At 45.1% G+C, this 71,681-nt stretch overlaps 2 protein-coding genes and 1 pseudogene across 3 annotated transcripts; 1 reads left to right on the forward strand and 2 right to left on the reverse strand.

Annotated features, from left to right (window-relative positions):
- Window positions 1–314: 314 nt before the first annotated feature.
- Krt77 (keratin 77) lies at window positions 315–11,472 on the reverse strand. Of its 2 annotated transcripts, none has more exons than XM_020160209.2 (9): window positions 10,801–11,472; window positions 7,051–7,265; window positions 5,930–5,990; window positions 5,399–5,494; window positions 3,951–4,115; window positions 2,396–2,521; window positions 2,062–2,282; window positions 1,569–1,603; window positions 315–648 (listed from the first exon to the last, which is right to left on the reverse strand). In XM_020160209.2, exons 1-9 carry the CDS (start codon window positions 11,371–11,373, stop codon window positions 377–379), a joined length of 1,764 nt encoding a protein of 587 aa, XP_020015798.2. In that variant the 5' UTR covers window positions 11,374–11,472; the 3' UTR covers window positions 315–376. The 2 variants fall into 2 exon arrangements, with proteins under 2 accessions (XP_020015798.2, XP_073939540.1); XM_074083439.1 differs by lacking the exon at window positions 10,801–11,472 and adding an exon at window positions 8,338–8,492.
- A 29,781-nt stretch (window positions 11,473–41,253) lies between these two features.
- On the forward strand, window positions 41,254–41,865 carry LOC109684088 (ADP-ribosylation factor-like protein 2-binding protein pseudogene; annotated as a pseudogene).
- Window positions 41,866–45,286: 3,421 nt separating this feature from the next.
- LOC109684040 (keratin, type II cytoskeletal 2 oral-like) lies at window positions 45,287–54,058 on the reverse strand. Its single transcript, XM_020160210.2, is given in 9 exon segments — window positions 45,287–45,621; window positions 46,077–46,111; window positions 47,547–47,767; window positions 49,070–49,195; window positions 49,284–49,448; window positions 49,970–50,065; window positions 50,725–50,785; window positions 52,250–52,470; window positions 53,507–54,058. Coding segments are annotated over 9 exon segments (1,812 nt in total).
- Between the last annotated feature and the right edge of the window lie 17,623 nt (window positions 54,059–71,681).

Raw genomic sequence — 71,681 nt, forward strand, 5'->3', positions numbered from 1 at the left:
CAGGTGCAGGAAAGCGCGGACATGGGGTTGGAACACCTAGCGTAGTTGACATTCATTCTCAAGATCCACATTGAAGATGTTCTATGCTGAACGAGACCTCTGGGTGTCCCCAGGGACAGGAGCAGGGGCCAGCCAGCACGGGGGGGGGGGGGGGTGGGGGGGGAGCCTGAGCGAGAATGTGACCGCAGGCAAACCAGGGGCCTTCCAAAGATAAAAGCTGCTGTTCGGGTTTGTCACCCTGCTTCCCCACCTAGAGTCGGATTTATTGTCAAAACCGCTGAAACCATCAGGAAAGGGTAAGTGAGCAAAGGTAAGTGGGGAGGGGGTGGGGGGAAGGCGACAGGAGACCGCTCTTGGGCGGCGTGCCGCGATGCCTCTACTCCACCATGCGCCTGCGGGAGGTGTTGGTGGAGGTCTGGATGATCTGCACGCGCGAGGAGCCGCCGCTCCTGCCGCTGCTCTTGTTGCTCGCTCCGTAGCTCCCGCCGCCGCTGCCATAGCCACCTCCGCTGCCCCCTCGGGAGCCTCCTCCTCCGTAACTTCCCCCGCCGCCGCCGCCTCCGCGGGAGCTGCCGCCGTAACCTCCAGAGCCGCCGCCGCCGCCGCCACCGCCTCCCCCACTGACGGTCACCTGGCTGCTGTGCACCGCTGAGGGGGAGAAGGACAGGGCAGACCGGTCAGAAGGACCAAGTTGCACCACCCCTCTCTGGTCCCCTCTTCCGACCCCTCTCCCTGCAACACAGTCTCCTACATCCTTGACTGGTGGCACCTGGCTGGCAAAAAGATACATTGGAAGTAGAAAGTGTTCCCACTTAAAAAGCATTCTTTAGACCTGTGATCCCAGGGAGGGCCTCAGGTAGGAAGATCAAGGTCCAGGCCAGCCCCTGGTAAAAAGGCGACACCCTACCTGAAAAATAACTGAAAGCACAAAGAGCGTGGGAGCATGTCTCAAGTGGTAGAGCACCTGCTTAATATAGTCGGCCCTGAGTTCAAACCCAAGTACCACCAAAAAAAAAAATTGTTCATGCTGCAAAAAGATGTCAGAACACTTTTAAGTAACACATGCTCCTTGTTTATATACTCTAAAGAGTTCTAGTCATTGTTGACTATTAAGTATCATAAAAGCTAAGATAAGCCAGGCACCAGTGACTCAAACCTGTAATCCTTGCGACTTGGGAGGCTGGATCAGGAGACTCTCAGTTCTAGGCCAGCCTAAAACCTCATGGGTGGCAAGACCTCACCCCCTCAAAAAAAGTAATAATAATAACCAAAGCAAAATAGACTGGAGGTACAACTCAAGTGGTAGAGTACCTGCTTTGCAAGAGCAAAACCCCGAGTCCAAACTTAATCTCCTCCTGCCCCCTCAAAAAAACTAAAATACTAGCAGACATGAAATTGTAACCATTTATTTCAGCAAAGTCTGCCAGGATTTGTGGTGATTTATTATTTGTACAGGACTGCAAACTAAAATGCCAGATACCAATTCCCTGCTGGTCTCCTGGCAAAGGGCCCCAGCGTGTCCTAGGTCCAACACCAACCACCCTCTGTTCCTAGACTCTGCTACTTACAGATGCTTACGTGGTCCTGCAGCTCTCCAGACATCCTGTAAAACCAAAGTATAAACATTAGCTAGTCTTGTGAAGCCTGAAGACATTAGCTGAAGGCAACAGCTGGGAGCAGAGATGTGGGAGTGAAAGGAAAGCTGTGGCCATGCCTCAGAAATGTGTGTGCATGTCAGAGGCAGGGAGCAGTGGGACCAGGGGGGGTTTTGGCACTTTCATGGAGCCTTTTAGCATTAGGCTCACACCTGGCTGCAATGACTGGATTGGGTATGGGGTCATGATGCTTGGGGAATAGGAACTAGTAACAAAGGTTTTGCAGCCCTATCCTACATCATCTACAAATCCCACATTATCTGACTAACTGTAATGCTTCTGCTCTCCTTAGACTACCAGTCTTCCTGAGAAACTGGAAAGATTCTCTTCTCTCCAAACAATCATCCCCACTGCTCCATGGCTGCATCCTCAGCTGTGGTGGGGGAAACACAGCTGTCACACCCACCTGCTCTCCTCACATTCCAGCAGCTTGCGATAGGTGGCAATCTCCACATCCAGGGACAGCTTGGCCCCCAGCATTGCCTGGTAGTCTCTCAAGAGCCGGGCCAGGTCCTCCTTGGACTGCTGCAGGGCCTCATCCATGTCCTGAAGCTTCTGCTTCGCATCCTGGAGGGCCTGCTCTCCTCTCTCCTCTGCATCCGAAATAGCTGAATGCATCTGTTCGATCTATGCCAGAGACAGTGGGAGAATCACATAGGTGTTGAGTTTCCAGATTCTGATCTGGCAGGGATTGAGGGAGGAAGTGGGTCTGGTCAGCACACCCTGAGCACCCCTCCTACCTGCTTCTTGACATTGCTGATCTCTGCCTGCAGCCTCTGGATGGTGCGGTTGAGCTCAGAAATCTCCATCTTGGTGTTCTTCAGGTCATCTCCATGTCTCCCTGCTGTGATCTGGAGCTCCTGGTACTAAGAGTCAAAGGCAGCATCACAGTCAGCACCCACTGCTCACTGCTAGTTCCTCAAGGAGGGGAAAGGTCTGTGTTGCTCACTCCTGGATAGTTCTAAAGTAACCTAGAGCTGTGGGCCCACTTAGGCACATTCACAGTCACACCCATATCAAACCTCTCTCACCTGAGCTGCAAACGCGTGCGCACACACACACACACCCCTCTAAACCAAGCCTCCTTCATTCCACCAGTATCTGGGCAGGCTCACATCCCAGCCAGACGAATCTGATTTTTGATGCCCTTTTACCTCCCTTATCACACAACCTAACCCTTCAAATTAGTCCTTACCCACACTGGAACCCCCTCACTTTTCCCACTCCACCAATAGTTCTTCCGATTTTTATCAGGGAGATTTTCTTAGCAGGCAGGATCTCCTGTCCTCGGAGACCCTCAGCATGCTCCACATTCATTCCCATTCTCCCTCTCTCTCTCTCTCTCTCTCTCTCTCTCTCTGTCTCTCTCTCTCTCTTCTCTCCTCTCATCTACATTGTACCATCAGTCAGAACTCTACCCACAGAATACGGCAAGGGGGAGGTGACTTGAAAGAATGTGCATTCTGATGTTTTCACTGTTGACTATCTACCTCCCCAGTCTGGTGCCAAAATCCATTCCAATCCCAGAACACCTGTCCTTGAGCCAATGAGACTGATCAGCAGGATTGGAGTTCTCCACAGATAATCCACAAAGCACATCACCAAATGCCAGGTAGTCAGACTTACTGACTGGGTTATCAACTCTTTGTCCCCTCAACTTCAGAGTCTTCACCATCCCAAAAGTCCAGGCCAATCTATGGTTAAGAAGTAACCAAAGACGTGCCCAAAAACATAGCTGCAAATACATTTATCCAGTAAGTGAGGGTGCAGTCTCGTGACAGAATACCATGGTGTTAAAAACGTTACAGAACATTTAGCATCACGGAAAGGCATTCATAAGTGATAAGTGAAAGAGAAAAGTACAAAACTATGTTTTAACAGATACAATTATGAGAAAATAAAAATGAAAAACTACATTCTAGTGGTTAAGACATAGGCTTCTAGTTAGCAGATTAATTATAGTTTAATTAGGCTCTTGCTAGTTACAAGACAGGGAAATTAGGTAATCTCACACTCTGTTATCTGTAAAATAGGGATAAGGAAATCCTTACCTCATGGGGTCGTTGGAAGAATATATATATGTCTGTGTGTTGTGCGTGGCACCTTTGAGTTCTCCATAAATGTTAACTACAAAGAACTCATAGAAAAATCTGGACATATGAATGGTGGTGATGAGATAGATAATCCTTATCCATAATTTCTAAAGTTTCTATCACAAACATGCTTTAATTTAGCAATAAGAGGAAGACAATAACAGTTGGGTTGGGGTGATGCAAGCTGAGAGGCAGAGCTCACCTTGGTCTGGTACAGAGCCTCAGCCTCATCCTTGCTCCTCTGCGCGATCAGCTCATACTCCACCCTCACTGCATCGATGATGCTGTCCAGGTCCAGGAAGCGGTTATTGTCCATGGACAGGATGACATTGGTGTCACTGATGTTGGTCTGCATCTGGGACAGCTCCTGCAAGACATGGAACACAATTGACTTCTCTCCTCCTAGAGTCTTAGTCTACCTCTACTGCTCCCTCAGGTTTCTCCAGGAGAGCCGAAGCCTGGACCAGAGGGGAGTCTAGGGGAGGTTGTCGGGGGGAGTTCTTTGAATTGCCATATGCTATGAGAGGTATAATGGGGAGAATCTTAACTTCCCCAGCTGAAGGTAATGGAGTGCACACTTAGCCTCCAGGGATGAGGAAAGAGCCTGAACTTGGAGCCCCCATGACACCATCTCTCCATCATGCCTTTCCTGCACTCTCTGTCCTGGTACCATCTTGAGCAGGGCCTTCTAACAGGTGCACTAACTCCTTAAGGCCACATGAGCTCTCAGAGGCAGTGGAAAGGACTCCAGATGTGAAGTCACTGACCAGCTGAGTGAACAGGTGAGTAATTTAATCTTTCAGTTCCTGTTTTCTGTAGAATGGAGATTCCCATAAGCAGCACTTCTTTTTTTTTATTATTAGTATATTCATATGTGCATACAATGTTTGGGTCATTTCTCCCCCATTTCCCTCACCCCCTCCCTTACCACCACCACCCCCACTCCCTCCCTTACACCCCCCAGCCCCTCGCTACAAGGCAGAAACTATTTTGCCCTTATCTCTAATTTTGTTGAAGAGAGAGAATAAGCAGTAATAGGAAGGACCAAGGGTTTTTGCTGGTTGAGATAAGGATAGCTATACAGGGAGTTGACTCGCATTGCTTTCCTGTACATGTGTGTTACCTTCTAAGTTAATTCTTCTCGAACTAACTTTTTCTCTAGTTCCTGGTCCCCTTCAGTTAAGCAGCACTTCTAAGACAGCACCCAGCCTGGAGTATGTATCTCCAAGTTATACCCCAGCAACAGGAGGGCAAGCGTGGAGGACCACATATCCCATACCCCTTCGGTCTGTCTTCACTCCCTCTACGATCCTTGTTGTCATCTCCTACGTAGTCTCTAACAGCCCTACTGACTCCCCAGAATACATGAAGATTTCTGGTTGGTTTTGCCACGATAGATCCTGGTGTTAAACCTCATGTCCAAGAGAAATTGGAAGCCACAAAGCAAGGATAACGTCACCTTGTCACTGCCCCCACTGAACCCTGAGGATTAGAGGTGAGGAGATGGCAGCCTCCATGCTCACAGAGTTGGGCTGACTGGAGAAGTGAACCCTTACTGGGTTATGCTGGGTTGCAGGTCTCCCCTCTTCCAGCCCATACCCTTGTGGGATGAGAGCAAAGAAAGAGGCTTCTCGTCAGGGCTGAACTCACCGTTTCAAACAGGTATTTCAGGAAATTGACCTCCGCAAACAGAATGTCCAAGTTGGACTGCAGGGCGGCTTTGCCCATGTAAGCGGCATCTGCGTCCTGAGCAGGAAGCAAAGATGGTGACTTCCCAGGCACTTTCTGCCCCAGTTCACCGAGTGGCACAGCAAAGTAGCAAAGCCTCTCAAACTTTGTTTCCTGGCCTCTCATTCAAATCAGGGACCTGCAAACAGGCTTTCTTGGCAGGCAGGAAATATGACACCAGCCTCCATACTGGGGACACTCATACCCAGCATCCCAGGTACCTCCCCATGTCCCAAGGTCACACATAACCAGTACCCAAAAGCTGTCACTATTTAATTTCTCTTCAAAAGCCTGAGGAGATAAGACTGGAGGACTCACACAGTGTCACACTTCCCCTTCAGTGTGTTTGGGCAGCACACACACCCAGAGGTCACCCTGTCCATGTCTCAGAGTATCATAGGGGTCACACACACACACGCACACACACAAAGTCCCTCTCAGGACTTCCCTTACCTTCTTCAGAACCACAAAGTCATTTTCAGAGCTGGTCCTCTTGTTAATTTCTTCCTCATACCTGTGGGGGATAAAAGCACCAACAAGCTGCAGGACTGCCCTCACCAGCCTGAGGTTTCTTCTCACAACACAAAGCTCAAACCTTTCTGTCTTTCCAGGTCAACAGAGGGATCAAGGACCCAACATGGAAACCCAGAGCCACAAAGATGTCCCCAAAATGCCCAGTTTTATTCTGATGGTCTACCTTTGTAAATGTGTCAAACTTGAACATTTTTTCAATTAAGAACATGAAGTAATAACCACTTTTTCTAAAATTTGTAAGAGAAAAATTTCATCTATAGTTCTGTACCTCCCCCCACACCTGCAATAGGAGTTTTATTTTTCCCTTGTTGACTCACACACCCTTGGCTCTCCAGTGGCCCAACACAGTAAGCAATCTTAAGAGAAGCACCTGCACTCTTATGGGGAGGAAGAGGGAGAGAGCAACCGCTCAATTGCCTTTGCCTACACAGCTAGTCTGCTGCTCTGATCTGGAATTCAACAGTTCCTGCCACCCCTACCATTACTTTTAGTCATCGCCAGCACTGAGTGCTTAGTACGTGCAGGCACAGTGCTAAGAACTTATTAAGCATGATTTCATCTAAATCAGAGATTCGCAAAGTGTGCTTGCTGATCTGCATTAGCATCACTTGGAAACATGTTAGAAATGCAAATACTTTCTCCATCCCAGACCTACTGGATCAGAAACACTGGGGTGGGGCGCAGCAAGCTAATGCATGCTAAAGTTTGAGCACCACAGATCCACTCATCACAACACTCAACAAGAATGGTTCTTACTACGCCCACTTCACTAAGAGAGATGAACTTGTAGGCAGGGCTTATTTGACTCCAACATCCATGAAGCTATCCTGCCCTTTTTCACTTAATGTAATTTACAACTGGCTGTCAGTACTTGCTACCAAGACTGCCACGTGCAAAATGACAACCCCTGCAGTTGTACAGAGCAGAACCTGCATGGCTACACCTAGTGGCTCTGGTCCCACCTCTCGCACATAAACACTAAAGCAGAATGTCTTCCCTCAGTGAATCCATTGTCCCCTTTTCCCCGTCTGGACCCTCACTTGTTCTTGTAGTCCTCCACGACATCCTGCATGCTCTTAACTTCCATGTTTTTGCGTGTCTGCTCAGCATTGAGAAAATCCACCTGCCTCCGCAGCTCACTGATGTAACTCTCCAAGATGGGCTCCAGGTTGTTGGTCCGAGTTGAGGTATTTACCTGCTGCAGTAGCTCCCATTTGGTTTGCAGCACCTGGTTCTGCTGCTCCAGGAATCGCACCTAAAAGCAAAGACCCCAAGTCCACTGCAGACCATGGGTCAGTTCAGCTGCCCCACAGGAAGGGAGACCAGCAGCCCTGAAGCACATCCAGGCCTCAGAAAGTAAGTCAAGATGGACCCTCCAGGAATCAGAGAGCTTCCCATTTCTAGGACCAGGACACACAGAAAGAATTGTGGTCAACTTGCCTAAATTTAAGGCCAACTTGCCCAAAATTGACACCAAGTGCCTTCTTTTGAAGGCACTTCACCTCCAGCTGAGTGCTACAACCCCTTACATCACAGAGTTTTCACCTCCACATTCAATTTATCCATGCCAACATAAGCAAAGTGGTGTTTCAGAGTGTCTGAAACCATAAAACTTCAAGGCTCCTTTCTCTTTACGGTGGCATGTGTTGTGTGATTGAGACAGAGGGAAATAAAAGAGAAGGAACAATTGTGTTGAGAATATTAAAGCTGAATCCAGAGCAAGATTTCTGGGTGCCCCCAGCAGCCAGCACCTCCTCTGCTGCCTGCCAGTATGGTTTTTCGGAAAGTAAACTCATTTAAAGGCTAATATAATTTGAATTTTAAAAATCAGTGTTGTAACTTCTTAAGAAGTTAATGTAATGCATTCTAGTACCCCAAAGTAAGAACTTTAGGTTTCCAGATATTTAGGAAACACTGAAGTTGCTATTTCCTTTGCAAGCCCCAGAAATAGAGACTGGATACCACCTTGCATTTTCACTACCTCTGCCCCCAAAACTGTAAATACGAAGGTTAGATATAGAGAGGGGGCTGGCTGTTCAGAACAAGTGCCTGGATTTTGTCATCACACAACACCCAGCTCTCACCTGCCTTCTTGCCGATTGCTCATGATGGAGCCTTCCCCTCCCACATTCTCATAAAGGCAGAGGTTCTGGCTCTGCACTTTGCTCAGGCACATGCCTGTGCACACACACACATTCACATACATACACATGCACATATGAAATTCACATGCACACAGTGACAAACACACAGATACACACACACACAACACACACCCCTCCAGAATCCAACTCATTCCTTCAGAGCTTTGAAGGGGGCAAACTTACTGTTTTGTGTGGTCAGAGAAGCACCCTGCAGACACTGCCTTAATGATGTGGCCCTGAGAAAGTACCCAGAATTCCCTTGCATCTAAGAGGCCAGGCTTTGTCAATTCCCTTTGGATTCTGACTAAGCTGGAAAATGTTTGCAGAGAGCTCTCTTTCTCATGGCTCATTTTTGCTAGCTTTATCAAAGCAAGAGATTGGAAAAGCATCTCCCATGGGCTTGTCAGCACATCTTGTAACACTTCTGTGTTATTCCTGCCACTTTCTATTTTTGCCCTGTGGTGGCACTCCTGAGGAGCATAGAAAAAAATATTTTGTTTTTTATTCACATGCCTATATTCCATGACCGTGGCATCATGGGGACCAAAAGAAAGAATCTGGTGGTAGCAGTTGTGGGTTGGAGAACCAGATCATATCAGGTCTTATGGGATTTTAGCTTTTATTCCAAGTGAGACGAGAACTCAGTGGAAGATTTAATATAGGAGTATGTGCCATCCTTTTAAAGGAGGGGTCTGCTGGGTGTTGAGAATATGCAGTACTGGACTGAAGGAAAACAGAAAGACCAGCTTGGAAACCAGGGTTATAAATCACTGTAATAGAAGCCTTCTCCCTTCCGGGCCAGAGCTCACATGGCTGAGGGACCTTTTCACATGGTCATCATAGGCCATACCCTTAGGGAAGGACAGAAAGACAAGGTTCCTTGCACCTTGGCCTCTGTCCACAACTCCTTGCTATAAAACTGGACAGATGCTCTTTAATATCAGGAACCATAATCCAATGAGAGTCCCAGATCAGTTTCCTGAAGTCTGTGAGCATTTCACTGATGCCAGCCCCTTTTCTCCCTGTTCCATCCTTGGCCCAATCTTGAACTCCTTGCGATTTCACCTCCCTGCTCCAGTCAAAACCCCCAGCCTCTGCCTGTGCCTGAGCTATGATGATATTCAGCCAGATTTCCCATCCAGAGTGATCAGAAGTGGCCAGAAGCACTTTGGTCTGTTGAACTCCCTTTGGGTGGTCTCTGGACCTCAATATTCTACTCCTTCTCCTGCTCACATGCTCTGTCCTGTCCCCAGCATTTGCCCCAACATCCAGCAGTGACCACTATCCCTCTCCCTCTGGACAAAAAGAAGTGCTAGAGGAAATTCTTCACCATAGCTGCCTGCCAGCTTCTGCATAGCAACTTGGACCTGAAGCAGAACTAGTCTGAGGTTTAATCAGGGCATTACAGACAAGGAGCTTCCATTGCTCTATCCTGCCTTTCCTCTTCCTGGATGAGCTAGAAGAAGAAACTCAGACAGAATGCCACATTGTGCATTACTGACTTTGGTTCCAAGGGAGACCCACCCTCCAGAGCATTCACCTAGCCCATGCCATTGGCCTTCCCAGCCTGCTGTTCATGCCCTGGCTTTGTAACTGCATGGCCACTTCTCTCCTTTTCCTTCTGTTCTGCTGTTTTCTCCAAGAATTTGAACCATTTGAAATTCCCTAAAAGTGTCATATTTTATGCCTCCTGATCCTTCTGCCTAGAAATCCCCTCAGCCCTGAGATCCTGTTTCACTCTTCTTCCACCTTTAAAGTTCAGGCCAAACCTGGGGTCCCCAGTGGAGCCCTCCCAGAATCCAGCATTCAGAGCTCATGGCACTTCCCTTTGAGCTACCATGGCCCAGAGAGTACTACACCTATTAATATACTTCCTATACTCTGCTATCGTTTTCTCCCCTTAGACATGGAGCTCCTGGAAGACAACTTATACACTAGTCACCCCTATAGCACCTGGCACAGTGGCATCTAATAGATGCTCAGTAAATATTTGTGGATGAAACAGATGGACAGATAGGTAGGTGGATTGATGGATAAATGGGTGAGTGGATTGATGGATGGGTAAATGGGAGTTGTGTATGTATAAATAGGTGAATATGGATGGATGGATGGATGGATGGATAGATGTGGCGAGGCAGATAGATGGATGGATGTGTGTGGATGAGTGGATGGATGAGTGGATGAATGTAAGTGGTTAAGAGGATGAATAGAGGATGAATGGATGGATAAATATGGTGGGGTAAGGGTAGATGGAGGAAGGAGGAAAGAAGAAAAAGATATATGGATGAGGATGGATGGATACATGCATGCATGCATGGATTGTGTGGCTGCGTAAATGGATGAATGGGTGTATGGGTAGATGGAAAGTGAATAATGATGCATGAGGCTGAGGTTACTATACTATATATCTGTTGGGTATCTTCACACCTCTTTTCTACTTTCCTGCCAAAAGGGCAATAGAAATAAATCCCCCACAAAGCCTGAACGAGCCTAAATACTTTCCTTATGTCCCAGGACATACATAACTGGAAGTGACTGTCATCATCAAACTGAAACAACACAATCTGGTGAGAGGTAGCAGGACACAAGATCCGCTTAGTCATTTGGTCAGTGACCAAAGACTCTACCTTCCCCAAAGGTGCTCACCTTATCAATGAAGGAGGCAAACTTGTTGTTGAGAATCTTTATCTGTTCCCGTTCCTGGGTCTTGATCCTCTGAATTTCAGGATCCACTTCCAGGTGAAGTGGCTCTAGGAGGCTCTGGTTAATAGTCACCTCATGGATGCCCCCTGGAGGAAAAGCAGGGCCAAAGCCCCCAATCCCCAAATTGCTAGCCCCAAATCCAGCACCCCTAAATACTCCATGGCCACCACCTCCAAATCTGCCACCACCTCCAAAGCCACCACCCCCAAAGCTGCCACCTCCAAATCTTCTGCCCCCTCCAAATCCTCCTCCTGCTCCCCTACCCTGGCAAAATCCACTGGTGCCTCTCCCCACTAGGTTCATGGAGATGCTTTTAGAGCCACCCAGATTATAGAGGCTTCTAGAACCAAACCCCAGCCCATAACCCCCATAGCCACCACCACCAAACCTCCCTGAGGACTGACACACAGACCCCACAGCCCGATTCCCACCACCAAAGCCTGAGGAAGACCTGATGCTATAGGCCCGCCTGCTCCTAGAGCTAAATGCAGACTGAGAACTAAATTGGCGGCTCATGGTTGCAGGAGCAACCAGAGGCACACACAAGAGTGAGGGCCCAGCTGGATAGAGGAAGAGATCAGGGAGGGAAGGAGCTGTGACTCCGTTGGAAGAGATCTGGCTCAATCCCTATATATACACATCTGCTGGGCTGGGCCCTTCTGGATCCTGGGAGGGGACTATTTGTTTAGCTTGCCTGACAGTAACATCTGTTTAAAACCTCACACCTATGTGTTGCAGAAATTACATTGTAGACAAACTTCCCTAACTCGATCATTTATCATTCATCTCTTACCACTGAGAGATGGGACTGCAATAATCTCTCTGGATCTAGTTGCTGGAAACCCCTGTAGAGTTTCTTCCCCAAATCAGTAGTTGATATCTTCCTAAGAAACTCCACCATTGATTTGTTTGTTTGGGGATGTGTCAGAGATCTGCGGCAAAGGTAGGGGGTATCTAGTGACCTTGAGAACATAGCTGAGACAGGGTGGAGATGCCTGCTGTCATGGCACTGTTCTTGTGGGCAAAAGGTTTTTTGTTTTGCATCAACAAAGTTATTTTATTGAGCATATAACAGTATCTAATGTTGCCTTGTAGACCAGGAGATAAACTATTCCAAAATATCTCTTTTCCAGTTTTATCCTTTCTGAACTGTTACAGACAATATTCTTGTAAAATAAAATAAAATGATTTACCCTTTATGTTTGTTTTATCTTATTTTTATTACCATAAATTAATTGTACAAAAGGATTTCACTGTGGCATTTACTCACATGTATATAATGTGCATCTATATTACTCTTTCTTAATCCCCATCCCTTCTCTCCTCTCCTTTTTAACAGTTTTTAGTGTGTTTCATTACTCTTTTCACACATACATATAATGTACTTCTACCATATTCACTCCCATCACCCTCTCCTTTCCTTTTCACCCCTTGTGCTGGTCCTTTGCCCCAATAGTCCCCATTTCATGAGCGTGTCATATTATTATCTTTTAAGTCTAGATTATTAATTACCCATTAAGGCTATTTAAAGACCAAAGATATACAAAGTACAAGCCCTAATTTTGTACAATGGCTCTGCTAAAATAAAATAATACTAATAAGTTCCTAAATGGTTACTCTTGAATTCTGTACTTATCAAGAACCAGTAATAATGTGTCCAGGGACCACCAGTGGCCTGTACCTACACTTTGAGAAGCACTGTCCCAAACAGCTGGCCTGGAGTGAAAAGCACATTCAAGTACATCATCATCAGCCAACAAAATGTGTGCTTGCCCTGTGGGACTAAATAACATGTGACTTTCATTCAAAATGTAATAATATTTTTTAACTTAAAGGGAAAAAAATGCTGAGTGTCCAGCTTCAGAAAAATGGCTAAGTGATGATTTGCCTACTTGCACACAAAATTTAAAATTGTCATCCTGGATACTATGTAGCTGAACTCATAACACTAATGATACAATGTTAAATGGAGGGAGAAGAATATGCAACAGTCTGTGCTGTGAACTCATAAAAAGTGAGAGTGCAGATAAGGCAGGTTTAGGAAGTAGCTAAGGAAGTGCATTGATCTATTATGGATTATGGGACATTTGGTTGTAGGATTTTAAATATCCTTTCCCTCTGTCTTCCTGATATATATATATATATATATATATATATATATATATATATTTTTTTTTTTTTTTTTTTGGCAAAAGTTGGGACTGAAATCACAAGTGCCCCAACATTGTGACAAAAATCTCAATGGAGGTGAGAAAGAGCAGGTGATAGAAAAGAATAAGAGAGGGAAAAGGGAGCAGCAGTGAGCAGTGGGAGAGGTTCTGAGGGCAGCTTCAAGGTTCTACCCCTTCTTGTCACCCTCTCTGCTTTCTGAGCTTGGTAACTGTTTAATTGGTCATCTCCAGAAGACAGCATGGGGCAGAAGCGTGAGCCTGAAATGTGCACACAGAAGAACTAGTTTCAGCTCTCAGCCCTGCTTCCTACTGCTGTGTAATCTCAGCCAAGCTGCCTACTCCAAAGCCCCAGATACCAACGCTGTTTCTCAAGGGTTCAAGGCCATAAGACATGTGAAACTAAGCAGAGCCCACTATAAACACTCAGCAAGCATAAATACAACTGCACCAGATCCTGGTAGGGTAATAGTTATCCAAGGAGCCCCTTTCTTTACCCAAAGGTGCCAAATTTTTGGGCAGAGGACCAATAGTGAGTCCTGCCCAACTGAGTTAAAGTGAAGACCAACCCATAGATGTCTTGGAAAATGAAGAGCTTACATTCCACATTAAGCAGTACTGGAATTGAAACCCAGCTCCACAATTTACTAGTTTTGTGACTGACCTAATTACTGAGTGTTTGAACCCTACTTGTCTGTTGCTTAAAGAATGTGCCACAGCACTTAACAATAAGTATTTTAAATGATTGCCAGCACCATTGGTGTTATTTTGTGGCAATAGTTACAGCATTGAAACTTGTGAGTGCTATGAGTTTCTAGAAAGAGAAGCAACTGGAGAAGGCTTGAAAGACACCCCAGAATGCCCAAGCTGGCCTGAAGGATCTATTGTATGCAAGCAGAGGGAGTACTCTGGAGTAGGGGATTGGGGCCAGGGATAGGCCAGGGGAACTGCACAGATCAAGGCCTGGAGAAAGAAATGGATATTACAAGGGGTGGAATGGAGCCATGGGGCCTTGAGGGAGGAAGTGGGAAATGGCAGGAGGCAGAGGAGAGTGTCACAGAGGGCACCAGAAAGGTCTTCAAGGGGAATTTTTTCAGTACTCACCCAGGTAGGTATTTATTCTCATGCTGAATATAGGAACATACTAAATAAGAGCAAAATAGAAGAGGAAGCCCAGGCAGCAGATTTCCAAAAATCCCTTTGCAGTCGGTCAGATTGTGACCAACTGCCAGCATCCAATGTCAATTCCAGGTCATCTCCTGTCCTTTGGATGGCCCCTGGTAGACTGCTGTTACTCCATAGAAGGGAGGCAAGGAGACACCTAGCAAATACTACTAACTAAACCTTTGGTGACTTTGCTATTCCCTACTCCCCTACAAGAAAAAATCAACTCAGAATGAGGCAGAAGAGATTTTTCTGTCCCCCAGGAGATATTCAAACTTGGGTTAATAGTACAGGGTGAATAAGTTTGCTAGGACAATTTTTTTTTTTTTTGGCAGTACTGGGGCTTGAACCTAGGCACTCGTGCTTGCTAGGCAGGCACTCTACCACTTGAGCCACTTTGCCAGCCCTGATGGAACAAATTGCTATCCTTAAAAACCCCTCAACTGGTTGCGCAGCACAAAGCCACAGCTTCTAAACTTGCTACATATTGCAGTCATCTGTATTCAGAACTATGGATGCCTGTCCCCCACCACCACCACCCACTGGCAGTTGGCTTTAACTAGCCTGGGTCTTGGAAGATTTCAAAGGTCCCAGGTGGGAACCACTGACCTGGAGGAAATAGAAAGACACACAAAATGGTCTCTTGGGATTCCATGCAAAGACTGAAATATCAATAATGCCCATCATAATACTAGTTGACCTCTTTTTTTTTTTTTTTCAGTGCTGAGATTTTGAACTAAGGGCCTACAATTTGAGCCACTCTACCAGCCCTTTTTTGTGAAGGGTTTTTTTCAAGATAGGGTCTTGCAAATTATTTGCCTGGGCTGGCTTCGAACTGTGATCTTCCTGATCTCTGCCTCCTGAGTAGCTAGGATTACAGGCACGAGCCATCAGCACCCAGCCTAGTTAACTTCTTATAAGAGCTTTCAGTGGGCTGTAAATAGTCTCATTAAATCTACAAACATCACATGGAAAGCTTTTTATTGTTCTCCTCATTTTATAGATGGGGAAGAGGATACTTAAAGAGATAAAGTATTTGTTCAAAAACACACAGAAGAGAGTGGTGGAATGGAAGTTTGAACCCAGGCATTCTTCCTCCAGAACACACATATTTTGCTGAGAGGATGGGAGCCTCATAGAGAAATGTGCCTCTTTCCACATCCCCATCATGCCTCACCTGTCGCCAGCAAGTGTTCCCCTTAAAAGGAAAGTAAGAGTCAGTTAAAGGCCCTAGCTTGCCCCACCTGACAGACACAGAAACCCAGAGCTGCCAAGAGGGTGAGGCCTGAGCAATTATCAACCACCTGGATCACAATCTCAGTTAGCAACTGGAGGCAGAGTTCAAAAGGAGCTACAGGTGTGACCAGCAGAGGCAGCCCCCACAGATCTGCTCACCACCTTAGCTGGCATCTCCCAGGGTCTGGAGGTGGATGGCACAGGGGAGTGGCACAGGTGTGGGGGCAGAGAAAGAGAGGAAGAACCTCTCTCACCAGCCCCCACCCAGGAAAGAGCACTGCAGCTCTGGTGTAGGATTGAGGACCTTTACTCGCGTTGAAATGGAAACTTTTTGATCCTATAGTTAGCAGAAAAGAGAGAGCGATGTGATACAGATAGGGAGAGCAGCCTTCCAGACTGAAGAGAAGGCTGTGGTCACTGTTCTCCCTGCAGAAGTACTAGAAGCAGACACAGGCTGGTGTTCATCAACCCAGTGCCTTCATGTCACAAGGAGAGGGACATGGTCAAAGTCACAGAAAAGGTCAATGTGCAGCTAGGAGTAGAGTTTGGGTATCCTCCCTCCTGACCCAAAACAATAGGGAGGTCAACAAGGAAATCCCATGCAGCCTCTCCTCCTGGACTTGGGAGAAAGACTGGTGGCTGGCTCCACCTCCAGTCTCTAGCTAGCAGGCCCTGTGTACCTGAGTGTGAAAGTGATATAGGGCACACAGGATTGTCCCTGAGGAGTCCTCCTGATTTCTGGGTTAGGGTGTGTGTTGGATACCAACCATGGCCTCAAGTTCCTCCTCCAGCTGCATCCAGCCAGGATGTCCCCTTTTGTTATCCATCTGATTAGAACCTCAGGACCAGTTTGGAAACAAAGGTCAGGCAGTCTCCTTCCTCCTCATCAAATCTGTCAGGTGCTCTTGGGCCTGGAGATTGTGTAGAAGCACTCACAGGTATGCAACCTCCCACAGGGAAGGTCCAGAGATAATATTGTTTCAGATAAATTAAGGCTCTTCATCCAATAGGCTGGAAGTCAGGACTATTTATTCACTTTATAAAGCTGACAACTGGCTCCTGCCCCCGAGGCAAAGGGAGCAGTTGGGCAGGTTTGGGCCCAGAGGAAAATAAGACTGCAAATTTGACCTGGATTGAACTCTAAGAAAATCCTTGAGTTCCCAACAAAGGAATGGTGTGTCTGGGCAGAGAGTACTTCTGTACATTGGATCAAGAAGGAGACAGGACAGACTGAAGGTCTGTTGGAAGGGGGGTGGGATGCAGGATCTCAAATTCCTGGGAGAAACATGAGACCTGTGGTAAATTCCCAGCTCATGTCTCACCTTTCCCATGGTGGAGAGAGTAGAGTGCTATATGGACATAAGGAATTAATAGTATATTATTCTTATTTCCATTTAAAGAATAAGCAGGTTTCCAAATGTTGGCCATAAATAGTAATGACCCTTTATTGAAGTCTTATAATATGCCAGGAGCTAAACAGAGGCGATCATTTGATCCGCACAACAGTGTTTCACTGATGATTTAGGGAGGTAGGGTTGGAATGGCAAAACTGCCTACCACAGTCGTACAACTTAAGAGGGCTGGGCTCAGATCACACCTGATTTCAAAGCCTGAGAATTTGTCACAGTACTGTATTGCTTTCTGATTTATTGGGCCACTTAGGAAGATTTTGGAATCCAGTTGCTGGAGTTTGAGTCTTGGTTCCATCCGTACTAGTTGTATGACCTTTAGCAAGTTCATTAATCTGTCTATGCCTCAGATTCCTCATTTGTATAGTGTGGATAACAGCACTGCCTACCTCGCAGGCCTGTGAAGACCAGGTGAGTTAATTCATGGGAAGCTCTTAACATAATGCCAGACAAACAAGAGCATCCATTTTAGCAATTATTCTATTACTACACAAAGCAAGCAAAGTGGGGAAGAAGGGATAAAGGAGAATGATGGGGGGGGGGAATTCAACTATGATATATTGTAAGAACTTTTGTAAATGTCTCAGGGTATCCCCAGTATGACAATAATATACTTTAAAAAAGCAACCAAACTGTGTCTTCCATCCAGCTTCTTGTGACAAATTAGAGCATTATTGAAATCAGCAAAACACAGCCCTGTCATATATTGTAAGCCACACAAAAGATGACAAAAAGCTTTTCTTCAATCATCTATTAGAGAGAATGAGCCAGGCATGATGGCTTATGCCTGTAATCCTCACACTTAGGAGGTGGAGATGGGAGGATCTTGAGTACAAGGCCAGCCTGGGTTACATAGTGAAACCTTGTCTCAAAAGGTGGTGGAGAAGGAATGTAGCAATGTCCTGATGAATTTGGAGCAAGTAAAAAAGTCGCTTCATCGTTACACTAAAGGTCCCTCTCTCTGAGCTGCGTTCACCACCAAGGATGAGCATGTGGTTGGGAGTAGCCTTGCTTTTCTTCTTCCTCCTCTTTCTTTAGAGAACTTGTTTATCTTATAATTTAAAGTTTGTGCCCTTGGGTCTTTCTCACTTCCTCCAGGCCCTGGGCAACCACCATTCTCTGATCTATAAGTTTGACTTTTTCCGTTTCGAATATAAGTGAGATCACACAGTACTTGTCTTTCTGTGTCTAACTTATCTCATTTAACATAATGTCCTCAGATCCATCCCAGTTGTCACAAACGGCAGGAATTCCCTCTTTTAAATGGCCAATTAATATGCTTTAATCCATTCATTTGTCGATGGGCTTTTGAGTTGATTTCATGTCTTAGCTATTGTGAATAATGCTACAATGAACTCAAGATACTGATTTTATTTCCTTTGGCTATATGCCCCAAAGTGAGGTAGTGGATGGTATGGTTGTTCTATTTTTAATTTTGTAAGAAATCTCCAAACTATTTTCCACAATGGCTATAGTGTGCCAATTTACAGTCCCACCAACAGTGTGTGAGGAGCCCAAGATCACTTATCATCAGAGAAATGCAAATGAAAACAGTGAGCCATTCCCATTTAGGATGGCTATTATAAAAAAGATAAGAGATAATAAATGTTGGTGAGGGTGTGGAAAATAGGAACCCTGACACTGTGGGTTGTTTTTGAGAAGTGAAGCAATGGCCCCTCTGAGTGCAGGCCACAATGGGACAATCCCTGCACTCTACTCTCTGTATTAGACTGTCCTAGGTAAGCTTTTCACTCTGGAGCTAGAACATGCTCTGTTGAACCTGAGTATAAACATATATTTATGTTTTTCTAGCCTGGTGAACATTTGGTTATCTCTCAGCTGTATCTTTACTCAGCTAAGAGTTTCTGTGATCATAAGGCGTGTCTTCTCTGTTTATCTGACATCCTTTATCAGTCCTGTATGCTAGTGAGTACAAGACTTTATAAGGAAGGTACTCTGTGTATGTGTGTGTGTGTGTGTGTGTGTGTGTGTGTGTGTGTTTGTGTGTGTGTTACTTTGCACATTTGTTCTCTGTTTCTCCTACCTGAGTGCTCCTAGTTTACCAGGGTCTCCCCGCACTGCACCCACGTTCTCTTCAAGTACAGTTATGTGCTACATGACAATGTTTCAGTCAATGATGGACCACAGTGGTCCCAGAAGAGTCTAATAGAATTGAAAAACTCCTACCACCTAGGGGTGTCAGCCATTGTACTGTAGCATAACACATTACCCATGTGTTTGTAAACATACCTCCTGCTGCCAGCTGTGTAGAAGTACACCATACACAGTATGTACAGTGTGAATACTTGATAGCGATAACAAGCGGCTGTGCTGCTAGGTGATGGGTCTGCTATGCTATCCTTTTCATCACTATTCTAGGGTGTAGTCTTTGGTTTGCCATAAAGCAGTATGCTGTGTTATGCCTGCAGCAGTCTCACACATCTCATGTTTCTGCATCTCGGCATCATTTTCTCTCGTGTTTGATGAATCTCGTGCTGTTGTATTCATCATGGCCCTAGAAGCAGAGGCTATTTCATCCACCGTATCGATACCATGCAGCCTTGGTGGAAAGAAGGCTGTAACACCCAGGTTTGGGTAAGTACACTCTATAATACGCATGCAATGACAAAACCATGTAAAGATGCTTTCCTCAGAGCACCTCCCCATCCCACAACTGTACTCCTGGATCTGCCTTGATTCCCTGCTAATGTCTGGGGTGGGGATGGAGGGTGGCCTGTCACCAGGTCATCTAAAGTAGGCTCTCATTCGGGTTAATATTTGAAGGCTCCATCCCACATCAGGCCAAACCTGCTAACAGACCCCTCTGCATCTGTAAATCTTCACCACAAAGTATTTGAATTTTTTAAAATTGCCTTTGAAAATATTTGGCTGCCAGCAACTCATTTACTTGTAATTAGCTATAATTACTGAATGGTTTCGGATGTATTTGGAATTGCATGAACAGCAAGAAAAACTAACAACAACTTTTTTTCTCATATAGTGAAATGTTTAAGGGTTTAAAATGTCATCAACTAGGGAAGTGGTAATATTGGATTCAGAGTGTCTCATGAATGCAAAAACCCTGCCTCTTCAGCCTGGGAACTCTCAGTACTTCCTCCCCAGGGTTTCTCTGCTGGATCAAGCCAAAGAGCTCTATGTGTGAAAGGGACAGCAAGTGACCCACTAGCCTTGGAGATAGACACCATGACACTGGAAACCAGAATGAACATTCCACCACAATATCTGAATATTTTATTGAAGAATTAGAACAAAGAATTCCTTTTTTGGAGCCAAAAAGGGGAAGGTACTGGTCATGGGAAATCAAAGTAACAGCAGGAAGTGGCACCTGGGGAACCCCTGACTACAAGGTGGGGGAAATAACTGTCTGGGGCTCTCTTAGTATGGCTGAGGTTGAGGCACCTGGAGGGCATGGCGCAGCTCCTGGGCACTGCTCCTGATCTGGCCTTGTGAAGTAAGCACGTTTTCAGTTCTTTCACTCTTCCCCAAAGCGTTTGCACTGCAATGCCTGTCATCTGGGGTACAGGTCAGAAGATGCGGGGGGTAGAGAGTTCCTAGAAGGAGTGGAAGATCACACAGAGCTACGATGTGACACCTATCAAAAGAGGCTTGAGGACACCTCAGATGCTGGATTCAGAATTTGTGGTGGGACCACTGGCTCAGGATGGAGCATAGGGACATGTAGGCAGGGTTGGCTGCTGCTGCTGGGCTGCTGCTGCTGCTGCTACCCACCATGGACAGTGTACCATCTGTGGGAACTGGAGAAGCCCCTGTGCAATGCAGACAGAGTCCCACTAGAGCCCACAGCTGAGCTGGCAGCTGGGACCCACTACCTCCAGTGATGCCATCCCTGCCTCTGCATCCCAGCTTTTCCTCCAGAGTATCACTACAGCTGGTGCTGGTGTTGTGGACACCCTCTGCAAAGAGCATTTGGGGTCAGGGAGGCTGTGCTGATTCAGCAAACAGTAGGGAGCACACATCCAGCACCCGCACACCAGCTTGATTTTCATAACTCCTTGTACTCATGCAACATCTGTGCCAGGTCTTTCTTGACCTGCTGCAGAGCAGACCTTGAAGTCCTGAAATTTGGCAATGACACCTGCCCAGACTGCTCTGTACCAGCAATGGCTGTCTGCAGATTGGGGTTCTGGGTGTAGAAAGTCAGAGGCCGCTTTAAAGTCAAGTGGCATTCACTATAAGTCTGTCCTGTGAGCTTGGTACTTGGACCTACATGACCTGAGTTGGGCAAATGAAGATACAGCAAACAGAGGTTAAAGGCTGCACAGCCCAGTAGCAAAGCCTGTGCTTGGGTCTACATCCCACAGTGCCAAGGAGTGGAATGAGCAACACCTGGCCTCAGGGGCCTCGCCCAGCTGAGGAGGAGTCCTGCCCTTCTTGTACCTTTCTTCTCTCCTCCTAGTCTTCCTGAATCCTCAGAAAAACTCTCAGCCCCATTCCATCTTTATGTCAATTCTGCTCTCCCACAATCAACTTCTTTCTCCAGCTTCGCTAGCCATGTCTATACTCGGTGTTTCTGGCCCACATCAGCCTCCAAGGAGGCAAGAGCTGGATCCACATGACAACCTCTGTTCAGTGCCTTACACCGAACTGTGCCTGGTAAATCTCAATGCTCCTGACTCTGGAGCTTGGCCTCCCTTTCCACAAGCTGCATGGTGGAAGCACAGCCACAACCTGGAACAAGTGCTCTGCCTCCTCACTCCCACCCTGCATGTTCCCTAAACCCTTTCTTCACCATCTTCCTCCTCCTCTTTGTCACCTCCTCATGCTTGGATACTCAGCACCTCTCCCTTCCCTTGCCAGCTTACTGAATGAATTCAATGTCCTCAAACTATGAGAGAGAGAGAAGACACACACAGCATGAATTCACAGTGGCATACACAAATGGACAGACATGCTTATCATCTCTCTCTCTCTCTCTCTCTCTCTCTCTCTCTCTCTCTCTCTCTCACTTTCTCATCATGCTTCCTTCCCCAGCTTCTTCTCCAGGAAGACTTTTTTGTCACCAGTAGGCACTGTACTCCTTGACCCCTTCAAATCCTTGGTGCCTACCCCATCCACCAGGTCCCTGATTCTTGTCCTAACTTCTCACTAATACAATCAGAGCAACCATATCCGAACAGGGGCACAAATAAGAGGAGACACAGGTCCTATCCCAACCGGATCACTAACTGAGTCTCCTCCTTGCTGGGCCTCAGCTTCCTCCTCTGCAGGATGAGGCTCAGACCTGAGCAAGGGTTTCACTCTGGACCTACTGAAGCCTCAGGGTTCACAGGGGGTGTAGGGTTACAGAAGGGGGCATCAACAGCAGTGTGTCATGGCCATTGCCTCCCAATCCCTTAACAAGGACTCTGCTGCTTAAAAATGGCTTTGGACCTCCAGCTTTGGAGTGGTCCTGGCCCATTTCCAGGCTGATATCCCTAGCTCTGAAGGTAGTCAGGTCTGGGGAAGGAAGGTCAAGGGATGGGCAAAGGTGTCCACAACATAACACATAAAGCTACTCTCTGTGCACATAGGTGGCTGATCCTGACTCCAAAATCCAAATAGTACTTTGGGTTCCAAGTGTGGCCTATGTGTTCATAAAAGAGCAAATGAGATGCCCTACACTGATGTCCCCAGATATATATTTTAGATCCTTGCAATCAAAGGGAAACACTACAAAACAATTAGCTAGCTTCCACCCTTGATAGCTGCTCATTGCCTGTGTGGCCCAATCTGAAAACAGTGAGAAGCCAGTTTGCAGTTTAAACATCACAAACAAACTCCACAGGGTGGAAGTTTGGGAGTCTAATGAGGGCCCATTCCAAAACCCTTCCTTAGCACTGGCAAATGCCACTGCTAACACCACACCTGCAGGCCATAAACCCTGATGCTCTCCTCAGTCACCTGTTTGGGAAAGAACGAGAATGTGCTGCTGCCAGTGAGCCTGGAACTCACCCAGGCTGGACTTTTCTGGAGGTGAGGGCACAGGAGAGACATAAGCCCCGTCCCTCCTCCCTCCAGGCCCTCACAGGCTGGCACTTCTCTAGGGAAGCTACGCCCTTTCCCAGGGAATCAGAAGGCACAGGAACACTCCCTCCTGCTCACTGGCAACCCGGTTTCTCGGGGAAACAGGGCACTACAATGTGTGTGTTCAGGGCAGGATGGCAGGAGGGACAAGTGGGGCTTCAGGGACAGCTGTGCTGTGCAAGAGGCTCCAGGGAAAGCATGAGGCCCTGGCAGAGGTGGGGGATGGGAGAAGGGAAGTCTGAGCTGTAGCACCCCAGGGAGATGATCCTGCCCAGTGGCCATCCTTGAGAGGGAACATTGCTCCCTAAGGAACTATTCTTCAATACCTGATAAGCTCTGAGACAAGTCACTGAGAAGAGCCAGCCTCATGGCATCTGAAACTCAGGGAAGGTGTTGGGCCAGGCAGCTGCAACTTTGAACTTGCACCAGCCTGAAGAAGAAGGCACCAAGGGTTGTGGAAATCTCTTCCAAGCACCCAGACCCAGCTGCCCAAAAGGTCAGAGAAACAGTAGTTGGAAAGAACTCTAGAACAGAGGTGGGAGGCCTGTGTTCTATAGCTAGCCACCTGGAGGCTGTATTTAGCCAGTGATAAAAATGGAGGTGATAAGCCTCTGCTCTGCCAGTTGAATAGAGTAGTTGGGAGGGTCATGGGAGCCAAGTACATTAAAAGTCTTTGTAAACTGAAAAGCAGAAGCACTGTGTTAGCCAAAGAGTCAACAGCAGCACAAAGTCCAGTTGTGCAGGTTCTACAATGAACAGAACTCCTCCATAAAACTCTCACATCTACCCTAGAGGGAAAGGTTTGTAGCTCCATTTTACAGATGAGGAAAACTCAAGCAGGGGTGGTAACCTGTCCAAGGGCCCATTGCCAAAAAGTGGCAGAGCCAGACCTCTGATTCAGTTCTGTCCCAATCTGAAGGCCATTGAATGGAACTAGTTACCCCGTACTCAGCTGTGGAAAAGACTCCCTGTGTGGGTACCCACAGGGCATTCTTGGGGTTCCTACCAAGAGCCCCACCTACGGAACAAGACCTGACTGAACAATTGATTTGGATTTGTTTTGGGAAACACCACACACGTGTTCAGCATGGTCCTCAGGAGGCACTTTGTATTGTTCTCCACCCCCCAACAAAGGGGATGGATTGTGTGCACCATTTTATATCCTCTAGTCAGGATCAAGGGCCTAACTTTGCAAGTTGATGAGCAGGAAGGCCCCAATCTGGAACCGTGGAATTTAGTGATACTATGCAGTTTACAACTGTGAAGAATGTCTCTAATGAGGCCCCCAGGGAAAGCGTCTCCCACAACCCCTCATCTACTCACCAGCTACCACTTCCTGAGCCCCTTCTCTGTGTTGGGCACTGCATGGACCTCCTCTGGCTGACTGTCCCTCTATCCTGTGGACCATGAAGTACCCTATGACGTAAAACACTTTCTCCTTTTCCCTTCTACTTTCATTTAGGAACCAGAAAAAAGCTCAGACTCACTATGATGCCTTGGATGACCAGCCTGGCTCCTTGAACTCTCCTGTCCTTCAGTTCCTGGGATGCCCATTGCTCCTACTGTGTGAGTGGAAGCACTTGGATGGCAGGCCCTATGCCTTGCACCCCCAAAACCCAGTCAGTCTTTGTGCAACTTCAGAAATTCCTAGTTACAAAAAATATCTAAGCCATAGCCTTTTGAGTTTACATGCCAACACTTACTACTATCTGATATTTGTAGAGTATCTTCAACTTTTTAAAATCCTTTCACACCAGGCATGGTGGTACATACCTATAATTCAAGCTACTTGAGACGCAGAGGTAGGAGGATCAGGGTCCAAGGCTAACCCTGGGCAAAAATGTGAGACTCTATCCAGAAAAATAACAAAAGCAAGAAAGACTTATGGCTTGGCTCAAGTGATATAGTAATGAGGCCCTGAGTTCAAACCCTAGTTCCAACAAAAATGGTAACAAAAAATCCTTTCTGTTATTTAACCTAACAAATGGGCAACATGCCACACACAGATACACACCCTTTTTTGACTCACAATGTATTTTCATTCAATCTGTGACTCCAAATGAAAAATAACAAAAGCATTAAGCAAGAGCTAGGTTTGAAGACTAACAGAGTCAGAAGGTAGATGCCATTCCAACCTACCCATCAGCTCTGCTTTCCACCAAGAGGCATGAAAATTAGAGCAAGGATCAGGGTCAGGCACGAGGAGTCCTCTAGCATGCTGCTCAGAGCATCCAGCCCTTATTTCCCCCTAGAACTTCATTCCTGCTAACAGGTACATCACTGGCCAATGTCCACTCAGTCTTCTCTCCAGACAGCCATTCATTCACCCAGCAATCATTTTTCAAGAATCTGCCTATGTTGAGCACCAGGCTTCCCAATAGACACGATGAATGACAGACACAGTCTGTGATCTGGAGGAGCCCACAGTGTTGCTGAAAGAGGTTTCAAGCATGTAAACAACTCCTCACAGCACATTGGGTCATGGCTATTGATAACAAACCAAGGTACTATAGGTATGGTGTCATAGAAGAAGTAATCTTTAAGTGGGGTATGGAGGAAGGAGTAGGAATGGTCCCAGTGGGTGAACAATATGAGGAAGACAGTCCTGGTAGAGAGGGAGGTTTTCAAATGTGGTGGTCTGAGTGTTGGTAAGAGATCCCTTGTATTTTCAGAATAGGGGACATAGAAAAGCAGGAGGAAAGATGATACAGAAGAAGCAAGGGTCTAGGTTGAAAGTGGTTGTGATAGTTCATGCTATGCTGTGGAGTTGGAACATCAACTGTGGACAGTGGCCATCAGGACTGTCTGCACATCAAAATCACTAGGCAGCTTTTAAAAATCCAGACCTTCAAGCCCCACTTCTGACCTCCTGAATTAGATCTTAACCCATAAATTAACAAGGAAATAAACAGGCACCCCACCAATAGAAAAAAAATGGGCAAGAGACAGGCACAAACGAGGTTCTCCAGATGGCCAACAAAGGCAGCAACATCATTTAGCCTCCATGGAGCACACAAATTAAAGCCACAAAGATATTTAACAGTACCCATTCCAGAACAGCCAAATTACAAATGAAAGAAAATGCCCAGTGTTGGTAAGAACAGGACACTCCCAGCTCTGTCCTATGCTCCTGGAGTTACTTTGGGAACCACTTGGACCATCTGCCAAAGCTGAACAGATGCTCCTGCCAAACAGCATCTCTGCTACTAGGCGTACACGAAGACATCAAGTGCATATGCGGTCACCAAAAGACACACACTGGAATGTTCACAGCAGCTTTGTCCCAATAGCCAAAAGCCAAACTCTAACCCAGTGCCCATCAGTAGGAGAGCAGGTGAATAAAGTGGGATGTAGTCATCCAGTGAAATGCTAATAAGAATGAATCTTTACAAGCTCAGGAAACAGTATGGATGAATCTCACTACTTTACATGGACCCAAAGCGTCCAGAGAGAAACTGCACAATCTCATCTATGGAAAAAAACAAAACATGGGAAGCTAATTTACGCTGTTACAATAGCAGTTTCCTGGGCTCAGGCTTCCCCAGTGATACGAGTGTCTACTCCCTAAACAAAGTACTTTACACGGGTGGGTTCCGTTTGTGAAAATTCACCAAGCCAAATGCCTGGCTAGGGTCTGTGCTTTTCTTTGTGTATTTTGTAGCTCAGTAAAAGGTTTTTAAATGTTGCAAAATTTCAGCTTGTAAGATGTAAGCAGAGGAAGAGAAGGCAGCAGAAGAAACTGAGAGGACAGTAAGAGAAGTGAAGAGAAAACCAGGAGAAAGGGAGCCTATAGCAGTGTCAGATGCTTCTACAGATTGAAGAAACGACCCAAAGTGCCATGTGGACAATGAGGAAGCCACTGAGACCTCAGTGAACTTGGAGAGCAAGGTCCCCAGGGTAGAGGGCAGAGTAAATGGGATATGCTGGTGAAACGTACATCTTCTCAATCCTCCCCCTGAGAAGTGAAAAGAATTATAGGAGGGGCCCTAGCAGTGTCTGCCCTGAATCAAACAGATCAACATCCCTGGTGGACTGACCTCAAGGGCCAGCAGACATGAAGAGTTGGATTTCTGGGGGGCTTCAAAACATCCAGAAGGAAGAGCAAAGTCATAGCCCTTGGATCATCAGGTAACATGTCTGTCATGTGAGCTAGGCTCAAGAAGCATATGGCTGGGGAACTAGGAGAGGTGAGGGTATGCTATGAGCAGAAAACATGTGGAAGGCCACATCCCCAAGTCCTCCTCTCCCAGTGAGGGTGCAAGGATTGGCCTAGGTTTTACAGGTTTGAAAATTCATCAGGATGCAACAAGAGGCTGGAGGCCAGGAGCCAGCTGGCCAATGCAAGGCTGTGGCATGAGGGCTGGTTTGCAAAGGGACTGTGAGGTGGTCACCGGACATACGATAATCACATAGGTTTCAGGGATAGGAGCCAAGAGGGCCAGGAGATAGTCAGCCAGGAGGAGTGTTGAGCAGGTCACCAAAATAAGGCCAGATGAGAAACTAAGACCAAGAGCCAGGGCTCATCCTACTGGGCTCCCATCCTTGGCTGTCTCAGATCTCCATCCTCCCTCATCTCTCTGATTTGCCTTTGCCTTACAATGTCTTCTGTCCCCAACAGTTTGCTCTCTGAAGATAGCTTCTGCTCTCCCTCTACTTGTCCTACCAATCCTGCAAGGTGACATTGAATAAAACTTACCAAAAAGAAAAAAAAATCCACAGTGAAACATCTAGTAATTGATTTAGAGAGGAATAAATGGAGACTTAGCAAAGGAAGAGCATGAGGGGGATTTCTAACAGTGTTTAAGGCAAGGCTGAGAGTAGCAGGGCTGTGATCCCAGGTGTACCTTGTGCTAGAGGCCCATCACCCACAAAAGGGAAGAGCATCCCTCTGGGTAGTGACTTTGTGGGAGGTTTCAAGTGGACTTCGTGTGAGAGAGAAGAACCCTGAGGTCTCTAGGTCTGGGGCAATAGGCAGTGAGTGGTGAGGTCAGAGGAGCCATTCATCAATGTCTGGAGCAGTCATTCATTCTTCCCAAATGTCTGCCCTCTGCCCTTCACAGCTGGGAATCTGGAGACAGCAATGGACAGGACACAGTCCCTGAGCCCAATGCCCTCAACGGTGAGGGCATTGCCTTTTAAAATAGCATTAGGACATGATGTGGTGTGGGAAACCCCAGCACACCAGGGAGCCCAAAGAGACTGAGCAGGGAAGGGTGTAGGCTTGGCAAGAGAAAGAGTTTTATAGAGGAGATATTTGACCCATTCTTGGAAATCTGAGAGATTGTTAAAGTGGGTGGGAAAGGACATTCCTCGCCCCAGTGTAAATATTGAAAGGGTGTTTCAGGATTGCTGAACAGCTCAGTGCCACAGAGCAGAGAGAGAATGATCAGATCACCTAGGTCATGCAGGCTGCTACCCAGAGACCTTTGGGACAAAACCAGGTAGAGAACAAGGTATATACTGTACGACCTTCCTATATTTGCTTGAGTGAAGAGAAAAGAAATAACAAGAGTAGGTCGTCATCTCCCTCTACTGCCTCTCACTTTACCAGCAAACTATCAGTTGCAAACCTGGTATTGGAGGGAGCATTCCACACTGTATGGACAATCCCAGAAATGCAGCACCTACACAGAAGCCAGAGCCTGGCCTCCCCTTCTCCTCTGTGGAGGAGTTCCTGCCTCCTGGTGCTCTCCATCTCCACCTCCAGCCTCCAGACCATCTGATAAGCTCCACCAGCAACTCTTGGTACTCCTCAAGTCATCAGTATGCCTCACAGCCCTGGTGTCCAGCTCCCCAAGCTGGGAAGGGAAAGACAGAAGTTGTCATCAAGGAAAGTTAAGGATCAAAAGGAAAAATAACAGTCCTGACCCCAAGGGGCAAGCTTTTACATATGTCCAAGGGCAGGGGCACCCCTCAAGAACACACCTGAAAAGAAAGACCTGGAGATCACTTTAAGCAGTTCTTCCAAATCACAAGAACAGGGAAACTTGTGGCTCATCCTGCTAGGTTTGCTCTGCTTATCACTCAGGCAGTTGACAATGATGAAGATGAGGAGGAGGATGGTAGTAGTGGTGGTAGTAATCAGAGCCTCTACTTTGGGCCAAGGAATCAAGTGTGGGTGAAAGGCCAACCCACACTATCCTTGCCGAGCTGTGGCCCTATGGCTTCCTCTGCCCAGGGGAATGCCTTTTCCACTAAGCACAAAGTGCCATATGAGATAGCTCTGGCCCAATGGTGTTGATGATAATGATAGCTATGACTCGTCACACTCTTAGTGATCGCTGAAAGCTTAACCCCATGCTTCATCACATGAAACTTTCTCAGGAGTCTGGATCCTAGGAACCCTGTGTCCCTGTAAGCCAGTTGTCAGAGAGTCCCTGGCTATTCTCAAGGACAGTGGAGGGGACTGGGGCCTGGGTGGCTATGTTAGGCAGGAGCGAAGGGCCCAGGAGAAAACTGACTCCTCCAGGACACCTGGCTTACCTATCTTGGCCTGATCCAGGGCCTCAGTCTCAGCCCAGATCCTCTGGTTGATGTCTTCCTGTAGTGCCTTGACCTCATCGATGAGGCTGTCATCGCTGATGACAGGTGTCAGATGTCAGGTGTCATCTATGGACAGGATGATGGACACATCATCGGATTCTGATGACACCCTCTTGGACTTCTGCAGGCACAAGCCCAATCCTCCTCACATCCAATCATCAGGCTCCCCACACATAAGTTCCCACAGTTAGCTTTTTAGTGATACTGTTAAAAAATGGAATGACCAAGGTGCAGGCAAAAATTTCAGTCATCAAACTAAGGAAGAAAAAGGCCTGTAGCCACCAACCCTGCTGTAAAGATGTCCATGGGTTTCTCTGTCCAGGCTGTTTTAGTGGGGAGGAGACAGAAGGTTACCGATGAGCCCTGGCATTTAGGGACATGTGACACAGAGAGGGAGAAGAAAAGAGAAAGGGGGTTGAGATATTTCATGATGGATGATTTCAGAGGTCCCAGATCTAAATAGAGGTTGTGGTAATACACATGGAGGAAAAGAGCAAGGAATGAATATATATATGGCTTGAAAGTGTCAATCATATTACAAATACATGGTAGAATCCAACAGAGCCTTACAGTCTCAAAGAGGAGCTTCAGGAAGTTGGTCTTCTCCATCAGACCCTACACTTTGACCTCCAGATCCACTTTGGTCATGTAGGAAGTAGCCACTTCCTGGGGAGGGAAAACACCAACCCAGCAATTAGCATTTTTCCATTTGGTTAAATGCATACTTGTCAATAATTACAACTTTTATAAAGGAATGTGGAAACTACTTTTACTCTGATCATTAAACCATCTTGGGTAGGAGTGACTTAAAATGGAACTGAAGGCTGGCAGAGTGGCTCAAGTAGAAGAACACCTACATAGCAAGCATGAGGTCCTGAGTTCAAACTCCAGTGCCACCAAAAAAAAAAAAAAAGAAAGAAAGAAAATGGAACAGAAGGCAGTCATCATGTGTAACACTAAGATGGTGTTGTGTGTAACACTAATGCCCCATTGCAGCAAGAAACTGGCCTTATCTTCCGGTGTGCTGGAGTAGTTTGGCAGCTGTTGAGTCCTTAGAGTCCCTGAAAATAAATCAATCACAGGTTTTTTTTTTTTTCAGTGAAAATCTTTTTTTTTCCCCCCCTGTGGCCTGATGTGTTTTCTTTTCTATTATTATTATTATTCATATGTGCATACAAGACTTGGGTCATTTCTCCCCCCTGCCCCCACCCCCTCCCTTACCACCCACTCCGCCCCCTCCCTGTCCCCCCCACCCCCTCAATACCCAGCAGAAACTATTTTGCCCTTATTTCTAATTTTGTTGTAGAGAAAATATAAGCCATAATAGGAAGGAACAAGGGTTTTTACTGGTTGGGATAAGGATAGCTATACAGGGAGTTGACTCACATTAACTTCCTGTGTGTGTGTGTTACCTTCTAGGTTAATTCTTTTTGATCTCACCTTTTCTCTAGTTCCTGGTCCCCTTCTCCTATTGGCCTCAGTTGCTTTAAGGTATCTGCTTTAGTTTCTCTGCTTTAAGGGCAACAAATGCTAACTAATTTTTTAGGTGTCTTACCTATCTTCACCCCTCCCTTGTGTGCTCTCGCTTTTATCATGTGCTCAAAGTCCAATCCCCTTGTGTTTGCCCTTGATCTAATGTCCACATATGAGGGAGAACATACGATTTTTGGTCTTTTGGGCCAGGCTAACCTCACTCAGAATGATGTTCTCCAATTCCATCCATTTACCAGCAAATGATAACATTTCGTTCTTCTTCATGGCTGCATAAAATTCCATTGTGTAGAGATACCACATTTTCTTAATTCATTCCTCGGTGGTGGGGCATCTTGGCTGTTTCCATAACTTGGCTATTGTGAAAAGTGCTGCAATAAACATGGGTGTGCAGGTGCCTCTGGAGTAACCTGTGTCACAGACTTTTGGGTATATCCCCAAGAGTGGTATTGCTGGATCATATGGTATATCAATGTCTAGCTTTTGAAGTAGCCTCCAAATTTTTTTCCAGAGTGGTTATACTAGTTTACATTCCCACCAACAGTGTAAGAGGGTTCCTTTTTCCCCACATCCTCGCCAACACCTGTTGTTCGTGTGTTGATAATGATGGCTATTCTAACAGGGGTGAGGTGGAATCTTAGTGTGGTTTTAATTTGCAATTCCTTTATTGCTAGAGATGGTGAGCATTTTTTCATGTGTTTTTTGGCCATTTGAATTTCTTCTTTTGAGAAAGTTCTGTTTAGTTCACTTGCCCATTTCTTTATTGGTTCATTAGTTTTGGGAGAATTTAGTTTTTTAAGTTCCCTATATATTCTGGTTATCAGTCCTTTGTCTGATGTATAGCTGGCAAATATTTTCTCCCACTCTGTGGGTGGTCTCTTCAGTTTACAGACCATTTCTTTTGATGAACAGAAGCTTTTTAGTTTTATGAAGTCCCATTTATCTATGCTATCTCTTAGTTGCTGTGCTGCTGGGGTTTTGTTGAGAAAGTTCTTACCTATACCTACTAACTCCAGAGTATTTCCTACTCTTTCCTGTATCAACTTTAGAGTTTGTGGTCTGATATTAAGATCCTTGATCCATTTTGAGTTAATCTTGGTATAGGGTGATATACATGGATCTAGTTTCAGTTTTTTGCAGACTGCTAACCAGTTTTCCCAGCAGTTTTTGTTGAAGAGGCTGCTATTTCTCCATCGTATATTTTTAGCACCTTTGTCAAAGACAAGTTGGTTATAGTTGTGTGGCTTCATATCTGGGTCCTCTGTTCTGTTCCACTGGTCTTCATGTCTGTTTTTGTGCCAGTACCATGCTGTTTTTATTGTTACTGCTTTGTAATATAGTTTGAAGTCAGGTATTGTGATACCTCCTGCATTGTTCTTTGACTGAGTATTGCCTTGGCTATTTGTGGCTTCCACAGGGATTTTTTTAAAACAACAAACTGGGCTGGTAGAGTGGCTCAAGCAGTAAGAGCTCCTCCCTAGCAAGCATATGGCCCTGAGTTCAAACCCCAGTACCACCAAAAAGAAAAAAAATGGATCTTAGACCAAATGCAAAAAGCAAAACAATAAAATTTATGGAAGACCACAAAGCAGAAAATCTAGGTGAATTTGGGCTTGACCATGAGTGTTTGGATATACACCAAGAGCATGATCAATGATGGAAAATAATCAATAGCTTGAACTCATTAAAATTTAAAAAATAAATTAAAAAATAAAAACAAAAAGATGGCTTGTTTTCTGCCTTTGGTGGGGGCATCCAGGGTTCATGTGTGCCCCTTCCCTCACTCTGAGGTGTACTCCTGGGAACTGTCTCAGACTCAGGGAGACACTCCACATCTCATTCCCTCCCCATCACTTCTCATCCCTATCATCCAGGCCCCTCTGACACAAGCCTAATAAGAGGAGCAGAATATGACATTGGGAAATGAGGTTGCCAGTTCCAAGAAAGCCCATAGGCATGAAGGGAATTGGGCCTGTCCTCTGAGGAGCACTGACCAACCTGGCTTTGGCCAATCCCACCTCAGTCCTGGTCCTGGCTACTTCCTTAAGAAGCACCCTCAGCTGTGAGAGCTTGATCACCTCTTCATCAGACCTACAGAAAGAGTTGCCTCGTGAGTGCAGAGGAGGGACCTGGGCCACCCTAGCTCTGCCATTCCACTCCAAGCTGGGGATGACTGGGGTGAGCCAAGTAGAAATCTTCTCAGTTGTAGGACCCCATGAAGCCTTCCCAGCCCTTCTCAGCACCAGCACAAGGGTACAAGATGAGTGATGGCCCATGCAGTGCAAGAATAGATGGTACTCCTCCAAGTCCAAGTAGATGTGAACAGAACACAGTCTCCTCCAACCTGCAGCCCTGCTCCCCATACTCAGTCCTCTGACTTGCTCCCATCTCTCTCCCATTCTCCCACCTGAGGCCTGAGCCCCTCTCCTACAGCTTCAGGGTCTCTCCCTGTTCCTCAGTCAGTGCTGTAATTGGCATCCTTCCAGCCTGCGGGGCTGAGAACTCCCAGAGAACAACCCTGTCTCTGCCCTCTCTCAGTCCAGGCCTAAGCCATAGCCACCACCAAGGAACAGACTCTTCAGCCATCCGTGAGTGGTGATATCCCAGACAGAAGACTGTGGAAACAGGGACCATGAGCAATTTGTACACAGCTGTAGCTCCAACATTAACACAGAGTAGTCACTTGATATACTTTATTATTTCTTTATTAGTTAATATCATTTTGAGAATAATAAAATAATTACTAATAATAATCTTTTTTGCTTACTGTGGCCTTCGAAGACCCATGTGCTAAAGGCTTGGTCCCCAGAGTTGATGTTAGTGAGAGGTGGTGAAGCCTTTTTTTTTTTTGGCAGTCCTGGGCTCTGAACTCAGGGCCTTGCACTTGCTAGGCAGGTACTCTACTCCTTGAAGCATGCCCACAACCTTTCTTTAACCTTAATTATTTTTTGGGTAGGAGCTCATGTTTTTCAGACTGCAATCCTCCTACCTATGCCTCCTACCACATGGCTGGAATTACAGACGTGTACCACCACACCCAGCCCTGATGTAAGAGGTAGGGCCTAGAGGGAGGTCTTCAGGTTATTGGAGGGGATTGTGGGAGCCTGGTCCCTTCTTCTTTCTCTCTTTTACACTCTGACCATGAGGTGAGCAGTTTACTCCACTATCTCCTCCCACCATGAGAACCACAGAACTAAAAGCAATGGAACCATCAATCATGGACTAAAACCTCTAAAATGAAGACAAAATAACCTGTTCTCATTATGAGTTGATTGCTTTAGGTATTTGCTATAGTAACAGGAAACTTACTAACATATTGGGCTTTTCATTAATATTAAATAATTAGTAATAATGTGTCTTTATTTTCCAGGTGCTGTTCAAAATATCTAATTCATGTTAAGTCATTTAACTCTCACAACAAACCTCTGTGAGCCCCATTCTGTAGGAACAATTATTATCATCCCCATTACAAATGAGGAAACTGAGGCACAGAGTGGTTAGGCAAGTTACTTACAATTATGCAGCAATAAAGTGACATAGTCAAGCTTAAACACAAGCTGTCTGGCTCCAGAGTGTATGTTCACAGCGCTAGGCAGCACATTCACCAATGAGCCATGCAGTCTCTTCCTTACTTATAACGTCTCTGCTGCTTGTCTGTGGCCCACAGTGGCCAAGTAATCCACACACAGCCTCGCCACATAGAGCACTGCCACTTGCCTCCTGATGCACTCCTCTTTGAGCACCTGCATCATGCCCAGCTCCCTGTCCAGCCAAGCCCGCTCCAATAGCAGCCTGTCCAGGTGGGCCTGGAGGCAGCCCATGCTAGACTCAAAAAAGAACTGCAGGTCCTTGGCACAGCCATCTGCTGCTGTAGGAAGCACCACTTGGTCTCCAGAACCTCAGTTCTGCTTCTCAAGGACCTGAACCTGCATTCAGCCATGGGAGAGAGGTCATGGCCTGCCCAGCCTCTGCTCATGAGCAGATTTGCAGCCAGAACCCAAGCCTCGGAGTGCCCAGGCTCCAGAAGCTCTTGGGAGCACAGGTCTCAGTTTGTCAATGAAGGAGGCAAACTTCTTGTTGAAGATCTTCTTTTTTTTTTTTTTTTTTGTGGTACCACAATAAAAAGCAGTTGCTTACCACATGCTAAGGAAGTTCTCTACTTCTTGAACATGCCCTAGTCCTTTTGTTTCTGAGATAAGGTCTCACTAACTTTGCCCAGGCTGGCATCAGATTCATGATTCTCCTACCTCTGCCTCCCAAGTAGCTAAAGATTATAGACGTGTACCACCACACCCAGCCTTATTGTTGAATCTGTTCTTTCTTGGTCTTCCCCTTCTCTTGAGTCTTTATCTTCCAGATCTGGGGATCAACCCAAGTAGGTTCTCACTGATGATCACCTCCTGGAGGCTGAGGGCAAAACTGCCTACAGCCCTAAACAATACTCAGAACTTGGATGAGTCTCAAAGCCATTGTTCTGAGTGAAAGAAGACAATCTCAGAGAGTTGTCTACCATAACTCATTTGTATGAAATTCTCAAAAAGATAGAACTATGTAGTGACAGAGTAAATATCAATGGTTACATACCAGTGGTTAGAGGTGAGGAGAGTGTATGTCTATAAAAGGAAAATGTGAGCGAGATTGGGGAATGGATGTTAGAACTGCTTAAAACAAACAGCACTCTGATGTTAGTAGAGGTTGCGTGGATCTATACATGTGTAACTATGCCAAAAACTACACACAAAAAAGTCCATTTTAATGTATGATCATTGTGAAAATATGGACAAGGAACAGAAAGGCTTGTTAACAATGCCACGGAGGGAAGAGGGGACACTGACATAGTACAATACCAATTCTACAAGACAAATGACCAGATTTCTTTCTCCTTTTTTTCTTGGAAGTCCTGGCTAAGCAAGAGCGCTACCACTTGAGCCGCACCCTCAGTCCTTTTGCTTTTAGTACATTTTTTCAGAGAGCGTCTCACACTTTTGCCCCTGCTGGCCTCAGACCTCAATCCTCCTATCTCCACCTTCCAAATGCTTGGCCAAATAACCAGATTTGTTCAACAGATAAATTACAAGTAATAAAGAAGAGAGTCTATGTATACCAGCTAATTGCAATGTAATGAGTGTTCCTTAGCTCTTGATACAAACAAGCAATTTTGATGAAAAGTCATGAGATACTAGAATAAATGAGAACCCTGACTGAATATTTGATCATATTAAGGAATTAATGGTTATCCTGTTAAGAATGATATGAAAATATGACTTATATTTCAGAGAAACTTACAAAGACTGCTTATGAATGAAATACGACATCTGAGATTTGATTCACCATAATTTGTAGGGGTGGGAAGAGCAGAGATAAAACAAGATAATTGGGCTGGGTGATGAGTATAGAGGTGTTTATTACACTAGTCTCTATTTTTATGTTTGTTTGACATTTTCCATAATAAACTTTTTAAAGACCTATCTTCCCTGAGGCTAATTATCACACTTTTCTTCTCCATTAAAAAATAAAAGCAGCTTTTGCTATAAATGGCAGTTTTTTCCTTTCAAGATACTCAAGTGAAAAAACATCTTTGCATATAGGTTGAATGAACTGACCAGAAACAAATAAGAGCAACAAGTTAGTTGGATAGCAGTATTAAAATCCAAAAACAATTTGATAGTTTGGAGCTTAAGCCAAAACTAAAGAAGAATAACAGAGATTAATGTAAAATCCTACACATATATTCAAACAAAACAGCCATACAGCTAGTCACGGAAGACTTGGTTCCTTACAATGACAGTATAAAGTGGCGCCAGCTCAGGGTGAGTCAGCAGCAGAAGTCTGCCAAAGTCATGGGTAAAGCTAAAGATACACAAAAAGAGGCTCTGTGCCCACTCCTGTCCTAGACTAATCAGGCCTCACCTGGAGGGGAGTCAGAAGATTCTATGGGCGGGGTGCCCCAAAGCAGAGAGGAAGTAGAAATATTCCACTTGGAGAAGGAATGTGATAAGAGGAAAACCACCCTCAAACACTTGTAGATTCTGGTGCATAATACATTAGGGTTGCCCCAGGACCACAGAAGGAAAACTTGGACCAGTGAGTGAATTTAATGAGCTAGGACTCCACCACATTCTCTATGGGTGAATGGAGTTCCCACCGTGGGAAGGTTGGCTGCCACTGTGGGCAGTATTTCAGAGAGGAATGAAACTCTAAATGTGGGCTCCTCTTGATAGCTTCTGAAGTTATTTCTAGTTTTGAGAGCCTGATTTCTCAGAAATGAATTAACAATAGCAACCCTAGAAATAATGATGGTCATATCCCACTCATAAGTACTTACCATGGTCTATGAGCTAAGCCAACTTCTAAGATGCATTATATCATTTCTTCAGTCCATTAGTCAACAATCGCTCATTGAGTACACATTTGCCATCCAATATGGTGTGATACAAATATTATGTGACACAGTCCCTTTCTTTAATCAGTTTGTAATAGAGTTGCTAATCAAAAATTGCATATTATCAGGTGCAAAATTAGTATGATAAAGTGCTTTTAACGTATGGTTTTATTTATTCCTAGAAACATCCCCATGAGGAAGATAATCTGTTTATTATCAAATTATTGAACAGTAATGCTCACATTCAATCACTCTTTCTCTGGAAATACCATGTTTAATGTTGCTCATGAACCTAGCCTCAACCAAGAGATTAGCTTTTTATATTTTTTCATATCCCTCTCGTCCCCATAAGGGAATTAAATTAAAAATATTAATCCTTCATCAAAAGAAGAAGCAAATATTCTAATCATCAACTACAGATACTCCCTGGCAACAGAGATAAAAAGGAAAACACACTAATATGTATAAACTATATTACCCATAAAGACTTTGAGACCATAATTTTTGGTCTTGATTTTATGGAGAATGTGACCAAATGGACAAACTCTAGGCCCATTTTAAAGTTGGACTTTGGACCAAATGTTTATTTGATCTTAGACAGGAAATCTGTGAGTCCAAATGCAAATAACTGGAGATAAAGCAGAGATTTGGAGAAGTTGAATTAGAGGAAACCATGGTAGTGTCAAACTCCTGATGAAGAGTCCTCCTTGCCAGCTAGACCAATTTCAGCACTAAGGACAGAGTAGTGCTTCAAGAATGGAATACAAAGATCAGAGACAGGCCAGGCCTGGTGAGGCACATCTGTAATCCCAGCTACACAGGAGGCAGAGGTAGGAGGATGGAGGTCCAAGGCCAGCCGAGGCAAAATCAGGAGACTTTATCTAAAAACAAAACTAAAAGCAAAAAAGGGCTGGTAATGTGACTTACGTGGTAGAGGGCTTGCTAGCAAGCCCGAGGCCCTGAATTCAAACCCCAGTACCGCCAAACAACAGCAACAACAAAAGGCCCAGTGACTGTCCTATTGCACTCAATCATGAAGAAGTGTTTTTTAGTATAGCATGAGGGTTACAAGCATGACTTCTGGACCCAACTACCTGTGTTCTAACACTTGAGAACTAACCTCTAGCACAATGTAACTCTGACCTCTGTAAAGTGAGGACAATCACACCTAACTCATCAGATCTTTGTGAAGCCTAAATGAGTTATGCGTGGTTGGTTCTCACAACCATTTCCAAGAAGGTAGCAATTACTAAATAAGTCTTTGCTTCATTTATTGGTTTTCCATAACCTTGAAATTTCAGGAGGGAGGAGGGGAAGCATATGGAGTGTGATAGTAGTCTTGCTGGGGGAGAGGTGACTGCCATTGAATCATAAGGACTAAAAGTACAGTGGCAGCTTTGACCACACTTTCTTACCACCCTGGCCCAAAGAACCCCAAGGGGAGAAGTGAGAAAGGCCCTGCAAGCAACTGAGGCTGGGCACTGCTCACAGTTGGTGGACTCATTTGGAGCTCTCATCAAGGGGATAAGGAAGAAGGGGACTGAATCTCCATCTTGGTACATGGCATGTGAGTGTAACAAATGTTTAAAAGCTGCTTTTGCTGAGGAACACTGGCTCCTTACTTGGGTCCACAAATTAATTAAGGGCAGGAAACACTATGATTGCTACATTTATTTTCCATAGAAAATTGACAGTGGGGAAAATGTAACCAGGACTACAAAAAAGGAAAAACTTTTAGTAGTCAGCTTGCAAGCTGGCCAGTAACTGTGCTTGTTAATCAAACTGGCATTCCCCCACCACACCCTTTGTCTCCATGCTGGGGAGCCCAACGTTAACATCCTTTACTCTTCAATTAAGCCAGGCAGTTTTCTACCCCTTATGTCTCTCTGACCACCAGGGAAGTAAACCTGCCAGCCAAGACACACAGCTTCAGAGCTGTGGCACCAGACACCTGGAGAACCAAGGCCAGCACCTACTGTGGTACATGTATTTTGTCACATTCTTGAACTGAGCCCCCGAACTCCCCTTTGAAAAGCAGACATTTTCTCTTGGAAATGAGACAACAGAGAGATTGACTCTCCCTGTCCTCCTCTTTGTCTGACAAATAATAAACCTTATTTCCTTTTCCTTAAAACCCTGTTCTTGTTATTTGTGAATTGGAATTGAGACCAGAGGACTGATTTTCCAGTAACATGAGCACAAGTCTCCACCTATCTCCTTAACAAAAATCTCTGACCTGTGTTCTGTGTGGCTGACCATGCTGACTTCGTCCATTCACACTATTCACATCCTTGTGACTAAACCATACTGAGAAATCCAGTGGTCACTTAATTCCTTGCCCAGAGATAGTGGCCAGTAGAAACTCAGCCCCACATAGCAGAATTTTGGGGCTCTGCCCACTAAATTGAGAGAAGATCTTACACCTTAAGATGATAACTGCAGGAAAAGTGACATGGAGCCCTTCCTCTGTGCAGTGTCACTTGGGAAATCCCAGTGGTGAAAGTCCAGGAGCCTGAAAGCCTACCCTATCTCCCAGGTCCAAGTTCTCTTCTGGCATGTCAGGATACCACAGTCTCAGAGTTAGAATCCCAGGCTTTGGGGGAGCTGTCCCCACGTGTATGGTGGTGTTCTTGATCTCTGCTGTAGCTTCTGGATAGTCTTGTGACTCTCATGGTCTCTTGGTGTTTTTCAAGTCATCATGCCTACTGGCTCTGATCTGCAGCTCCCCAAGCGAGAGTGGAAGATGGGAGATGGACAGAGAACAGGTAGCAAGAGATTACCCCTGACCCTGGAATACACACTTGCATGAAAAGTGGAATAAAATTGCAATCAGTCCAGAAGTTCCAATGTCACATGACATCCCCAAGGTATGTAGAGTAGAAATAATCGCTTAACTGATATAAATGGTTGCCCTTAAAGATATCCCACAGTAGAACAGGACTACAAAGACTGCAAGTTATGGGGAAATGTGAGTGAAAATTCAGTGGGTTTCCTACTGAATAAAATATCTACTCTCTAAGATGGTCCTTTATGGGGCTGGAGGTGAAGGGGCAGAAGCCCTAGGAAAGCTAATGGGGTGCAGGTTAATGCAGTAATTTTTATTTAAATTGATCTAGTATAGAGCCTGGGTCTCAGCTTTGTTCAGGGCAATTTCCTCATACTGGACCTAGCATGTGTCATTCTTTCATCCAGTCAAGATAACATGACAGGAGTTAATTTGGTTTGATTTTGGTTTTTGTGATGCTGGAAATCAAACCCAGGATCTCATGCATGCTAAGCAAGCACCCTACCACTGAGATACACTCCCCCTGCAGAGCCGGATCTAATTGTACTCTAATAAAGATCTGCACTAAAAGGCATTTTACAACAAATGCCTAGTTTTTTTAGTCTACAAAGAGTATGTACGGATTACTAAGAAAAACAAAATGACTACTCAAAGGGGAAAATGGATCAAATAAATGAAGAAACGCGTCACAGAAAATGAAAATTAAATAGCTATGTGCATTTCAGTAATGCTCAACTGTCAATAGTACTCAAATGACAAATAAAACCAAGAAAATAATTTTTAAAAACTTAAAAAAAGAAAACTACAGTGTCATAAAACTGAAGAAACAAAGTCTTATATATTATTTGTAAAAATACATATTGGTGAAATCTTTCCGGATAGGAGTTTGATTATATACATCAAAACTTTTAAGTAACCTAGCAATTCCGCATCTAGGAAGTTAATGAAGAGAACAATGGTTCAGAGACCTGTACATTCATGGCAGCAATGTTTATTATAGTGAAAAAAATAGTAATAACAAATCCATCAAAATGTGTTAAATCCACATAAGGGAGTATTATGTAGTCATTCTTGACAGGTAGCACAGTGTGGCACCTAGAGGTTGGTAACTAAGGGATTGGATGATGGTCCAAGGCTGCCCGCCATGCCAGGACGGCTGCAGCGGCAGAAGTGATGGAGGCCACAGAGGAAGAGAGCTGGGCGCTGTCCATCTCTTCGTATCCAAAGGGGAATTTGATGCGTGGTTGGATCCATAGAGAACATTATCGTGGATACCAAATTCCAGGCACTGCAGAGACGGTTCATGGACAAATACTACCAGGAATTTAAAGGCTCCCAAGAGAACAAATTCACCTACACACCAAATTTTCATGAATATCTTTCTTTAATAGAAAAAGATACTGAAGAACAGCTGCTGGAGCGGATTCCAGAATTCAACATGGTGGCTTTCACAACAATGTCAAGGACCAGAAAGATGAAGTGACTGCTGCCCACATTCATGGACTTTCTGGAGATGTTTCTGGACTGCCGAGCAGAAAAAGAAGGCAGGGACTGGACTTGAGCAGTGATTTCGTGGTGATTTCCTTGTGCAGACCACCTGCCAAGCCAGCTGCCCAGATTATTCTGGGCAGAATAATCTGCAGCACTAGCTCAGCCTCCAGGCCTGGGAGCTTTCTGAATATCAAGGTCCCAGTAGACTGGGATAGGCTGCTTTTCCTGTTGATAGGAGAATGTGTCTTAGAAAGATTGACTGTTCTGCAGCTCTTCACTAATGACGAGTATTGATGGATTAGAAAGATGAACTTGACCCTCCAAGGACTTCTGTTTGCCTAAAACAGTAAACCCTAGAGCTCCTGCCAAAGTAGACACCTTCTCTGGGTGCTTTTGAGAATCAGACAACTTTGGGCAAGACTCTGGGAAGCATGACACTTGAGAGAGTCTTTCCCTCAGCAGACATGCTCCTGTGACAAATACCACAGCAGGCTTTGCACCCATCTCTTTGGTCACAGCAATCACTTTTGTAAGTTGCAGTCTTTTGACCCCAATCACCCACCTGGGTGGGTTTTTTCACTGTTTTAGAGTTTTTATCTAGGGCATTACTCAAACCAGCTGCCCCTGTCTTAGAAATTCTGAAGCTCCTATTTTCTGCCCATTATTGTGGGAAAGCTAGAGGTAGTCTAGGAATTAACTGAAAGACATGTCCTTAACCAAAAGGCACATTTGAAAATCAACTCCTAATCTTGGTTTTGCAGTTCTTTTCTCATTGGCTTCTGTTAGTCCTGATGTAGTCTTACTTTTTCTGGAGAAGCCTTTTTTTTTTTCCTTAAGCATCATTTTTGAAAAAAAAACAAAACATTTTTGTAGATGAACACTAAGGCTAAAGTATTAAATGGTGTGTACTTCTTAATTGCTAGTGCTATGAAGAAAAAAATGCTTTCTTTATTGAGATTACTATTTTACTAAATCCCAATTAACGTATGCTACATACTAGAAATTGAAAGGCATTGAAGAAATGTATTTTTAAGTGTATTTGTGCAGATTTGCTTAAAATCCTTTCTGTATAAATCAATGTGTTAGGTTTTTGGTTGGGTGAGAGAGTGAGTTTGCTAAAATCATGATCTTCAGGCTCTGCAATTCCAGCTCCATCCTTCTACCTGGCAAAATCTCTCTTACTGAAAAGCATATCCCGTTGGTCCGGCTCAGTTTGGGTAAGAGGAGGGTGCAAAGAACTTTCACGATCATCTGTCTGGTTTTGGTTTAGTACAATGTTTGGTAGAACATTACCAACCAGAAAACATCAGCACACCTCTGGAAGGAAGTACACCATCATTTAGTTCTTTTGATTTTGTTTTTTAAAGAAAATGATGGCCTTCATTATTCTGTGAGGGCAGAAACTTTGTGTTCTATATTCTTGAGTCTGGTACAGTGTCTGAAAAATGATAGTGCTCAGCCTAGTTGCTGAGTGACTAAATGGACAGTAGCAATGACACAATGGATTAGATAAAACCAGGTTAGAAAGCAGTACATATTGTAAGACTCTACTCTGTGAAGTATATATACGTACGTGTTCATATCTCTGTGTATATATGTGTGTGCCTGTATGTGCACGAATGTAGGAAAATGCTACGTGGTGGTGGAATCATTGGGAAAGATATTCTTCTTTTTATTTGGCTAACTTTTATGCATTTTTGCACAAAATATGTTGCTCTTGTAATCTAGGAAAAGAACTTTGAAAAGAGAGGAAGAAGAGAAAAAGATACAAAAATAAAGAATAAGAATGGAAAATAAAGAAATCGTTGTGACTAATAGGTAGATTTTTTTAATCCAAGACATCACAAAAAGGATTTCAGAAGGCTCACTTGGTATCCCCCTCCACCATCCCTCCTCACAATAGATGGGGTGCATGAAGACCCATCTGGGGCTTGGGAACATGAAGGTCAGACCTCAGCGCTCTCCTTGGACATAAGGCAGATGTACAGATGCCCTGTCATTATCCAAGCCTGATTTCCCTTCTGGAGTGACATGATCTGAAGTGACTCACAAACCACTATTTTACCATGCTCAAATGCATGCAGATGGGATTGGTTTAGGGGATTGTTAAAAGGAGCACAAACCCTAAATATCTTCTCCCTGATCTTTCAATTCCCTTTTTCCCTCATTGGCTGTGCAAACTGAGTTTGGATTTCAGCTTTCCAAGAATAATTTAGGAATCCTGGCAGAAGGGCAGGTATGCTTTGGCCCCATTTCTACTTTTACCTCCACCTGGAGTGATCTGCACTGCTGTAACAGTCCCACCCCTCTCTTACCTGATGACTGAGTTTGAAAGGAAGAGCTGGGCATACAGAGCAAATGCTATTCCAGCTCTTTGGGTCTGGCTGTCTGTAGCAGCCTTATGTTCTGCTATCCTATGTGAAATGTCTGATAGCCTGAAAGCCTGTTGTGGTCCTATGCTACCTCTGTGCAGATGGGAAATCTGGCCTAATCCTGAGGTCCTGTAATAACAAACCCATTCTACTGAGGTATCGCCAATAACTGTCCTTGGTAATAGAGGCAAAATTAACTCACCATTTGTTCATTCTCTTTCTTCCTTCTTTCCTTCCTTCTCCCCTTCCTCCCTTCCTTCCTTCCTTCCTTCTTTCTTTCCTTCCTTTACTGCTGGTAATCAAACCCAAGGTATTATGCCTGCTAGGCAAGTACCCTAAGCTTCATCCCCAGCCCACAATTTGTTCATTCTTGCATTTTATTTTTTAGTTGGCTTAGACTTCTGTAGGAAACAGAGGGTGTTGTGTATTGACCTCCTCAGACCTCAGGAGGAGAATTTGCTATGTCTGGCTGGGGTGGGGATAGAGCAAAGTAGCTGAAGTCTTAGTGGAATCTGTTCCTTTGATGAACTATAGAACCCTCTACTTCCAAGACTAGATCATAGAGGCCTGCTCAGAGGTGGAAGACAGATGAGATAACCTTGGAGTGTTCCATCAATACCAGGAACACCCCTGAGCAGACCTGTCACATGAACCCAACCAAACGGAAAAAGGAGAAATCAAGGCTATTCTGTGTCCTTTACACCTTTTTATTACCCCTGATTACACCCCACACCCCTGATTTCCCTCTACTCTTGGGCCTGGTCTGTTCTGTGAATCCTGTAGTGAAAAGCAAACATGTGAAATACAGTGCAATTTATTGAGAAAAGGAAGTGCAACAGCTCATCTCCAGAGTTCCACAGCCCATGGGGATTAAGGGGACAGAGCAGAGACAAGCCAGGACATGATGCCCAGGTATGAGAAGGGCTCCCTGAGAACCAATAGTCTGGACTATTGACCATCCTCCAGCACTGTCCCACAGCACTGCCCTCCTTAGGCAGTGCTGAAAGGTGCTGGCTTCAGACTATCCACTCCCCGTGAGAGGTGATGGGCTAGAGAAGAAATAAGCCAGGCTGCAAGGTCCATATGGGCTTGGGGCTCAGATGTTGCTGTCCAATTCAGGGTAGAGGGGGGCGCATCACAGGGCCTCTTCCAGTAGCATCATCATCCCAGACTAGTAGCTGGACCTCCCTGGCCTAGGAGAGAACTTGGGAATGGAGGAAACAGGAGTTCGGTCCCTTCTCATGGTTGAGCAGTATGCACATGGTCATGCCAAGCAGAGAGTGAGAAGTGCAGTTGCAGATTGGCAGGGGGAGCAAATGGGCATGGAGGTTTGACCTGGAGGATCACTTGGAACATTGCTGGCTGGAGCCGGTGGTGGTCTGGGAGAAGCGGACACTGGTGCTGCTTCCACTGCCTGCTGAAGTCTGGGTGCCACCAGAGCTGAAGACCATTCCTCGCTGGCTCACGGAGTTGCTGCCTCCACTGCTGAGCCTGCTGCCACTATGGTAGTCCCCACTGCCACCCCTGCCCCCACTGCTCCTGCCACTGCTGTCCCCTCCATAATTGCTGCCTCTGGAGCCACCACTGCTGCTGCCACCTCTGGAGCCACTGCTGCTGCTGCTGACCCCTCTGAAGCCAGCAGAGCTGCTGCTTGCACTGGTGACATTGCTGACCACAGCTATAGGACAGTAGACACTCAATTCGGAGAAAGGCCTGGAAAGCTGGAGGTCTGGCTTTACCACAGCCTCCCCTGCTCAACTATGTGACTTAGAGAATGATACTCATCTACTCTAAGCCTCAGTTTGCAAATAACAAGAGTGAGCCTGCCTCTCTAGTGTCCTTGCCCAAGAACAAGAATCAGAAGTACCCTCAGAAATTTTTGGTTCTCCAACCTAGAGCACTCCACACAGCCATGGGGGTTTGAGCTTTGCCCTGAGGTTGCCAATTTATACCAGAGAGATTGTCAGCTTACAACTCTGAGGGCAAAGCGCATACCATGACAGAGACCCTGGCTGCTGTCAGATGGCTTCCTTAGGTGCATCAAGGCCCTCCCACCTGAAGATCAGTCTGCAAGGGTGTTTCTAGTTGTTCTTTTTATAACCCAGGGAGAAGGTGTTTAAATGTGCTACTTACAAATGCTCACAGCATTTTGACACTCTCCAGACATCCTGAAAAGGAACAGAAATGAGTTATTTCTATCATGGGTCAATAGCCAATGAGCTGAAGGTTCATAACTTTTGGAGTTATGTCTTCCCATGTACCCTACCAGGGTTCAAGTTTCTGGTCAAGAAGAAAGACTATTTCAAATCTGTTTCCCTATCTCTCCAGAAAGAAGGCTGATCCAGGTTGAGACTTCCAGTACCTCTCCCAACCACACTCTTCCCACCCTCTTTCCCTTAGTCCTAAAGATTACCTGCTCCAGGCAAGCAGCCAGCCCCCACTTGATCAATCCATCCCCCCTCCCAAGCCCTGCTTACACCTTAACATGCCTTTCTCCTTCTCTTCCCAGCCCTTACTTTTTTTAGTTCAACTTTCCTCTTTAAGGAACCCTTCCCTAGTGGACTGGGAAGTGATAGTGGTGGAAGTGAAGAAAATATGAAAGGGGCTGACATGTGATGAATTTGAAAATGTCCCACCCACACTGCCCATCTTCCTGGACCGTGTTCATGGAGCAGGCCTGCCACATATCTGAGCAGACGTGGGATGTGCCCTTGCACCATGCCACTATATGCCCACTGGTATTGACCACTCCTTCATCATCACATGATTTTCAATACACTGAACACATCACTCTTACTCCTTCCTATGGAGACACTTAAAAAATCCTTTACTCCTCATACTTGGGTTCCATTTCTCCCATCAGATCGACTAGGAAGCAAACACCTGATTGTTCTTGAGAGGAGATCTCTTCCCCACCATCCATCACCTCTCCCTCCCCTGCCTGAAGACAAAGGCTGTAAACACAAGAAGTATGAGGCAGGCAGGCAGCTGAAAGATCCCTCTATTCTTTACACTCCCTTCAGAGTTGATATCTACTTGCTAGGCCTTTATCTGTTGCTTTGTGTTTTTTCAAGAATATTCATCAACTACATCCCCTATGGACTCAGCTTCAGGAAAGAGAGTTGCGGAATGTCCATACTGACCTGTCTGATCTGGTAACTACTAGCCACATGAAGCTACTTAAATTTATTTAAATTAAATGTAAAACTCAGTTCCTCAGTTGCACTAGCCAGTTGCAAATGCTCAAGGAGCTAATGGTTACTGCATTGGACAACACAGGTATGGAATATGTGCAGAATCTTGGAGAGTTCCAGTAGACAATCCTGGTCTATAACATTCATCACAACCCCAAAGCCCTTTTCCTAATACATTGCACATAAGAGTGTAAATAGAAGTACATAATGCAGTTGATAACCATGATAAATTTGAGAAGTAGATGATATTGACCAATGAAAAACAGTGGGGCTTAAATGCTTAACACTGCCATTCAGGAGACTACTTGCCCATTGTCTGGTTGTCCTCAACTTATCAACTTACCCCTTTTGTCATTATCAAAGTCACTCTAAAATTTTATCTGGAGAATGCTGACCCATGGTCCCTCACCTGTACTCCTCGCCTTCCAGCAGCTTGCGGTAGGTGGCAATCTCCACATCCAGGGCCAGCTTGACGTTCATCAGTTCCTGATAATCATGCAGCAGCCGGGCCAGGTCATCTTTGGCCTGCTGCAGGGCCGTCTGCAAATCTTGGAGCTTAGCGCTGGCATCCTTTAGGGCCATCTCCCCACGCTGCTCATCTTCTGCGATGGATGTCTGCAGGTTGGCATTCTGAGGCAGGGAGAAGTAGAAGATCAATTATAGTGACTGGGGAACAAGCATCTGATTTTTCCTGAGAGGAGATCTCTTCCCCCATCCAGCACCTTTCCCCTTCCTTAGAAATCCCAATGGAGCATGCTCAGAAAAGAAGTTGATATTGCAATTGGCTAATTCATCCTTGACCCATTGAAATCAACTCATGTGTGGTGAGAATGTAAATTAGCACAGCCTCTATGGAAATCAGTATGGAGGTTACTTAAAAAACTAAAGATAGTACTGCTGTGTGATCCTGCTACATCACTCCTGGACATGTATCTGAAGGAATGTAGGTTAATATACAGTAGAGATATGTGCACACCCATGCTTGTAGCAACACTATTCACAATAGGCAAAACATGGAATCAGCCTAGGTGTCCATCAACTGACGAATGTGTGTGTGGTGTGTACACATAAGGGAATATTATTCAGCCATAAAGAAGAATGAAATTATGTCATTTTCAGGAAAATGGATGGAACTGGCAATCACCATGCTAAGCAAAACAAGTCAGACTGAGAAAATAAAATATCACGTTTTCTCTCATCTGACTCTAAAAAACTAACAACAGAAATGTAAAACAGGCTCTGTTTGGGAGTATGTACCAGCAGGAAGGAGAAGGGTTAAAGGAGAGGGTACAGTGGGTTGGGATTGAATATATTCAAAGAATTCTATACAGGTGTATGGAAATAGAACAATGAAAACTGTTAAAAATGTTACAAGAAGCAGGGAAAGGGGAGATGGGAGATAGAGGGGATGGATTTGATCAGGATACCTTATAGGCATGTATGGAAATATCACAGTGAAACCCCTGTATACAACAATATATGCTAATAAAAATGCGGGTGTAGGGGGAAAAAAGCAAAGGAATGTTGATTTGCTTTCCTAGTCTGTCAAAGGTAGTAGTGGTCTGACTAACCACTAATCTTTTTTGCAAGACTGTTAAAAGCTCCTTGCCCAATCACTTCATTCCAGTGATACAAAGCAGCCATCAAGATTAAGTGAAGAGCAAGATAAGTAGCCTTGCCAAGGGCAGATCCTGCTAAGATCTGAGTATTTCAGGCCAACACCGCAGTTGTCAGATTTGCTGGACAGTCCAGAATGGGCATCCATCTCTCTTCAGGGAGCATTCCAAGAAGGCCGGCTTCCAGAAGGAAAATCTGGGAGAACAGAACTCCCCCAGGCTGTAAGACCATGAAAGGATGGAAAACGCATGTGGCAGAGAAGACCATCCAGGGCCCAGGAGGCCTCCAGGATCACTCCATTAAACCTGGACCCACCTGCTTCTTGACATTCTCAATCTCTGCCCGCAGTCTCTGGATCACCCTGTTGAGCTCCATGATCTCACTCTTGGTGCTCCTCAGGTCATCCCCATGCCTGCCAGCTGTCGTCTGCAGCTCCCCAAGCTGATAGAGGAAAAACCAATCAACATGGTTTTGCAAAGTATTGGCACATTCTTGACGAAGCTCATTGGAACGAGAGAAGGGCTCCCACCTTGGTCTGGTACAGGGCCTCAGCCTCGGCCTTGCTCCTCTCGGCAATGTCTTCATACTGGATTCGTACTTCTGCAATAATGCTGTCCAGATCCAGGCAGCGGTTGTTATCCATGGACAACACCACAGACGTGTCACTGACATGGCTCTACATCTGGCTCAGCTCCTGCAGGGGACATAAACAGTCACTGACCCCAGAGGATGCTGGGAATCCTCTACTAGCAAAGATAACCCAAGGATGGGGCTAAAGAGTGGGGCCGTTAAAAAGAGTTCAGGCCTGGCTACAACCTAAAGAATCCCAACAGGGCTGAAAAAAAAAAAAAAAGGAAATATGCAAACATAATCAGGATGTTTGTCACTCTGAAAGCACAGCCAGTAAGCCCAACTGTGTGGATCTCCATGGGAGCACAGGAGGGAGCAGTATTGTGAAGTAGCTGCCTGTGATACTGGACTAGAGCCTGGGGGAAGGTGTACAGCAGAATGGGCTGAGGAAAAAGAGGGGCCCTGGCCCCACTGGCCAAGTCTGTGCAGGCTGGTGGAGCAAGTAACTCTTCCTGGGTGAGCAGGGATGAGTTCCAAACTCTGTTGCTGGTTTTGTGAGCATCCTGCCACTTCATGATCCCCTAAAGCTGTGCTTGGGAAGATGCCAATGAACAGACCCTAGAGCTTAGCAAACCAAGGAATCACCATGTCATAGAGGGTCCTCAGGAAGTTGATTTCATCTGTCAAGCTGTCCACTTTAGCCTGCAGCTCCACCTTGTTCATGTAAGCCACACCTACATCCTGAAAGAGAGGTCAGAAACCCAAAGAATGACCCCTCTGTTCCCTCCCCTCCTCCCACAGCTCCTTCTAAGTCCTCATCTCCCCTGTTAGTCCCTCCCCCGACCCTTCTATGTATGACTTCTCACCTTCCCTTTTAAAAGATAGAAAAGGAAAGTATTTCCTTCCTATTGCTTTGAACAATCAAACCCAATGCTGTAACAAAATACAAACCATGTTAGTCAGGCACAGAGACACCACCTAGTTTTAGGGCAGAAAAACCACATTTGTCTAAAATATATGTGGCTTTGGTTATAGAGTATCAAAAGCCCGGTCTCCTGAATAGAAATGAGGGCATTTTCACTACTGCATATTACAGAGACTAGTTTAAACGAGCTACCGTTGATTACTGTTATTATGAACACCCAGAGCACGCCCATAGGCTGAAAATATTGATTAATGTTACACATAAAATATGCGCGTTAGTTCATACTATTAACCAGCTCATTGGTTACAGTTCGAGGATGTCTCCCCGACCAGCAATATACTCAGAGCAGCTTCCTTTATCAAACATTTCCAAAAATGTAAGGATAATGTAAGCCCCACCCACAGCACAGGGTCAGTGGCTCTTCTTCCATAGGAAGGCAAAGGGAGCCAGGTTCTGTTCACTCCACTCAACCCACCTTCTTGAGCCCCACAAACTCATTCTCTACCGCAGCACGCTTGTTGACCTCATCTTCATATCTGAAACAGACAGAGGCACACATTTAGAATGTGACATTTCAGAAGTGAAGAGCAGTGAGGGCCCCAGGTACTCATGCATAATCTCCTTACACAGAGACAGGACCTGCCTCATGGGTGTGCAACCTGTGCAGTTACACAGGACTCAGGGCTAAAAGGTCCTCACTCAGTTTGATTCTCTGCTGGCACAATTGTGAAATCGTCGTAATTTTTTAAACAAAGACCCCGCATTATTATTTAGCACTGAGCCCTGAAAATCATGTAGATCTCCTGCCTGAAGACCTCTCAGAGCTCAGGGCACAGGTTCACCTTCAAGTCTGGTGATAAGCTGAGGTGCAGATAGACAGGGAGGGAGGGGGAAGACGTCAAGCATCCTGACTGTTTGCCTGGGCACTTTGGTCAACTTCACAAAGCAGTGTGCACATAAGGGACTCAAAGAGATGTTTGCTCCCCACAATGTTCTTGCCTTAGTTTGCTGTTTCGGTTTTCCTTAATTACAGTGGCTTCTTAGAGGAAACTGGGATAAGAAGAACTCATGTCTTCCAAATGCATCAGGGCTGAGATTCCAGTCTGTTAGAAACTAGACTCTCCCACCATGTGCTTGGAGTTCATGAAGACTGAAGAACAAGAACCATTGTAGGAATGAAGAAAATTCTGGGCAATGTGAGTCTGAGGTGCCTCTGGATTCCCAGAACCCAGCATGGAGCCTCACAACAAGCAGGTGGCCACCAGCTTATGCAGTGGCATTGGAATGGGACCCTCAGAGCAGGTAAACCTAGTCCCATGGGTCCTGACCCTTGGGAATGTCTGGAGCTCCCTCCCACCTTAAGAGGCCCAGTTTACCCCCCACAAACCTCAGATAGCATGAACTACAACTTGGAACATGGGGAAGCTGACTGAAACTGCAGACACAGGGGACTGTACAGGACACACTGAAAGAGCACTTTACAAAGATAGCCCTGGAATGCCCAGGAGCTGGGTAGCACTCCAACTCCTGGGGCCTGCGCCATACCTGCTGGTTCAGAATGTGGAGGGCCAGGGTTGCCAGAGTGGCTCAAGCAGTAAGTGTGCTTGCCTAGCAAGTATAAGGCCCTGAGTTCAAATCCCAGTGTCACAAAAAAAAGCCTCCACAGAATATGGAGGGCCAGAACACAGGACTATGAATGTTGGACAAAGTTCCAAGGTGACTTCTATGTACAGTTAAGCGTGAGGGTGCCCCATTCTCAAGAACTCTAGCCTGAGATAGGAAGGGGGCCGTCTGGACATTAAGAAATACATAATAATCAGCCACACAAGATTGTCAGTCCCCACCCTGTCCCCACCCTGTCTCTTCCTTCTGCTTGGTCCACCCAAGAGTATTGACTAAAGGTGGTCTATTGCTCCAGGAACAGTTGAAACCCCAACTTAGGACCAGGCCTTGCCTGTTAATCCCCCAGAAGAGGACGCTCCACTCACTGGGACCCTTACTTCTTTTTGAAGTCTTCCACCAGGTCTTGCATGTTCTTTAGCTCTCCCTCTTGGTTCCCCTTCTCCCCCCGAAGTGAATCCAACTGCTTGCGCAGAAAGCTGAGATAGGATTCAAAGAAAGGCTCCAGGTTGTGGGGACCAGAGCCAGAGCCAGTGGTCTGCTGCTGGAGTAGTTCCCACTTGGTCTCCAGGACCTTGTTTTGCTGTTCCAGGAACCGCACCTGTATCAGGGAGGAAGGAAAGGAGCCTCTTGAGTTGGACAGGTGGGGCCACCATCCCAAAGGGTGGAAAGGTAGAGAATGGACCCAATTCTTCAATTCACAATTTTGTCTGTGTTTGGGGAATTTGGAGGTACAGATAACGAAAGGGAGAGCTAGAACTTGTTGAGTCCTTACATTATACCTGCTATTGTCACATAGCCTATATCACTTAATGCTCACAACCACCTGTACAGGAGGTATTATAATCCCTACTGAAGACACTGAGGCTCAGAGAGCTTACATTACCAAAAGTGAGATGAGTACTGAGTGATAAAGTGAAAAGACAGTCCCAGGATGGTCCTAGATCTACTGGAATCCTTTAGAACACAGCCAAAGGAGGTCAGCATGAAAAAAGTTATTTTTAACTATGTTTTGGAAGTAAGGTTCTCTTACTTCCATAAAGGTAGTAAACATAGTCAATGAGGTCTAACTGTTCCTTAGATGTTGCCCACGGGAAGACTTCCTTTCAGTTATTCATCTTTCAGCCGACTTCAAATCCTGGGCTCATTCCTCCACAGACTGGGTACATCCTTCTCTACCCCAGCATGGGGTAACACTGGCTGAAATACTGCATCATGGGAAGGTAAGTCAGCTGCCAGTATTCATCATGCAAAGGCAGCCCCAAGATTCATGTAATGCAAGATTCCCAGCTACATTGGCTTATCAGGCAACTGCTTTCTGAAGGAATTGAAAGTGAGCTATATTGATTTTGTGGCTAAAGCCCCATTCTTCAGAGCTAAGAATATAGTTGGACCCTCACCTCATCTCATCCCTGAGGGAAAATTATGACCAAGGAGCCATCCCCCATTTTACAGCTAGAAAAATGGGGCCCAAGGAGCAAGAGAGGCATACTCACTATTCTGGAGCAAAGAAGGCAGAACTAGGCCAAGAGCTAGGCACCCCTGTCTCCAAGTCTAGCAGGTCTCACTGGCATCTTCCTATGCCAACCCACTGGGCAGCCCAAATCCTCCACAAAACCTCTGGGCCTTCCCCTCACCTTGTCGATGAAGGAGGCGAACTTGTTGTTGAGGATCTTGATCTGCTCGCGTTCCTGAGTTTTCACTTGTCCAATCTGAGGGTCAATCTCTACACTGAAGGGCTGCAGGAGGCTCTGGTTGACAGTCACTTCCTGGATTCCCCCAGGAAAGCCACCAGGCTCACCAAAGCTACCAGCCCCTCCAAAGCCACCAGCTCCCCCAAAGCCACCTCCCATCCCTCTGCCACCATAGCTGCCTCCATAACCACCACCAAAGCCACCTCCATAGCCACCCCCAAAGCTACTGCCATAGCTTCTATGTCCTCCACCAAAGCCACCAGCCCTGGAGCCACCAGCTGCCACACTCATAGAGATTCTCTTGTTGCCACCCAGGTTGTGGAGGCTGCTACTGCCAAAGCTGCTTGCTCCATTCCGAAGCCCACAGGCCCTTCCACTGGTCCCCTGGGAGCGGGCCACACAGCTCATCTTGCTGCTGCCAGAGACCACAGCTGAGTGGCCAGAGAAGCCCTGGCTTGTGCTGCTGAAGAACTTTTGGCAGGCTTGTTTGTTCATGGTGAGAGTGCTTAGAGGTGAGCTAGCAATCACTTAGCAAGAGCAGAGCGAGAGATGAAGACAGAAGATGGGGACGACAGCAGAGGCTGGTCTTTTTATGCCAGGCCATTTGGCTTGGCAGAAGGAGAGGCAAGCAATTAGCTGACAGTCATCCTGGGTTTGGTTGCCTTGCAGGCAATAAGTTACTTCTTGGTTCCCCGCACACCTCAAAGATAATCCTCTGGACCAAAATGGCTTTGCTTTCTCAGCTTAATCACCCAAACTTGCCTCAACTGACAGAAGACAGAACTCTCCTCTTTCCTGTAGTGTGATTCCTTCAAGGGTCTCAAAGAACCCAAGCAGCACCCAATCCAGCAGGATGAACTGGATGATGAAGAGCCATTGAGCTCCATGGCCCAGGCTGAGGACTGGTCAGCCTCCCCCAGATGGACTGAGCCCTTACCTGTGGTGCAGAGTGCTCACACACTCTGGCAGTAATTGAGCTAATCCTCACATTGATGGACATTGGCTTTGATGGCATATCACCTGTGCCCAACTCTTCAGAGGGTTTGAGGGGTGAGAGGTGCACTGACCTCGGGGGGTCCAGTCTGCTACCACCTCAGCCAAAAGCTTCCATCTAAGCAGATCTGGAATTTGAGCTGAGAAGTAATGCTGGTGGGAAAGAAACTAAAGTGGAGTCCACACATGTCTGGTTCCTGGGGAACACAGGCTTGTGATGCAAAGCAAACAGCATGAGGCTTGAGTAGAAGGAAGACAAGTGCAGGGGAAGGTCTCAGCCCAAGCCCTGCACCTGCCATCCTAGACCAACAGCAGGTGGTTTATGGAGCCAGAAGCAAGAGGAGACAGAATGTGTGGACATGGCAGCTAGCTGGTAAGAGTCAGCTCAAGGAGCCCACTCCTCTTGAGATGAGAATGAGTGACACATCTAGGCCTCAACTCAGATCTGAAATGTAGTATCTCCTTCCCACTCTACCACCTGGTCTGGTCAGCACCCCTTTCTGGCTGGGGGTGTGGTTCAAGTGGTAGAGTACCTGCTTAGCAAGCATGAAGCCCTGAGTTTGAACCCCAGTACCACCAAACAAACCCCATATTCACTACCCCTTGCTGTTTTCCCTTACATCCTGTACCTTCCTTATATGGCCCTATTCACTTGGCAGTGCCCCATAGGCCTTGAGTTCCTCCAGGTAAGTGCTTGAGTGCTACCCTTTCTGAGTCCAGCTCCTAGCGTATCCTAGGGCATGACACCATTGTGTCGTGAGGACCCCATTCCCACCCCAGTCCTCTGAGTGAACATCTGCAAAGGAAGACCTTGGGGCCTATATTTTAACAAGCCCTCCTGGGGCTCCTGATGATGGAATCCTGTGGCCTAGACAAGGGCTTTTCTGGATCTGGAGCAGGTGAGACAGACTCTAGACTCCCTCCAAAATTGGTGGCTAGTACATCTCCAGGATTCTAGTCAAGCTGACAACTAGAACTCTGGGATGATTTCTGGAAAAGACAACCTATGGCCAAGGATTGGTCTGAAAACTGAAGGATGTCAGTGAAGCCATTTCAAGTGCTATCTCTATGACTCATCTGCAGCCAGTCTTCCTGGTTGGATCCATCTTCACTATTCACTAGCTCCTTGATCTTGGAGAAGTTACATTTATGTGACCAATTTCATCAACTGTAAAAATAGGGTTTATAACAGCAGGTATCACCAGAGGATAAGGATGGGTGGGAAAGGAAGCCAAGTAAGAGTGAAGAGTAAGACAGCACACTGGAGCAGGAGGTAAGACCCATGCTGGATGGAGGGAGCTAATTTGGATGACCTAGAACCATGGTTTAACACATTAAGTCTGTGTTCTAATCTGTCAAACCCTCTTCTGCCTCACAGGTTTGTGGTGAGCTCACAATACATAATGTGAGTGAAGTTCCTTCGAAAATTACAAAATGTCACACAACAGCAAGGTAGTTGTGATCTAACACAAAAAAAGCATGTCATCATGGAATTCAGAATACCTGGGTTCAAATATCCTATCTACCTCTCACCATTAGATGACCTTGGACAAGGTACTTGACCTCTCTTTCCTTATTTGTAAAAGGAGGTATCTGCCCTACTTGTGAGACTGTTTTGCAATTTAAACACAGCATCCATCGTAAGTGTTTGGATTTTTAAATCATTATCCATCCATAGAAATGAACAAAGTTCTTCTTTGACATATTTACTCCTGCCCATCAATCGGATGCCTCCCTCCTGGTAAAGTCTTTACTCATATTCTCAGGAATTCCTTTCAAAGCAGAAGGTTAAAGTCCTGACTAGGAAGAAAGGTGAGCCAGGCTCACCTGAAGCCCCATGTAAGAGCCCAAAGCAAACAAAGACAGTGTCTCCGATTCCCTTCCCCTCCCTGAGCTCTGGCACCCAGACAGTGGGTGCTGCCACCCTGGCAGGTGCTGGAGGATCATGACAGAGAGAGGTGATGGGCTCATTGCAAAAGCACGTGTTTGGACTGGGGTCCTCCAGTTCATGCTGCCTGAGCCTGCCAAAGCATCACCTCCCCTGGCAAGTCAGGATTGTGTTCTCAGCAGTGGAATGAAACTGCTGGAAATATTCAGAGTTGCCATCCTCGGCAATATTTCCCTTACTCAATATCCTGTGGGATCTTGTGGAGGAGTGGCGCCTAAAAGGGCTGCCTGCTGCCAGTAGTCTGAATTCTAATCCCGTGCCTGCCAGAGCCTTCTGTGGAAAGATTACCAGGTGGTTGAGCACTCTGAGATCATACATCCCCACCCATAAAACAGGGGAAATTGTCACCAAGTAGTTATTTCCCTTAACCAAATTGCTCTCTGGTATTCAACTGCAGTGAGAAGACTTAAGAGTCCTATAATTGGAGTGGAGGATGGATCAAGAGATAGTCATTATTACCTGTAGATCAAGATGAGCAGACAGCCCTTTCCACCCAGGGTCTATGAGAATGAGGGTGACCAGGTGCTGCTTCTTTACACATGTAGATTCCTAGATCCCATTTTAAGATAATCACTAATCTGTTCTCAATAAAAAGGGAAGGAAAGATGAAGGATAGAGGAAGGGAAAGAGCAGGAGGGAGCCAGGTATAGTGGTGCACAGCAGTGTAATCCCAACTACTCAGGAGACAGAGGCAGGAAGATAGTGAGTTTGAGTTCAGTCTAGGCAAAGTTAGCAAGACCCTTTCTCAAAAACAAAGTAAAAACAACAGGGCTGGGGGCCTACCTCAGAGGAGTAGAGCACTTGCCTAGTGAGCTCAAAACCCTAGGTTCAATCTCTACCCAATACCAGAGAGAGAAAAAGAGAGAGAAGAGAGATGAACAGTCATTCTAGGTATGCTATTCCCAGACTAAAACGTAGCATTCTTTTCTCCTTTTTTTGTCATTTTGAAATAAAAGCTTATCAATACTGGAAGAACTTTACTTAACCAATGGATAGTAAAAATGTATTACCATATACAGCAAGCTTACTTTATAGCTAAAGCTCGATAAGGAAATAAATGTCAGCTGGGCACTGGTGGCTCACACCTGTAATCCTACCTACTCTGAAGGAGGGATCAGGAGGATCGCAGTTCAAAGCCCCGCCCAGGCAAATAGTTCCCTATCTCAAAAGTACCCAATGCAAAAAAGGGATGGCAGGGACTGGCAGAGTGGCTCAAGTGGGAGAGCATCTGCTTAGCAAGCCTAAGACCCTAAGTTCAAACCAGTACCACCAGAAAAAAGGAAATAAATGTTTAATTAAATTCTTTTTAATTTATTCTAATCCTGTCACAATTTATTCTAATTCTGGTCTTATCTTTTGATTAAAATATACTTCAACTCCCTACTAAATCTTTGTCTAGTTCTTGGATCTCTCCCCGGGAAGAATTTTATCCCCCTTGGTTAAAAGGTTCTATGATCAAATAAATTTGTAAAATAAATAATGGAATGGGTGAATTCAACTATGATATATTGTAAAAAAACTTTTATAAATGTCACAATGTACCCCCAGTACAACAATAATATGATAATAAAAAAGTAAATTTGTGAAATGAAAATGCTATAGCTCTTTCTTGGGATTGTAATATGCTTATTAGCATACTTAAAGCCCTTAGAAATCCTTCAGGAAATTATAGTTTTACCTTTATTTTTTTTTTAATTTTTATTTTATTCATATGTGCATGCAATGTTTGGGTCATTTCTCCCCCTTCCCCCCACCCCCTCCCTCCCCCCTACCCCCCTCGCTACCTGGCAGAAACTATTTTGCCCTTATTTCTAATTTTGTTGAAGAGAGAGTATAAGCAATAATAGGAAGGAACAGGGTTTTTGCTAGTTGAGATAAGGATAGCTATACAGGGAGTTGACTCACATTGATTTCCTATGCATGTGTGTTACCTTCTAGGTTAATTCTTCTTGAACCAACCTTTTCTCTAGTTCCTGGTCCCCTTCTCCTGTTGGCCTCAGTTGCTTTAAAGTATCTGCTTTAGTTTCTCTGCATTGAGGGCAACAAATGCTATCTAGTTTTTTAGGTGTCTTACCTATCCTCATATCTCCCTTGTGTGCTCTCGCTTTATCATGTGATCAAAGTCCAATCCCCTTGTTGTGTTTGCCCTTGATCTAATGTCCGCATATGAGGGAGAACATATGATTTTTGATCTTTTGGGCCAGGCTAACCTCACTCAGAATGATGTTCTCCAATTCCATCCATTTACCAGCGAATGATAACATTTCGTTCTTCTTCATGGTTGCATAAAATTCCATTGTGTATAAATACTACATTTCTTGATCCATTCATCAGTAGTGGGGCATCTTGGCTGTTTCCATAACTTGGCTATTGTGAATAGTGCTGCAATAAACATCAGTGTGCAGGTGCCTCTGGAGTAACCTGTGTCACAGACTTTTGGGTATATCACCAAGAGTGGTATTGCTGGATCATACGGTAGATCAATGTTTAGCTTTTTAAGTAGCCTCCAAATTTTTTTTCAGAGTGGTTGTACTAGTTTACCTTCCCACCAACAGTGTAAGAGGGTTCCTTTTTCCCCACATCTTTGCCAACACCTGTTGTTGGTGGTGTTGCTGATGATGGCTATTCTAACAGGGGTGAGGTGGAATCTTAGTGTGGTTTTAATTTGCATTTCCTTTATTGCTAGAGATGGTGAGCATTTTTTCATGTGTTTTTTGGCCATTTGAATTTCTTTTGAGAAAGTTCACTTAGTTCACTTGCCCATTTCTTTATTGGTTCATTAGTTTTGGGAGAATTTAGTTTTTTAAGTTCCGTATATATTCTGGTTATCAGTCCTTTGTCTGATGTGTAGCTGGCAAATATTTTCTCCCACTCTGTGGGTGTTCTCTTCAGTTTAGAGACCATTTCTTTTGTTGAGCAGAAGCTTTTTAGGTTTATGAAATCCCATTTATCTATGCTATCTCTTAGTTGCTGTGCTGCTGGGGTTCCATTGAGAAAGTTCTTACCTATGCCTACTAATTCCAGAGTATTTCCTATCTTTCCTGTATCAACTTTAGAGTTTGGGGTCTGATATTAGATCCTTGATCCATTTTGAGTTAATATTGGTATAGGGTGATATACATGGATCTAGTTTCAATTTTTTGCAGACTGCTAACCAGTTTTCCCAGCAGTTTTTGTTGAAGAGGCTGTATTTTCTCCATCATATATTTTTAGCACCTTTGTCAAAGACAAGTTGGTTATAGTTGTGTGGCTTCATATCTGGGTCCTCTATTCTGTTCCACTGGTCTTCATATCTGTGTTTGTGCCAGTACCATGCTGTTTTTATTGTTATTGCTTTGTAATATAGTTTGAAGTCGGGTATCCTGATACCTCCAGCATTGTTCTTTTGACTGAGTATGATTTGGCTATTCGTGGCCTCTTGTGTTTCCATATAAATTTACCAGTAGATTTTTCAATCTCTTTAATGAATGTCATTGGAATTTTGATTACTTTTGGGAGTACAGACATTTTTACTATGTTGATTCTACCAATCCATGAGCATGGGAGATCTCTCCACTTTCTATAGTCTTCCTCAATCTCTTTCTTCAGAAGTTTATAGTTTTCCTTGGAGAGGTTGTTCACATCCTTTGTTAGGTTTACACCTAGGTATTTGATTTTTCTTTTAGGCTATTGTAAATGGAATTGTTTTCATATATTCTTTCTCAGTTTGTTCATTGTTAGTGTATAGAAATGCTAATGATTTTTCTATGTTGATTTTATATCCTGCTACCTTGCTATAGCTATTGATGGTGTCTAGGAGCTTCTGAGTAGAGTTTTTTGGGTCTTTAAGGTATAGGATCATGTCATCTGCAAATAGGGATATTTTGACAGTTTCTTTACCTATTTGTGTTCCTTTTATTCCTTCTTCTTGCCTAATTGCTCTGGCTAGGAATTCCAGTACTATGTTGAATAGGAGTGGAGATAGTGGGCATCCTTGTCTGGTTCCTGATTTTAGAGGGAATGGTTTCAGTTTTTCTCCATTAAGTATAATGCTGGCTGTAGGTTTGTCATATATAGCTTTTATAATGTTGAGGTACTTTCCTTCTATTCCTAGTTTTCTTAGAGCTTTTATCATGAAATGGTGCTGGATCTTATCAAAGGCTTTTTCTGCATCTACTGAGATGATCAAGTGGTTTTTGTCTTTGCTTCTGTTAATGTGGTTTATTACATTTATTGATTTTCGTATGTTGAACCACCCCTGCATTCCTGGGATGAAGCCTACTTGGTCGTGGTGAATGATCTTTTTGATGTGTTGTTGAATTTGGTTTGCCATTATTTTGTTGAGGATTTTTGCATCAATGTTCATTAAGGAGATTGGCCTATAGTTCTCCTTTTTGGAGGTGTCTTTGCCTGGTTTTGGGGTAAGTGTAATACTGGCTTCATAAAATGTGTTAGGCAGTTTTCCTTCCCTTTCTATTTCGTGGAACAGTTTAAGGAGGGTTGGTATCAGTTCTTCTTTAAAGATCTGATAGAATTCAGCAGAGAATCCATCAGGTCCTGGATCTTTTTACCTTTATTTAATCAGAACTTCCCGAAATTAACAAACCTTTCTCTCTTACCCCGTTAGCATGCTGTTGAATATACTTGGGGAAACACTGCTACAGCTACCCATCCAGGTGAAGGAGAATGGCAGAGGGATCATCAAGCGGGTAGGGCATAAGGTCAAGGAGACTTGCCTCATCCCTGGAGAGAAGGGCTTGCTCTGAGTGAGACAGTAGGAAGCTAAGAGCAACCTGAGGTCTGGGCTTGGAGAAGCAGGGAGAAGGGCACTAGGATGCTCTAAGGACTGACTCCTGTCCATGTATATTTCTCACCAGTTACACATATGGATCTTCCAAAACCATCAGCATGCTGAATTCTCTAGAACTGAGATGATTGCATCTCCCCCATTTTTTCCCTTACAGCCTGAAGCCATGGGAAACACAGAGATTTAGGTGCTACTTAGGTCTGTGCTCAAGTCCCAGCCTTGCCACTATTCAGTGACATCAGGGAAGCTGGTTTCCCCTCTGGGCCTAAATGTTCCAGTCAACCCCAGAGGGTTGAAGGGGGACCTTTGGTGATAATGTTCGAAAGCCCTTATACAGGGCAGATGCTCAACCTGTGGCAGCCCTCGTAATAATGTTACTATACAAAGGCTTCCTAGAAGGTGTCAGTTTGAAGGCCAGAGAAAAGGGAGGAGTTCCGAGAGGTAATCCAGTTCAGGGTCTGAGCCAGACATGGCGGTGCACTTCTATAATCCCAGTACTCAGGAGGCTAAGGCAGGAGGATCAAGAGTTCAAAGCCAGCCTCGACTTTACAACAAGTTGTGAAGAATCATAGTGTCTATAGTGGGAGTCACGTTCTTCCATGTCCAACCAGCCCAGTTTCCACCACAGATGTTCATTAAAAAGCAATCCATCAATCAAAAATATTTACTGGCACTAAATACTTTCCAGAAGTGTAGGAATAATATTTTAGTGAAAATAATTTTTCCTTTTCAAGCCTTTATTCCTTCAGCCCATCTATGAAAAGAATATAAAAATGACTAGCATTGATTGAGTACTGTATAAGGCACTGACTTAAGCTGTTTGCAAATACCATTTTTAATTGTCATGAGAACTCTCCAAGATCAAGATTTTCATCCACACTTTACAGAAAAGACTTGAGGTTCACCAACCAGCCCAAGTCAATTAGGTTAATAAGTGGAGATTTTAATCAGCCCAAGTCAATTAGGTTAATAAGTGGAGATTTTAATCAGACTATTCAACTCGAAAGCCTGTCATAAATCTATGGAACCTTTTTATGTCTACATGGACTTCAGCAAGTCATCATCTCAGAGTGAAAAGCCCACTTTGACATTAAAAGAACCCACCCACAGAAGGTGATGCCCAGATCTGCCTGGAAGCTTCAACTTGGGTGAATGAAAATAGTTTTAAACATTAAGCATTTCTCTCTGGCAGCAAAGAGAAGCACCCATCATTATTGAGATCACCCTCACAGCTTCACCAGCTGGAGATCAGAGCTGTCCAGAGCTAACAACTCTTGTGGGCCTATTATGAACTTCAGGTTCATTTGTGGCTCCTCCATATTCCAAAAAGTTATTAGCACCACATGCCAGAGTGGCCAAGAAGTCGGCCAGCCCCATTTGGCAGCATAGCACAGTGGTTACAAGTGTTGACTGATGGATTTAAGGCCCAAATCTGCCACTTCCCATCAGGCATGTCACACTGTCTCTCTAAGCTTCAGTGTCCTCAGAGTAATTACTACCTGCCTCCTATTGCAGTTGTGAGGATTAAATGAGATGAGGTACAAAATGCCCAGTATATGATTTACACTGTAACAAAAGCTAATTGTTTAATGGTGTTTTGTTAAGTGTGTCAGTTGCATTTAAGGATTCATCCTACCCTTTTCAAAATCTCATTGGCAGCTGAGCATGGTGGTTCCCATCTATAATCCCAGCTACTTGAGACAGAGATCAGAAAGTTCAAGGGGAGCCCAGGCAAAAAGTTAGCAAGAACTCATCTAAACAAACAAGCTGGACATGGTGCATCAGTCATCCCAACTTCCCAGGAGACGTAAGTAGAAGGATCAAGGTCTGAGGCCAACCATGTGCAAAAAGTACCAGACTCTATCTGAAAAATAACTAAAGCAAAAAAGGGCTGGGGACATGGCTCAAGCAGTAGAGCACCTGCCTGGCAAGCAAGAGGCCCTGAGTTCAAACCCCAGTACTGAAAAAAAATCTCATTAGTTGGGTAAAGTCCTCCATGCCAGCCATATGCCAAATCCTGTGCTGGCCAGGGAGGAGTACAAAGATGAGTAAGGTCCCTTCAAGGAACATCCACTCTGATGTGAAGAACAGATGCTGACACTAGCCATTTCAACCTGGCATGGCACATGTTAAAAGGAAGTAAACAAAGTCTTGTGGGAACACAGACAGACAGGCTTTTGACACCCAGTGAGGGTCTTGGGAAGCCCTCAGGATCATGCCTGAGTGGTGTCCAAGGACAAGAAGTGACTGGGGGGTGGAGTGAGTATTGCTGACAAAGGGAACAGAGGATCCAAGGCATGGATGTACAAAGGCACAGTTTATACCAGAACTGTGAGTCCCTCACAGGTCTTAATAGTCTCTGCTTAAGGCCACACTACTGCCTCGCTTGTTTCCTATGGCTTTATCCATAAGAAAAGGGTATTTCCCTCTTAAAACAAACTTCTCTCAAATCTAGAAGGGTCTCTATTGAACTACTTGAGTTACTGTTCCTCCAGCTAAAGACCCTCTCCTAGGGAGAGGGTGAGTGAGGTGGCCTCTTGCTCTGGTCCTGTGTCATCCTGCCCTGACTGTTCCCTTGTGGTGGGGGCTGACCTGAATGCTGTAGGATGTTTAGTAGCATCCAAGCCTTTTAGAAGCCAGTAGCACCCCTCCAATTGTGACAACCAAAAATGTCAGCAGACATTTCCATACACAGCTTTATTATCATCTAGAACCATCTTTTCCTGCCCAGTCTTCTCAAGGGGTTAATAGAGCTGTCACCATCCAGTCGTGCCAGTGTGGGTTTCAAGTATATCCAGTCAGCCCACCACCCCTCCACTAATGGTTTCCCAGGAGAACCATTTGTCTCCAGCCTTTGGTCTGGCCTAGAATGGTGGGTGGTGATCAGCTTGCTCTCAGGCACAATAGAGATGTGCATTGTGTGCCATCTCTTACATGCCAGAAGGCTTGTAAGGGACACAGACACAAAACCAGACAAAATACGTGAAAAACCAACTTCAGAACTGAGATTTTCTTAGTCACACCAAGATTATTACAAGATGTCCACATGTCTGCCCTTTGTCCAAAGAGAAAAAAAATGCATTGGGACTAACGTGCTGTAAGGCAGAGAAGGGGCAGCCCAGATTCCCTGGGAGATTCCTGATGATTGACTAATAAAAACCCCACCTGGATTTGGCAAAACAGGAGTCATGCAGAGATTTACCTCCAAATTATCTGAAACTTTGCATGTAAACCTTCATTGGCAACAGTCAGGCCAGGATTAACCACATGCAGGTGCTGAAGTACTTTTCAGATCCTTATGGGAAGCAGTCCAGTTTCCTCAACCGAGGCTTTGTGGCTGTGTCACCAGCATTTATCGATACTTGTTCTGGCCTGCAGCCTGCATCCCAAAGAAGAGAGAAGGAAGTGACCTGAAATCTATAAACACACCTTGGTATCCTTAATGTCAAGGTACTTGTGAGGCAGTGAGTCACAAGTTCTCACCACAGGAAGGTATTCTTTAGAGCACTGCTGCCCACGTGGGGACAGAGAGGAGTTGGCAGATGGAGTGGGGTCACCTCTAAGGCTGGGGCTATAGCTCAGTGGTAGAGTGCTTGCCTAATATCCACAAGGTCCTGGATTCAATCTCCTACACCATAAAAAAAAGAAAGAAATTGGTCCCTTCTATTATGTTATCCCAGGAGGATATACTAATCCACACTCAAGGAAGAAGAAAGGGAAAACAAAGCAGAGAGCAAAAAAATTCTCCACCATTGACCAATGGCCCTAAATCCCAGACTAGGGACTAGGCATCAAATAGGCAGTAATCCCCCATCACTGGGAGCTCTCCTCATGGCAAAAAGTGTGCCTTAGACCCTGAGTTCAAACCTCAGTACTGCAAAAAGAAAGAAAGGAGCCGGGCGCCAGTGGCTCATACCTATAATCCTAGCCACTCAGGAGGCAGAGATCAGGAGAAGCATGGTTCAAAACCAGCCTGGGCACTATTCACAATAGCCAAGTTATGGAAACAGCCAAGATGCCCCACCACTGACGAATGGATTAAGAAAATGTGGTATCTATACACAATGGAATTTTATGCAGCCATGAAGAAGAACGAAATGTTATCATTCGCTGGTAAATGGATGGAATTGGAGAACATCATTCTGAGTGAGGTTAGCCTGGCCCAAAAGACCAAAAATCGTATGTTTTCCCTCATATGTGGACATTAGATCAAGGGCAAACACAACAATGGGATTGGACTATGAGCACATGATAAAAGCGAGAGCACACAAGGGAGGGGTGAGGATAGGTAAGACACCTAAAAAATTAGCTAGCATTAGATTGGCATCTAATATGCCAAATACTTATTTATTCTGAAAACTTCCCAGAGAAACTACACCCTATTATATACATCTTAGGGCTCTCTAAGACTTCCTTTCTTGCTCCCCACATTTTGGCATCCCTCTGGTTTCAGCCCAGGTCCCAGGGAACAACAACAAATTCAGCAAATATTCACAGGTTGGTTAATGTGTGCCAGGCACCACCCCAGGGACAAAATATGTGGGGCACTTATGGGTGCCCCCTCTGACTGAGGGGTGTGCTAAGAGCCCTTTCCCCAGCCTCAGGAAACTATCAGAGGTAGCAGCACTACCAAATATGTCTGACTGTGAAAGCCTATGAACCTTCCAGCCTGCAGTTTTCAGAGGCTTAAGCACTGTCCAAAAGAGAAAGGCATCCTGAGCAGCTCCAGAGCCTGCCATGCTGGCTGCTTATCGCTCCAGGACAGGTCTGTTGTTGTCACTGGCCTGGTACCTCCCTTTTGTCCTTCGCTCCCATTTGTTGCCCACAGCCTGTGCAACAATCCAGCCCCTTCCTCAGGATAAAAGCTTGACCTCTGCAGGAGCTTCCAGTCTTGCTCATACACTGGATCCTTTGGCTCTCAGCACACAGTGCTTTGCCAATAATAAATGTTCATAAAGGGTGATTGGTTGAATGAATGAGTAAACCAATCAATTACTAATGAATTGGTGGATTAATGAAGCTCTTGAACAAATTACAACCAGATCCAACTAGTTAAAATCTGGTTCAACTCCCATTACATGAAGCTAATTAGGCTAATTAGCCTGAGCTAGTTGAGATAGTCTTAAAATAAGGAATCCAGACTTCTCAGATTTGATGTTCAGACTTATGAAAATGTACATGCAAAATGGGCGTTGTTTCCTCCTCAAAGAGAAAAATGTAGAATCATAGAATCAAGAACCAGTCAGTCAAGAATCAATCCATCACAGAATTGAGCAGATGCTGACTGGGCATTTGAGGTTGCTATTTACCTCCCTGAGCGTTGCTGGGATTCCAGCAGTCTCTGACTTCCACCTCTGATCATCCGCCACAACTGCCCGAAGCACAATAAAACGCAAGGGTGGCCACACACAGACTCCTGTCCTCTGTCCCCTCAGAGAAATCAAATTATGAGGGATGAGCCTAACCCAGTTGCTGAGCCAGACTCTCCCCATGTCTAACCAGGACCCACGCTGTTCAGATTCTCTGTTCTTCAGCATCATTAACCATCAAGATAACAATCATCCCTGCCCCCAGAACATAACTGGATGAATGAAATCTCTGTCAATATTTCAAGAAACTTGCCACAAAATTTTTTTTTCATTTTTCTTTTATTATTCATATGTGCATACAAGGCTTGGGTCATTTCTCCCCCCTGCCCCCACCCCCTCCCTTACCACCCACTCCACCCCCTCCCTCTCCCCCCCCCAATACCCAGCAGAAACTATTTTGCCCTTATTTCTAATTTTGTTGTAGAGAGAGTATAAGCAATAATAGGAAGGAACAAGGGGTTTTGCTGGTTGAGATAAGGATAGCTATACAGGGCATTGACTCACATTGATTTCCTGTGCGTGGGTGTTACCTTCTAGGTTAATTCCTTTTGAGCTAAACTTTTCTCTAGTTCCTGGTTCCCTTTTCCTATTGGCCTCAGTTGCTTTAAGGTATCTGCTTTAGTTTCTCTGCATTAAGGGCAACAAATGCTAGCTAGTTTTTTAGGTGTCTTACCTATCCTCACCCCTCCCTTGTGTGCTCTCGCTTTTATCATGTGCTCATAGTCCAATCCCCTTGTTGGGTTTGCCCTTGATCTAATGTCCACATATGAGGGAGAACATACGATTTTTGGTCTTTTGAGCCAGGCTAACCTCACTCAGAATGATGTTCTCCAATTCCATCCATTTACCAGCGAATGATAACATTTCGTTCTTCTTCATGGCTGCATAAAATTCCATTGTGTATAGATACCACATTTTCTTAATCCATTCATCAGTGCTGGGGCATCTTGGCTGTTTCCATAACTTGGCTATTGTGAATAGTGCCGCAATAAACACGGATGTGCAGGTGCCTCTGGAGTAACAGTCTTTTGGGTATATCCCCAAGAGTGGTATTGCTGGATCAAATGGTAGATCGTTGCCACAAAATTTAGGCCATGTTTTTTCTTTAAGAGAACTAAGTAATAGAAAATAATGCTAAATGTTTTTTATGTTATATCACAGAAATGAGGTCCCTGCGTGACCAGTTGTGGACCTGAAGTCCAGGGAAGTGGGTCTCCATGAATTCCTAAATCCATAGTGAGTCAGGGTACCTTTGTGCCCCCGCCGCTGGGGGGTGATCCCAGCCACTGCAGAGCACACTGATTCTGGACCATGCTTGTCACTCATTAAGGGGAAATGGACTTGGAGAAGAATCTTTGAGATGCAAAGACACAACCACCATATCATGACCTAGTCCTAAGTCTGGGACCTCCTCAGCAGACAGGAGAAGAGGTAGGGAAAAGAACACAACCTATATTTATTCTGGGGAACAGGAGAACAGAGAAGACATGGCCTGGTCCCAGAGGGGACAGGAAGCAACAAAGACTGGGAAGTACAAACATTAGCAGATCTGGACTGTCACTTTAGATCAAAGCCATGAGTGAAGGAAGGGGAGGAGGAAACAAGAAAGTGGACATTCTGATGGTTACTCCATCCTTCTGCACTCAACCAATAAGTACACTCACTCCCACACTCGAAGTTTACTGACTAAGCATTTTTTTGGGGGGAAAGAGGGGTCACCAGATTGCAATGTGTGAAACCAGAGACTTGCAGGGTACTACAAGTCAAACTGACTCCTCCACACCCTTGGCCTCTCCTGCTCTTCAAGAGGCCTATGGAAGGCACTTCATCAAATCTCCTGACTTGCCCAGGTCAGCAAGGTGCCACCTTGACCACAGAAAGGTCTTTGTGGATCCAGAGTTAATGCTTTCTGCTCTGTCTAATAGGAAACTGGCTCCTCTTCATGGGATCGGTGAAACTGGAGCATGTGGGGGCCACTCTCACCACCTATCATTGCATGGCACCCACTCTTCTCTGGGTCTGAAGGCCCTTTTCAACACAAAAGAAAATTGTAGTGACCTTGACACATGTCAGAACTTATGCTTTCAGTAATCTTTAACAGCACAATTTTTTTTGGTGAGACTGAGATTTGAACTCAGGGCTTTGTGCTTGCAAATCAGGTGCTCTACCATCTGAGCTACACCTCCAATCCAACAACATACATTTTTTACTATGAATTCAGCAATACTTGTAAATAAAATTGCTTATTTTTTCTGTGTTGGGGATGGAAAGCAGGTCCTTGCACATACTAGGCAGGCACTCTACCACTGAGCTACATCCTCAGCCCCTAAAATTGAATTTTACAATCACACACATTTGGAAAGGGTAGCATATATCCATGAAAACACACGCCATTCTCTCATTCTGCAGACATGAGATATGCACACATGAATTCTCAGAGCCTCACAGTAACTTAACCACAACATTTACTGGGAACTTTCTAGCTTTACATTGCCAATGGCCATCTCTCACTGTTGGATGGCCTTGTCCTTTAGAAAGGGCTCCTGTCTCCAGCTGAGTTTCCCCACTGAACTGTAACCCTCTACATGCTGTCACCACCTGTCTCCCTTGCCTTTGTGTGGATCAGCCACTATCCCTGGCAGGCCTTCCTTGGATGTGAACTAAAATGAACGTGCTCTTGCCTGGCTTTCACAGTGGCACGCACACTTCCTGCTTCTGTGCAGCAGTGAAAAATACCCTTCCCATCTCCAAGCTAGAGACTGCACAGTTGTGTCTCGCTCATGTCCTCATGGTCTCCACTCCAGCTTTTCACTGTGCCTTCCAATATCTCAATGCCCAGCTGAGGCATTATACCCAAAAGTGGCTGAATGTGCACCAAAATCAGTGGGTGACCTCCTCCTCTCTGTGATGGGGACCCTATGCTTTTTCAGCTGCAGGCCAAGATTCTATCCACTTCTTTAATGGTTGGTTCATCTCAATCCTTCCTGGGGGTGAGACATGGGCTTTGGATCCAGGCATTCCTGTGATGGTGACCCCATTTCCTGGCACCCCATTTCCTTCCTATTGTTTGATTACTGTCCTTCCACTAATACAAAACATCAACCCTGGTCAACTTTTCCCACCTCCCTCCAGTCATGCAATGAGTACTTATTGAGTTCCTATTGCTCACCAAACTCTGCTAGGCACCAGGAATGCAGTGCAGAACAAATCTGATGAAGTCCCTGCTCTCATTTGAAGTTCACATGCCAATAGAAGCCAGGGCAGTAAAGAAATGGTCACATGGTACAAAAATAAATGATTCTGAGTAGAGACTGGGCCTGGTGCTGCAAGCCAGGAATCCCAGCACTTGGGAGGCTGGGGCAGGAGGACTAGGAGTTGGAGGGCAGCCTAGGCTACATAGCAAGACCCTGTCTCAAAAAAAAATGCTATAAAAAAGTACAGGAGGAAAAGGGAGGGAAGCACGAAAAAGAGGCACCATTTCATAGAGTGGTTTAGTTTTATCACACTATACCAATATTAACTCAAAATGGATCAAGGATCTTAATATCAAACCCTAAACTCTAAAGTTGGTACAGGAAAGAGTAGGAAATACTTTGGAACTAATAGGTATAGGCAAGGACTTTCTCAATGGAATCCCAGAAGCTCAGCAACTAAGAGATAGCATAGATAAATGGGACTTTAAAAAACTAAAAAGCTTCTGTTCATCAAAAGAAATGGTCTCTAAACTGAAGAGATCACCCACAGAGTGGGAGAAAATATTTGCCAGCTACACATCAGACAAAAGACTGATAACCAGAATATATAGGGAACTTAAAAAACTAAATTCTCCCAAAACTAATGAACCAATAAAGAAATGGGCAAGTGAACTAAACAGAACTTTCTCAAAAGAAGACATTCAAATGGCCAAAAAACACATGAAAAAATGCTCACCATCTCTAGCAATAAAGGAAATGCAAATTAAAACCACACTAAGATTCCACCTCACCCCTGTTAGAATAGCCATCATTAGCAACACCAACAACAACAGGTGTTGGCAAAGATGTGGGGAAAAAGGAACCCTCTTACACTGCTGGGAATGCAAGCTAGTGCAACCACTCTGGAAAAAAATTTGGAGGCTTCTTAAAAATCTAAGCATAGATCTGCCATATGATCCAGCAATACCATTCTTGGGGATATACCCAGAAGAATGTGATACAGGTTACTTCAGAGGCACTTGCACATCCATGTTTATTGCAGCACTATTCACAATTGCCAAGTTATGGAAAGAGCCAAGATGCCCCACTACTGACAAATGGATTAAGAAAATGTGGTATTTACACACAATGGAATTTTATGCAGCCATGAAGAAGAATGAAATCTTATCATTCTGAGCGAGGTTAGCCAGGCCCAAAAGACCAAAAATCGTATGTTCTCCCTCATATGCGGACATTAGATCAAGGGCAAACACAACAAGGGGATTGGACTTTGATCCACGATAAAGCGAGAGCACACAAGGGAGATATGAGGATAGATAAGACACCCAAAAAACTAGATAACATTTGTTGCCCTCAATGCAGAGAAACTAATGCAAATACTTTAAAGCCACTGAGGCCAATAGGAGAAGGGGACCAGGAACTAGAGAAAAGGTTAGTTCAAGAATAATTAATTTAGAAGGTAACACACATGTACAGGAAAGCAATGCAAGTCAACTCCCTGTATAGCTATCTTTATCTCAACCAGCAAAAACACTTGTTCCTTCCTATTATTGCTTATACTCTCTCTTCAACAAAATTAGAGATAAGGGCAAAATAGTTTCTGTCGGGTAGCGAGGGGGTAGGGGAGGAGAGGGAAAGGGGAGGGGAGGGGAATGGAGGGGGCAGAGGGAAGGGGGAAGAAATGACCCAGGCATTGTATGCACATATGAATAAAAAAAAAGAGTGGTTTAGTGACTGAACATATATGAATACAGTGAGGAGCAAGCATACAGACATCTAGGTGAAAGCTGCCCCACACAGAAGAAGCTACAAGTGCTCAGGTCCTGAG

The sequence above is a fragment of the Castor canadensis genome, chromosome 8 (assembly GCF_047511655.1).
Source record: "Castor canadensis chromosome 8, mCasCan1.hap1v2, whole genome shotgun sequence".
Classification (NCBI taxonomy): Eukaryota; Metazoa; Chordata; class Mammalia; order Rodentia; family Castoridae; genus Castor; species Castor canadensis.

Coding starts and splice junctions, on each gene's coding strand:
- Krt77 (XM_020160209.2), bottom strand. CDS start 11,373: ATGAGCCGCCAATTTAGTTCTCAGTCTGCATTTAGCTCTAGGAGCAGG. Junction 7,266..10,800: donor TTGCCTCCTTCATTGATAAG/GTGAGCACCTTT, acceptor CTTTGCTTTTAG/GTGCGATTCCTGGAGCAGCA. Junction 1,604..2,061: donor CTGGAATGTGAGGAGAGCAG/GTGGGTGTGACA, acceptor TTGGTTTTACAG/GATGTCTGGAGAGCTGCAGG.